The sequence below is a fragment of the Equus asinus genome, chromosome 21 (assembly GCF_041296235.1).
Source record: "Equus asinus isolate D_3611 breed Donkey chromosome 21, EquAss-T2T_v2, whole genome shotgun sequence".
NCBI classification, from domain to species: domain Eukaryota; kingdom Metazoa; phylum Chordata; class Mammalia; order Perissodactyla; family Equidae; genus Equus; species Equus asinus.
In genome coordinates this window covers 13944854-14014622 of record NC_091810.1, presented here as the reverse complement: position 1 = coordinate 14014622, position 69769 = coordinate 13944854, and the positions used below count along the sequence as shown (strand labels likewise).

The window sequence follows — 69769 nt, the reverse complement described above, 5'->3', positions numbered from 1 at the left end:
GGACTTTAGGAGAATGATGACGTGACGGCCACAAGAAAGCATCACTCACGTCTCCTGCTTTGAGCGGCACAGGTGACCGTCCCCTCCTCTAGATCCACCATCACAGCTGTGCTGAGGCCACCTTGAGCTGCCCCCCGCTAGACCACAGCGGCTACGAATGCAGGATCGCTCCAGCAAGAGCCAGGACTCCCCCAGCAGAAAAGTGGCCGAGGGCTCCCTTCGTCCTGGCTGAAGCTTTCTGGAACTGTGCCACATTCCAAGCTTCCTCTTTCCCCTTCCCGCTTCCCTTCCCCTGTAGTGGCAGGAGTCTGAGCACGGGTGTGCGTTTCCCCTGCCTTCTCCCGCCCACCCCCCAACACTGTCCTTGCACATCTGGTCCTACCCTGGCAAAATTCATTTGGCCTTCTTGACAGACCCAAACGAATGCCATGATACAGACAGTAACTGACGTAGTCACTGTGCTCTCCAGTTCACGCAGCTCTGATACAGCCGTCTCTCTTGCATCTCTCTCCATCACACTGAGGTGAAATGCTGTGTTCCCACTTTGCAGACGAGAAAACTGAGGTTCAGAGAGATCTGAGCTTAGGTCCAAATCCAGGCTCCGTCCTCCCCGCCAGGAAGCTTAGGGGAGCCCCACAGCCCCCTGGAGTGCCAAGCTCTTCAGTCCAGGCCTCCTGGTCTACAGCATTTCCCCCAGGGTCAAGTCCCAGCCGGCTCTGTGTTTCCTCATCCAACTGAGGGCCTTGGGCCCCGCTGGGCCGTAGGAATGTCGGGGGCCAGGCCCAGAACCCCCTTCCCTAGGTGCAAGTAGCCTGAGCCCTCCCACAGTTGAGCCCAGAGGAAGGAGCCAGAAACTCAGCGACAGGATGGGAGGGCAGCTCTTCTGTTCTTAGGTGACCCTAGGTGCTGAGAGAAAAGTCCTTTACCCACAGAGAGTGACTCTCTTCTCGGATTCCAGCTCCTCCAGGACCTTGCGGCCAACTTGGCCTGTCCCTCTCCCAGGGCTGGGCCTGGGGCTGAGCACAGGGGTGGTCTGCACAACCCGAAGAGAAGTTTCACCTTCTGCATTTCAACTTTTAGGCTTCAGATAATGTGACCCAAGCTGGAGGCAGTTATTTGGGGTGACTTATTAAAGGGCTAAACACACACTGACCCCAGGGTCCCCGGCTTCCAGGGAACGGGCAGAGCTCCTTGGCTATGAGCTAACCCAGCTGGCCTGGGGAGCCGTGGGCAGGCCAGCCCCTCTGTGCTGGACGTCCACACTGAGGTGCCCTCTGGTCTCTCTCCAGCCCACCCAGCTCTCCCTGGAGCCCACCAGGCTTCTTCTCCCTCCGGCCTCCTCACCAAGGCCCTGCCAAGGCAGCTGGCGAGGGACCCAGACCCTCTGCAGCGCATGCTCCGGCTGGCTCCAGCCCCGGGAAGCTGTGAAGGTCCCCAGTGAGTGTGTCCTCGCCCCACATCTTCATCTGTCTAGCCCTGGCCTCCGGACATGCTCGGGACGTGGGCCCAGTCATGGTCTACAACCCTGATCTCCACTCACCCTGACCCGTCAGAACACAGCCTGGGCGTCTGTCCGACTGTCCGCCCGCCCACGTGAGGACGGCGTGGTTATAGGCACAGACCCAGGCTGCCTGGGTCTGGATCCCAGCTCTGCCACTTGCCAGCTGTGTGACCTGGGGACGTTCCCTCTTTGTGTCTCAGCCTCCCCAACTGTAAAATGACCGCCAACCCCAGCGTGCTGTCGTGAGGACTGCGAGAGCTCACGGGCGGAAGTGCTTAGAAAGGGATTTGCACACGCTCGGTGCCCAGCAAGTACCAGCTGATGTTACTGAGCCGGCACCGCTCTGTGCCAGGCACTGCGAGGCCCTGCAGGTCCAGCAGGAGGGCAGACGCCCCTGCCCGCCAGAGCCACCCGCCTGCGGGAGGCAGAGGGACCTGGCAGCCTGCAGACAGACAGCAAGGTGCACCCCGAAGAGGCGGGCAGGGGGGTGGGAGCCAGAGCGCGGGCCTGGCTGCGGGTCGACTGGGGAGGCTCCTCCCGCCCTGGGCTTCGGTGCCCACCAGGGCCCAGCCCTCCGGGTTCCGGGGTCAGTGAGTTAACCGGCAGGAAGGGCTCCCACAGGGCCAGGTGCACAGAGCGCTCAGGAGGGTGAGTCAGGCTCCCAGGGGGTGTGAGGTGGCAGCTGAGGGGCCCTTTGAAGGAAGGCTTGTGGGAGACGACTTGGCGGCCGGTGGGCTGGGGGAGAATTCGGTGTTTATTCTCAGAGCAGGGGAGCCCGTGGAGGACTCTAATGGGAGCCACTGAGGCAGCTGGGGCTCGAGTCCAGAGGGGATAAGGTTGGGGTTCAGACGAGGATGGCGGTGTGGAGAGGTGATAGGACGGGAGAGAGATTGAGCAGAGAGACTACGCAGACTGGTGTGATGTTGGGGCCACGAGAGGCAAGGGCAGAGACGATGCCTCAGTTTCTGGCTGAGGAGGTGTCACTGATGAGTTGAGAAGGGGTGCCAGACTGGACTTTCTGCTGCAAGTCACAGTACTCTTGACTCAAACAGGCTTAAGCCAAAAAGGGGAGATATTGAATTCCATAATGAAAGAGTAGAAGGATGGACTTCAAGCACAGCTGGATCCAGGCACCCAAATGTCCCCTGGAACAAGTTTCGCCTGTTTGTCCCTCAGCTTTGCTCCCCTCTCCTCCATTTTCCACCAAAACCACCTCTTCTGGTGACCCAAATTCCCAGCAGCTCCAGCCCACAACCTTTTAAGTGCGGACAAAATGAAGCACTTGTCCACTGGTCTTACGGTTCTCTCCGACTGGAGGGGCTTACGTCAGGTGCTCAGACCTGAACTGCTCACTGCAGCCAGGGGAACGGGCTGTGCTGGGCGGCTCAGTCCAGGTTATATGCTCTCCCCACTGCCTGAGCAGGTGGGATGAATCTCCAAATGGAAACTGGGGGCTGTTCCCAGATGCTGAAGAGGAATCCATGAATGACCCTGACAGGGCAGGTGAATTTGCAGCCCTGGGTTTGAAGTCGATTTTTTTTTACGTTAGATTCAGACACTGTCAGATAACAGCACACATTTTTAAAATGTTCTCTGTGAAATCCTCAGTAGGCACAAGGAGATTTCATCAAGCTCGTCAGTGATTGGCTCTCAGCCAAGGAAGCCCCAGCCAGCCCAGCCAATGAGAGCCCAGAGGTTCCAATCTCACAGGGTCATTGCCTCACATTAGGCTGGGTAACCGCGCCGTGGAAGCAACGTGGGTCTGATAGGAAAGCCGTCGCCTGCGGTCGGTGACTAATAATAAAACAAGCAGGTTACACCCATTGCAAAAATGTTAAGCCAGCAGGAGAGAATGTGACAGGAGCCCAGGGGCTGATTCTGGTAATGTGAAAATACCAGAAAGGGGGACAGTGAAAGACAGCCGCTGCGAGATCCAGAAATCCTCTCTGGGCCCCTCCCCAGTTGCAAGGCCTCCCCACGTTTCCTTAAAAGTGTTACAGCCTCTGGGGCTGGTCTGCTGGTGCAACGGTTAAGTGCGCACGTTCAGCTTTGGCGGCCCGGGGTTCGCCGGTTCGGATCCCGGGTGCGGACATGGCACCGTTCATCAAGCCATGCTGTGGTAGGCGTCCCACACAGAAAGTAGAGGAAGACGGGCATGGATGTTAGCTCAGGGCCAATCTTCCTCAGCAAAAAGACGAGGGTTGGCAGCAGATGTTAGCTCAGGGTTAATCTTCCTCAAAAAAAAAAAAGTGTTAGGCCTCTGTCTGCATCCTTGAACTGTTATTTAGTCTGGGCTGTTTTTGATCTTGATATGAACAGACATACTGCAGATGCTCCTATTTGCTCTGATGACAGTGCCCATGTAAGTCCCTGTAGCTGTCCTTCATTTCTTTCCCGTGCTGTGTAATATTCCACAGGCTGCCCCTACCAAGCTGAGTGAGTCTCCTGTCTGTGGATGGGTAGGTTGTTTTCTGTTTGGGCTTTTTCCTGTTACAAATAATGCTGCTCTGATTATCCCTGGACAGTCTTCCCAGGACATTTGTGTCAGTCGCCTGAGGTGAGCATGCGGAACAGGGAGGGCCGGGTCGTGGGGTGTGCACATGTCCAAGCTCACCGGCTCAGGCCAAACTGTTGTTTCAGACAGCTTGTACCAAAGTGCGCTCCCGCCAGCTGCTGCCGGGCGCCGTGCCTCCTCGCCAACACTAGACAATATTTGCCCCCGTGGCAGGTGTGAAACGGCACCTCGGCAAGGTTTTGATTTACGTGTCCCTTGTCACTAGGAGAACGAGCATCTTGACACGTTTGTCAGCGTTTCCATCTGCACTTCCTCTCCTGTGAAATTTCTGTTCCTGTTCTTTTGCCCCTTAAAACATTGTTTTCTTCTTGGCAATCACTTGGTTTGTAAAGCACAGCCTGGCCACGTGACTCTCCAGGGGCCTCGGAGTGGAGCCCACGCCCGGCGGCCTGGCCGGCAAGGCCCTACAGTGGTTTGGCTCTGGTCTGTATCTCCATTCTCGATACAAGCTGTTTCCCAACTCTCCTCTCGTGTTCTCCCTCTGCTCCTACAGTGCTTCCGCCACTTGCTGGCCCACGCCCTGCCTCTACAACCTTTCCACTCCAGCTTGTGCTGTGGCATCTGCCAGAAACACCCTCTCTCTCCCCACTGGCCCATGTCCATGCCTGGCTGCTTCTTTCTCAGCCTTCAGGGCTCAGCTGAAACATCACCTCCTCCAGGAGCCCTCCTGACTTTACCTCACCAGCACCCAGACTGCAGGGCCACAGCGCCTGTGTGCTCTGTCCCCAGGCACCGCTCCTGTGCCATAATTGTCAGTGGGCTCATCAGCATTTGCCATTGGACAGCAAACTCCTTGAAGGCCAAGACCATGACTGTTTTGCTCAGGCTTATATTCCTGGCACCTGGGAGTGTGGCTATAGGAGGCCAGCTCCCCAGAACTCCCTGTGGAAGGCAGGGAAGGAGGGAGGGCGGGACAGGGGCTGCACGGAGTTGCTAAAGCAAAGTGGCTGCACCAACATAGGCCCAGACCCGGGAGGGACCCCAGGACCACCTGAAGGTAGAGGCAGGAGGAGCACTGTGCTGGGAGTCAGGGAGCTGTGTTCTAGTGGTGCCTTCACAGCTGACAGACTGAGCTCTCTCACCAGTCTCTTGTCCTCTCTGCTTTGGTTTCCCCATCTAACAGAGGGGAGCTCTGGCCTTCTTCCCATCACAGACAGTGCCCTGGATGGCTGGCCTGAGGTCTGACCCACAATTTCAGGCCAAGGGAGCTGGCGGACCCCAGACCAGACAAAGGGGCCTTGTTCCCAGGTTCTTTCACGGAGCACCCCCCCATAACAGCCTGGCTCCTGCTGAACAAAACCATATGCCAACATGCGACGGGGGGGGTCGCAGCATCCCAGACCCCTCTCCCATCCAGGCCCCGCCCCGAAGGCCAGATGCCACGGACTCTGAGCAGCTCAGCTCCTCACCCCTGACCGGCCCAGATGCCCGGGCCTCGTCTGTCTCCCGTGGCCGAGGGAGCTGGTGGAGTCCAGCTCCTTCCTCGTGTCATGCAAGGTTCAGCCTGCCCTCCGGGCAGCACTGCCCCAGGCCTGTTTGCCAGACAGGACCTTGGGGGGCTTCAAAGCTCACAGTCACGAGCCCTCGAGGTCTTCCAGGAGGAGCAGAGGCTGGACCAGACATGGGCAGCCAGACTCCACCACTCTGTTGCCCTGAGGCCCCCTGCACCGGACCATGTCACGGAGCCTCCGGGCGCTCAGGAATGGTGGGGGAGGGGGCAGGGGCAGGGGCTTCCTCCATCAAACCCCTTGGCCTTCCCATGAGACAACCAAGGCACAGGGCAGCTTCCCCTCAGAACTCAAGGAATGGACAGGGACAGGGTGGCATCGCCAGCCTGCTGGACAGCTTCAAGGGGAGAAGCAGGCCTCAACCATGCAGCTCATCAAGCCCAGAAATCTGATGAGTACCAGCTCAGCTCCCCCACCTTCCTGCCTGCCGGCCAGCAGTAAAACTCCTACAGAGAATTCCGCCCCCAGGCCCGTCCTGCCACCCACAGGCTTGTGCTTGGGGCCGGGGACTGCCCTCACCGAGCCTCTGCTGTCTCACCCATGAAATGTGGACGAGGGCTGTGGGGAAGATGGGACAACAGGGTATGTGAGAGCCAGAGAAAGTTGAGGCGACGCCCCCAGGTCTGCAGAAGGAGGAGGATGGACATGCCAAGTGTGGGCCAGGAAGGGAAGCACCCGGAACTGGAGTCCCCTGCGGGCAGGACTCTCAACACAGTGTGACAGTTTCAGGAAGCTCTGTGGTGGCATTGACCAAAGCTGAGCACACGCACGCACCACGACCCAGAAATTCCACTCCCGGGTCTCCGCCCCGGAGGAGGCCAGCATGTGCCCTCCCGACGGCAGGACGGGCCAAGCTCCGGCGGCAGTTAACTCCCCCAACTAGAGGCCACTCAGATGCCCGTCCGCCAAGCGGATGGATGCGCACGTCCCCCTGTGTCCACACAGAGGACAGCAGTGAAAACAACCACTCTCGGCCACAGGACCGACGCACGGCAGCGCTCGCTGGCTCAGCTCTGAGCCTGAGAAGTTAGGCGCAAAAGATTACACACGGATGGCTGTTTACAAAGTTCTAGGACAGGCGGACGTGCTCTGTGCTGTTGGCAGTCAGGAGCCGGCCCCTTCAGGGTGGTCATGACTGGAAGGGACGCTGAGGGGACTGCTGGGGGCTGGTGGGTTCAGTCTCTTGACCTGGGTGCCAGCTTTGGGGGTACATTTGATTTGTGACAGTTCGGCAAGCACACACTTATGACAGAGGCACGAGAAGTAAATACAGCCAGGGCTGTGGGGAGCCGGGATGCTCTGATTAGGTCCCGAAAGGGATGGCAGAGAGTGGGCCAGTGCAGACAAACTCCCTCTGCACCGCCATTGCCCAAGCCCTGCCGAGGTTGCTGTGCCTCCATGGTCAGCCAGCACACACGGGCGGCTTCTGGCTGCAAGAGTCGCCTGGCCTCGGGCAGAGCAGCCCCGAAAGCCACAGAGGTAGCGCCCCGGGAGCAGCCTCACCAATAAGCGGCGGGATCGGCGGGCAAACACCCAGCTTCTGCAGGCTTTGCCGGGCAGCTCTGAGCTGTGCTCCGCACCATCCCCCGGGGACCCCAGCTGCTCGGGCCCCAGTTGCCCCAGTGGGCACTGGTCATGATCCTGCCCTTTGTGGCTGCTTCCCCTCCCCCGCCCACACCCGCACTGCTTTCTGGGGTCACCTCCTGAGTAAACCACTTGCACCCACATTCTTGCTGCAGGTCATCTTTTGTGATCCTAAATGTCAGGACAAGAGGGAGGGTCGAGGGTCTGTCCTCCCTGGGAATCAAGAGGAGGGAAGCCGGCCCTGGATCTGATCAGGACCCCGTGTGTCCCTGGGCGAGTCCCCGCCGTGTCCAAGCATGTGGGTGGCACAGGGTGCTGAGTGAGCATTTTGCTCCTGCACGAACTGGTGGCCAGGACCCGGAGCTGAGGACCGAGAAGCCCCTGAAGCCCACATTCCAGAGAGAGCCGGAACGGTAGGCCAGCCACAGCCTGCAGTGCCCGCCGCCCCAGGAGCCCTCGCGCCCCAGCCCACCGGCCGGAATATGTAGACGCTCAGGAGGAGAGAGTGGGGCTCAGCGGTCACTGGGGCTCAGAACTGCCGCCTGCGGGGCAGGAGCCACTCTTCTTCCCCTGTTCCAAAAGCCAAAGTAAAGCCCCCCAAAGCCAAATCTCCAAGAAATTAGGTGGCTCTGCAAGGAGGGGAGGCGGTCACCTTGTTCAGTTTGGTGTCGTCTCCTGCAGGGGCCAGCAGCCCACGTGCACAGGGGAGAGGAGAGCAGGAGAGAGTGGGCAGGGTGGGGAGCAACCCCAGCGACCCCACCACAGGGGCCGATCTTGCAGGTTCCCCACCCTAGAAGGACACCTGGAGATAGGGGGCACAGCAGCAGGGACCTGCCCGGGGCAGGAACTGAGCGGGAGGGCGGGGGTCCAGCTGGGGCCAGGCGCCCAGGTCAGGGCTCTCTGCAGAGGGGGCCTCCCCCTGCAGTGCTTCCAGAAGAATCACAGGTGCCCACAAATGCACTCAGGGGGACGGAGGCCACACCGAGGACGCTGCTGGCATTGATGGCAGTCAGTGCAGCCCGGGAGGCTACAGAGAAGAGCAGTCAGACAACGAAAGCAGGTGGACGCAGAGGAGGGTGTGGAGTGCAGGGAAAGACAGCCCGCACTCTCCCCGCCCAGTCCCCAGGCCACAGGCCTCGTCCCCCACCAGGAGGGGAGAGGGGGAGAGGCACAGGCCGCAGGGGCTGGAACACCATCCTCCTCTCTGTGCACCCTGGGATCTGCCAGAGATGGCGATGTTCAATGTTCAGTCAGGAACAGCGGGGTCAGCACAGCCTGGGGGGCAGCGGACGGAAGGAAAAGCAAGCCCTTCCCACTATGCTCCTCCAGCGAGCGCAGGCTGCTCTGGAGGGAAAGGGTGGCACCAAGCTGGGAGGAACAGCAGGGGCCACTTGGGGCTTCGAGGGAAGAGGCACTCGGGGTGGCCCAGCCGCAGGAGCCCCCCACCCACCACAGCAGGCCCCTGCCCACCGCACAGGGCGTCTCCACCTCCTCAGTGACCTTGCCAGAGGCCACCAACTGAGCGCGTCCTGAACCCCCTCCAGAGCCCCCCAGGCTGCACAGATGGACTCATGCCACCCAGGGCTCGAGGGGCTGCCCCAGCCCCAGCCTGGCCCTCAGGCTCGGGGCCCCACCAGTTCAGACACCTGAGCTGGTGAGCACGGCCGGTGGGGTGGGGGGTCAAGGGGGTGGCGAGCTGAGAAGTAGAAGGTTTCCTCTAAGTACGAGAAATGAAAAGTGCAGTCCAGTTTCATCTAGAGCCACAGAAGCAAAAATTCTAAACAAATGTGAACAAACCAAATGCAGCGTCTCCTGCAAGGATAATCTACCCAGGAACGCAAGTTTGGCTCAACCCCAGCGGAGCAGCTCGCTGGGCTCACACAGCAGCAGATTAGAGGAGAAAAGGCACACAGTCATCTCAGTAGGCACAGACAAAATGTGTTCGATAAGGTTCCGCAGCTCCTCACCACCCAGCAGAGGAGAGGAAGCGCCTTCCTCTGATAAAGTGCATATACACATATCAAATTCACTGTCTACAGGGAACCGGAGGCAGAACCAGACAAGCCCGAGCTGCATGTGCCCGTCTCATTTCAATGCCAGTTTGTTCCTCCAGAGTGTCCCTCAGCACTCCCGTGCCAGGCCCGTCTCGGTGCGCTGAGGACGCAGGCTGGCACAGCTCCCCGCCCTGGGAGGACCACGTCCCGGGCCTGCAGGCCCCCATCTTGTGGCAGAGCTGGGTGCCCCAGGGGTTTGGGAACAGGCAGGATCGCCCGGTACCCCCACACCAGCCTCCTCAGCCTGCCTTTCCATTGCCCACATGAACATCTTGACACTCTGTTTTTTGGTTTTTGTGTTTTTTTAAAAACTTTATTTTTCCTTTTTCTCCCAAAGCCCCCTGGTACATAGTTGTGTCTTTTTTTTTTTTAGTTGTGGGTCCTTCTAGCTGTGGCATGCGGGACACAGCCCCAGCACGGCCGGATGAGCGGTGGCACACCCATGCCCAGGGTTTGAACCGGCAAAACCCCAGGCCTCTGAAGCAGAGCGTGCGAACCCAACCACTCAGCCACAGGGCCAGCCCCTGACGCTCTGGTTTTTTTTGAGGAAGATCAGCCCTGAGCTAACATCTGCCGCCAATCCTCCTCTTTTTGCTGAGGAAGACTGGCCCTGAGCTAACATTCATGCCCATCTTCCTCTACTTTATATGTGGGAAGCCTACCATAGCACGGCTTGCCAAACAGTGCCATGTCTGCACGTGGGATCTGAACCGATGAACCCCGGGCTGCCAAAGCGGAACGTGCGCACTTAACCGCTGCGCCACCAGGCCGGCCCCAGACACTCTGTTTTTTAATTGTAGTAATTCATACACAACGCATAATTGTAGTAAAATACACAGAACGTAAAAAATACCTTCTTAACCATTTTTAAGTGTCCAGTCCAATGGCATTGAGTACACTCACATCAAAAAATGGGCAGAGGACATGAACAGACATTTCTCAAAAGAAGATATGAATATGGCCAATAGACACATGAAAAGATGTTCATCATCGCTAATCATCAGGGAAATGCAAATCAAAACTACACTAAGATATCACCTTACCCCCGTTAGATTGGCAAAAACATCCAAAACCAAGAACGACAAATGTTGGAGAGGTTGTGGAGAAAGAGGAACCCTCATACACTGTTGGTGGGAATGCAAACTGGTACAGCCACTATGGAAAACAGTATGGAGATTTCTCAAAAAGTTAAAAATAGAAATACCCTATGACCCAGCCATCCCATTACTGGGTATCTATCCTAAGAACCTGATATCAGATATCTCAAGAGTCCGTTGCACCCCTATGTTCATCGCAGCATTATTTACAATAGCCAAGACGTGGAACCAGCCTACATGCCCAGAAACTGATGATTGGATAAAGAAGATGTGGTATATATACACAATGGAATACTACTCAGCCATAAAAAAAAGACGAAATTGGCCCATTCACAACAACGTGGATGGACCTCGAGGGCATTATGTTAAGCGAAATAAGTCAGTCAGAGAAAGACGAACTCTATATGACTCCACTCATAGGTGGAAATTAGTATATTGAGAAGGAGATCTGATCGGTGGTTACCAGGGAAAAGGGGGGGTGGGGGGAGGGTACGGAGGGGGAAGTGGTGTACCCACAACATGACTAACAAAAATGTACAACTGAAATCTCAAAAGGTTGTAATCTATCATAACATTAATAAAAAAATAAATAAATTAAAAAAAAAAAAAAAAATACCTTCTTAACCATTTTTAAGTGTCCAGTCCAATGGCATTGAGTACACTCACATTGTGCGCAGCCATCGCCACCATCCGTCTCCAGAACTGTTTCATCTTCCCAATCTGCAGCTCTTTCCCCATGAAACACCAACTCCCCACCCCCTCCCCCAGCCCCTGGCACCCCCATTCCACCTTCTGTCTCTAGGAAGCTGACTGCTCTAGGGGCCTCATATGAGTGGAATCAGACAGCATTTGTCTTTTTGTGACTGGTTTATGTCACTTAGCATAATGTTCATCAAGGTTCATCCATGTTGTAGCAGGCGTCAGAATTCCCTTCCTTTGAAGGCTGAATGACATTCCGTTGTGAGGACAGACCACGTGTTGTTTATCCGTTCCTGTGTCAATGGACGCTTGAGTTGCCTCCACCTTCTGGCCACTGTGACTCCTGCTGCTGTAAACACGGGTGTGCAAATATCTGTTCGAGACCCTGCTTTCAATTATTTTGGGTACATTCTTCATTGCTACTTTCTGTACAAAGGAATACTGCCTCAAACTTTAGGATTCTTGGCCCCTCACTGCCCAGCTCAGGTGCTGGAACTGGGGGAGAAGACTCGTGCAGAGGGGAGGCATGCGCTCATGAAGAGAAGGGACGGAGCAGGTGCATTTGTCGGTACTGCCCCCACACGCCGTCGCAGCTAACCGCATGACCACCCAGATCCGGGCCACAAATGCTTTGTTCCTGCCCGGAACAGTACTTTAAAAACCAGGATATTGCGAGATCTATGTTTCTGGCTTCTCTTGAAAAGTCAGAGGGTCTAGTTTGGTCTGCGGGCCCAGAGCTGGAGCCAAGCCGCGGCCCCTTAGACCGGGCATGGACCCCGCAGGCCTCCACAGCTCTCTACAGCCCCTCCCTCCCCGGTCCCTGAAAGCACTTGAGTTTGTGAGCCCTTGGCAGGGATGCATCCTGCCGTTTTAGAGCTGAGGAAAGTAAGGCAGAGACCAGCACTCAAACCCAGGACTCTCGGGTTACTTAACAGACCTGAGTAAAAACTTGACTGTGTGAGTGGTGGCTGGATGTGCGGACAGGCGTGTGACGCATCCACATAGCCGCCCCATCCCACTGTGCTCTCAGGACCCCACCACTGTCCGCCCAGCCCCACAGCCAGTCCATCGCCCCCAGGACGATCGCCACCTTCTTCCTGTCTCCCCTTCTCCCGCCCTGCCACCTCGCACTGGCTCGCCTGGACCCCTGCACCTGCCCTCGCCTTGTGTTGCCCCTCCAGCCGCCCCTCCAGTCTGCCCAGACGCTGACACAGGCAGGCTCTTCTGGAAACACGCATCTGCCCCTGGTGCTCCCCTGCCCACAAGCCCTCCTCAGCCCGGCGCCTTCAGGACAGAGCCGGAATGCATCAGCCTGGCCTTCAAGGCCCCTGTGAGCTGGCTCAGTCGTGCCCCACCCCTGCTTCGTCTCCCACATATCTGCCCCTCCAGTCAGACTGAGCTGATGGGGCACCACACCATTCACACCTCTGCGCCTTTGCAGATACTGTTTCCTCTGTCTCGATGCACTTCCCACACTTTTTCTCCTGGTAAACTCCTACTCACCCTCCAGAACCCAGCTCAGGCATTGGCCCCTGCCCCTGGGCTTCCTCCGTTATAGCTCTGATCACCATGTGTTCCTACTGCCGCTCTCCTATGGACTGAGGCCACACCTGAGCAGTGTCTGAGCCCCTGCGCACGGCCTGGGGCCTGGCACAAAATGGGGCAAATGAACAAATACATGGATGGAGGGAGTGAGGGAAGGACAGAAGGGAGGATGGAGAGGGAAACGGGTGGGAGGATGGAAGACTGGAAGCAGGGGGGATGGAGCAACTGGGCGGTGGACAGAGGGACAGAGGGAGGGAGGGGTGAGATGGGATGGATTTCCTTACCCCACTGTGTGGTGAGCCCCTGGAGGGGAGGGGGCTTTCTCCGCCCTGTGGCTCCTCGCAGCACCCAGCACAGGGCCAGCTGTGCGGCAGGAGCTCAATAGAAGGACAGAGGTGGGCTGCACCGCAAGTGGTGTTCAGGGTGAGGAACGGGGCCGGTGGAGCAGGTGGGGTGGTCCTGAGTGATAAACGGCCCAAGGCAGGGGTGGGGGCTGGGAGGCCGGGAGAAGCGAGATGCTGTACAGCTGTGATGGAGGCAGAAGTGGCTGGGCTTGGCGACCAGGCGCATCGAGGAGGAGAGCAGGACCATGTCTCTGCAGCGGGGAGCACAGGACGTGGAGCTGGCCCAGGGAGCAATGGTGAGCCCAGGGTTGGGCGTGCTGAGAATGTCCGGGAGCAGGGTCAAGGCCCAGGAGAGTGCTCTGGACCAGAGCCGGGTGTGGGGTTTCTAACAGAGAGCGTAAAGGAATATGCAGGACTGAGAGAAATGTCCAGAAGATCTTGGTGGAAAAAGCAAAAAGATGGAGGCAGAGCCTTGGGGACAGGAGGGTGAAGCCAACGAGGGAGAAACCAGAAGGAGAGGCTTGAGCAGGGTGGGGAGCCCTGGAGGAGCCCAGCCTGCAGGGGCAGCAGAAAGAGTGCACGGTGGACACTCAATCAGGGCTTGCTCCCTGCCCATAGGCCCCCTCTGCCATGCTGTCCTGCCAGTGGGGTCAGACAAATGTTTGCAGAGAGACGATGAAGGAAATGGGGCTGAGGCAGAGCAGTCATCAACTGCAGCACCAGAGTGGCAGGGCTGTCCACCAAGCAGAAGCAGCCCAGGGTCATATTAACAGAGATACAATGAGTAGAAAGTGGAAGTATTGGGTAGTTTCTGGCAAACTGCTACTCCTGCCCTTGCCCTATCTGGACACCACCTGGAGCCTGCCATCCACAGCCTCAGTTTTGGCCCTCTGACCCACCCCAGCTCCAGCTATGCCTTCAACACACCCCTCCCCAGCCCAGCCTTGCCTCCCAGCTCCGACCTGGGATTTAGAGCCACCTCCTGTGTGGCTAGTTCTCAGATACAATTCCTCTCTCTCTGTGGATGCCCTGACGCAGCAGCAGACCTAGCGTATTGGACACGCCAAAGGGATCACCTTTCAAGAGCTCTGTTCTCTATGTTATTTGTGTTATATGTTATATTATAATAACAAAATTGTTTCCAGTAATAATCACGAAATGGAAATATTTTCTGTATGAACAAAAATGTGCACTTACCAAGAGAAACCATCTCACTCAGAGTTTGCATTTTTTCCACTGTTTTAAATTTTAAGCCCAAATAAAAATTCCATGTGATCACGAAGAAGTAACTCAAGTTCTGCTTACTCCGTCTTTGCGATCGCTGTGCAGTCACTGATTATTTCAAATCCGCTGCCTAAACACAGGAGTGGGCAGCCCCGTGGGCGCTGGGGACACGGACTGCACCTCCAACGGCCGGGCCGCTTCGACAGTCACAGGTCACCCTCCGTACATGCTCCCAGCTGGACACGCGTGTGCTGGGCGACCCCCAGTGAAATTCCATTTGTGAGACAATGTTTATTAAAAGACGCATCATCAAAATACATTAATTTGAAGCCCACATGCGTCTGTGTTATTGAAACTTAACAGTGTCTACTGCAATTGCATTGGTCATTGAACTTCTTAGACTAGCCGGACCCAGGGATAATAAAAAGCAGACTGCCTTTTGTGGCATTTATTGTTGATTTGAAGTATACACAGCCGAGGCACCCTTATTGGCTGTCCCAGGAGAGTGTTCTCCCGCCCTTGATCTGCCACGGCCCTGGCATGTCCTCAACGGTGAGGACGGCTCCCTCCTGTGACCCCGGGCCCAGACCTCTGACCACTGTGCAGCCCTGTGGCTGGAGCCTGTGTCTCGTTTGCCTGGCCCACCCGGGGGACATCAGACCAGCAGGGTTCTCACCCTGACTGTGTCCCACCAGGGCAAGCGCCAGGCTGCTGATCTGAGTAGTGGCAGGGCCAGCCCTGGGGGAAGTCTCTGAGGATGAGGACGTTTCTGGCCTGCCCTACCATCCCAGGAAGACTCTTGTCGGGGGCTCCCTCTCACTTTCCCAGCCCGGATGGCCGGGAGCCCACAGCCGCAGAAACACAGAGAAGTGACCAGCAGCCAAGCCCCACTCTGCCAGGGATGCTGAGCCCGGCAGGGAGCCTGGATCGACCCGTGCCTGCTCTGCCAGACTGATGACCCTAATCTCACGTGCAGACAGGGTCAGCCGCAAAGCCCCCTCTCACAAAAGGCCTTTGTTCGGCTGCCTCTCAGACAGGCCTCCGGCACGGCGTTCCCCCAGACAGGGACGAAGGAGCTTTCCTGTCCAGCATCTCCCACCACCAGCGCCTGTGCCAGCCTGCCTTTGTCCTGCAGCTGGGGAAGATGCTAGAAAGGCCAAGCGTGGACGTTGGTGTCACGTCCAAGGGGGTTTGCTCCTGACAGCCACACACCAGCTGCACAGATCTGGGCTTGTTCTGAACCTCTCTGAGCCCCGCTTCTTGGATAAACCAGGTTCTACCTCCCAGAACAGATCCCAGGGCAATGGGAGACCATGCGTCCCTCCCTCCTGGCTGTGTCTCCAACACCCCACCCTCTCTGGACCCCAGGCCCAGTTCCCACGGAGCCCTCTCCCCACATGGCTCGTCCCCGTGTCACCGTGTTCCTGGTCACACTGAACAGGCAGTGACCTCCCTAACTCCCCGGGTTCTTCCTCAGCGTATTTCTCCTCGTAACACTGAGCGGTGCGTTATGCCAGCGGCCCTCGAATATTTTGCTCTCATGCTGCTTTACGAGGGTTGCCAGCTATAGGACATAAATAAAAACGCAGAATGCTCAGTTCAATCTGAATTTCAGTGAGTGACAAATAATTTTGCAGTATATTTGTGTCCCAAATATTGCATAAGACATACTTACATTTTATCTGGCAATCTTATCCTTTGTACTCTTAAAAATTACTGAGAACCTCAAAGAGCTCTAGTTTATGTGGATTATAAACACTGATATTGATTGTATTAAAAACTAAAGCAGAAAAATTGTCGAAATATTTGTATATTTTAAAAATAAATAATGTTTTTATGAAAAAGAGCTACATTTTCAAAACAAAAAAAATTAATGAAGAGTGGCATTGTTTTGCATTTTTGCAGATCTCTTTAACATCTGGCTTAATTGAAGACAGCCGGAGTCTCTTACTTGCCGTGCAGGCGATTTTTTTATGACAGGTAATTTGGGTCGAATGACGTGAAGAAAACCTGGCCTCACACAGATGAGGAGTTGGGAAGGGAGGCGTACTTTAGTAGCTTTTCAGATCGTTGTGAACAGTTTTCTTTGTTACAACACCAAAACTCAACAAGTGGTGATCTCTTACACTTCAGCTGCTCTGTGGAATCTGAAACCACACGAAGGAATTTTCATACTTGGTTACGTGAACATTCGCTGGTGCATCCTGCTGTGTGAGTGGGCAGATTTTGTAAGAGCACATGATGGTCGTTCAGGAATGTTGGGCACTGGTCTTCTGAATGCTGACGGATCTCATTATTCAGTTACTGAATGTCGCATTTGTTGTTGTCACTGCCAATTTCATCAGAAAAGTGTGTACGTATCGGCTCCTGGTGCTGATACAAGTTTTCCAGCATTCTGATTTTCTGGTTCAAATTCTGAAAACAATTTAAACAGCAATTTGTTTAAAGAACAATTTCTATCAGTAGTTTTCCTTGAAGTAATAACTCACTTTGTTCATTTGCAAGAAAGTATCTGCCGAATACTCGAGACTAAATGACCACAGCTTGCCGGTTGTTCTTTCAAGTAAAACACGGTGCTCCACAGCGAGACGGCCGGCTGAGCTGACAAACAATCACACACATTCCGCTCCTGCAACAACCCAGCTATGTTTTATGTGCACTTCCCATGTCGCCACATAGAACCTTAAAAAGATGTGCACTCAAGCATCAAGATCAATACAATTCATGACTTTGACGCTTCAGCATGGACGCACCACAAGTGCGCATGGGGTAGAATCTAAAGGCACCGTGACAGATGCACTGTGGCCCTGACCCGCGCTGTCCCCACCATCGTTTGCGTCAGAGTGTAAACGTCAGCGAGAGAGAGGGGTAAACGACACCTCAGGACAGTTATGAAGAGAGCTCTGACCTGTAATCTTCTGAGACAGTCCCAGGATGCCAGCACAGACCACGCTGAGAAACTCTGTGTTATGTGTGTTCATTTGTGTCTCTGCCGCTGGACCACTCGTTCCACGGGGCCGGGGTCTGCATCCCGTTTCCCACTGGGTCTCAGTGCCTGGCACACGGGCGGTGCTCACCACCATACTGGAGGGTAGCTGACTGTCTCCTTAGAACACAGGAGGGACAAGCCAGGCCTCCCTCACTGCCAGACGGACCCAGGGCCTCGAGTCTGGAGTGTGTGCCTCCAGGCATTTTTCTCTGGGTTTCCATGCATGTATGTGTACGCACCGCCAGGGAATCAGTAATAGAAATTCAACACACACTCACTGAGCACCGGCTGTGGGCCAGCCAGTGCTCCAGGCGCTAGGGACCCAGCAGTCAACAAGACAGACAGATTCTCTGCTCTCATGGGGCCAAGAGCTTAGTGGGAAAGACCACTGTGGACAAGGAGGGACACAGGATGTCAGAGGGTGACACGTGCCATGGGACAGAAAAGTAGGAAGAATCACACTCGGTGGACAGTAAATATTCAGTGGCTGTCCGGCTAATCTGAGAAGGTGACATTTAAGCAAAGAAGTGAATAAAATGAGGGAATAAGCCATGTGGATATTTAGGGAAAGAACAGCAAGTGCAAAGGCCCAGTGGCAGGACGATGCCGGGTCCTGTACTGCTCAACAGTACCTGGGATCATCCAGCACCACATATGCACTGAGCACTGGCTGTGCCAGGCACTGTTCCAGACCTGCACGGGGCCAGATGCGAAGAGAGAGGAGACGGACAATGAAAAAGAATCACTAAACAAATGATAGGGGATGTGTGCACAAGTGGTGAGTGAAAAACCTGACAGGGAGCGATAGTTGCTCTTTTTCAAACAGAGGTCGGGGAAGGCTTCTCTGAGGAGGTGATGCCAGGAAGCCCGGTGGGAGCCTCGCCAGCTTCATTCCCATCCCACCGACGGGGAAACTGAGTTTCCAGAGGCACCAACCTGCCCACGGCCCGAGGCTGCACAGGAGGGAGGCAGGAGGGGACCCGAGGGTCACAGGTGCCGAGCCTCCTCTGTCTGCCTCATGCCAGCAGGGCCCAGAATCAGGGTGACAAGCCCATCTGCCCAACTGCCCCGAGCCTGCACATGCGGAGCCCACAGGCACCGCGGAGGGAGCTACGTTACCCCCAATCAAGAGGGGAGGAGACTGAGGCTCAGAGAGGACCCCTCCCTCGGGGCGACGGGCAGGCGTGTGCACTGTGGACCATGGGTTTTTTCCACAGTTTTCAATACGAACAACTTTTCGTCACCCCAAAACTGAAATTCATGCCCATTCGCAGTCACTCCCATGCCCCCTCCCTCCAGCCCATGGCAGGCACTCATGGACTTGCTGTGTGTGTAGACGTGTCCATTCTGGCCACTTCGCATAAACGGAATCACGCGATATGTGGCCTTTTGCGTCTGGCTCCTTCCACGGAACACAGTGTCGTCAGGGCTCCCTCGGTGCAGCAGGTGTCATCGCTTTGCTCCTCGGTGCGGCCAGACCGCAGTCCATCACATGGAGGCACCCCGTTCATCTACTGGCGCTCTTCCATTAATGGATATTTGAACTACTTCCACTTTTTGGCACACATTTATTTGCACAAATCCGCAAACCCTATGGCTGCGTGTGCGGCTCGTGGAGGCAGATGGCTCCTTGCTGCAGCCACACACCCACCCGGGTCCTGAGCTGGGGTCTGAAGGGAGAGGTCTCGAGCCACAGCAGACAAAGCGTTCTGTTGTTCTTTAGGATTTGCTTTACAACTTTTTATCGTGGGAAATTTCTAGCAGAGTAGAGAACACAGTATAACAACCACCCCAGGTGCCCGCTGCGAGGCTCCCAGCCTTCCAGACCCTGGGGCCAGTCTGCCCACCACCAGCTCACACGCGGACCCCCAGGAGCAGGGCTCCACCTGGAAGCCCACAGCCCAGTGTCCTGTGGGGCTCTGAGGAAGGGCTGTGGCATGGGGCCTTGCCGGGGGATCCGTCCAGCGGGGCGGCCGCCCAGATGTTCCTGGCCACGCTGCCAGCTTCCCCCCGTTAAAGATTTTGGCCCAGGCTCAGGCAGCGTTATCTCCGAATTGGTACCTTTCCTGTGGTACCTGTAGTACCTTCCTGGGCTGGGAGGGGTGCTGGGGGGCAGGTGGCCTCCCGCAAGTGGGTCACAGCACTGTCCCCACCTGGGCGGCTGGCCACCCTTCCTCACCCCTAGCCTTCCGTGCCCCAGGCCTTGGAATCCCTGCCATCCGAGAAGTTCCAAGAACAGCCTGGAAAGAGCTAGGGTTGGGGAGACAGACGCCCAGAAGAGTCAGGCTCAGGCTGCAGAGGGGAGACGGATGCTCCTCAGAGACCTCCAGTCTGAGGGGGCCAAGGTAGGACGTGCTGCTTGGGGGGTGCGGGGAGGGGGAGCAAGTGGGGCGGGACCCCAAAGTGCCCTAGGGAGTGGGGGAGCACCGGGTGAAGAGCCCGCCGGCCGGATCCAGCCTGAGCCCCTGGGTCCCCAGGGGCAGCAGTGGCCTCCAATACCACAGGGAGCACCATGGCCTCACCCCGCCGACTCTCCACGTTCACTTCCCTCTTGTCCGTAAGTCTTTACAAGATTTTCTCAACAATCCAACCCTAGTGCTGCAGGACCCCAGGGCAGGACCCCCAGTATGCAGGGGCCCAGGTGTCAGAGAGAGAAAGGTCATCCGCACCCCCACCCCAAGGCTGGAAGTCGCTGGTGAGAGAGGAAGGGACTTGGGGTCAAGGTCAGCGGAGGCCTCCACTGACCTTGACCCCAGCTTCCTCCCACCCAGGAGGCTGCCCCTCCAGGACCAGCGTCGGGGAAGGGAAGGACCAGCTCCAAAGACCCTGGCATGCCAGCGGTGTGAGCAGAGGGGGCATCCTCCTCTGATGTGCTCAAAGGCACACCGAGGCCCAGCGCTGGTCTGTGCGGGCCCACAGGCTGGGGCCTGCTGGGTCCTGCCGGGTACTGCCAGCCCCCCAGGGATGGAGCCTTGGCCCCAGGCCCGGACGCCTGGACCCAGCTCGCTGGATCTGCACTCTGACTGCCAACCCGGCCAGCCGCCCTCTCTTCCCTCGCAGCAGGTGCCGCCTCCCTCCCCCAGTGGAATGTGTGTCCCGCTCCAGCTATCACAAGGAGCTCCCCAGGTTAGCTTTGTCCCAAGCATCCTTTGGGAAAATATTTGCTCACCACCCGCAGGCTTGCCCAGGCCCCCGTTTCCAGCCCTCAGCGGGGAGCACCGCTGTTTGAGCTGGACCCTGGCTTCCAGCCCCTGGTGTTGCCGCTGCCGCAGGCCCTCTCTCCATCTCGGGCCCAGGAGACCTGGCAGAGCCCTGGCCGAGCCTCCACCATGCCTGCTCTCCTCCCCACGTCTGGCCCACTTTCCTGGGCTGGACTCAAGTTCCCATGGGCAGAGGATCTGTCCCTGGGCTGGCACCGTTTGGGGAGGCAGCCGAGGCCCGGTCTGGAGGTTTCCAGGGGCTTGGGAAGGAGAGCCAGAGCAAACACCGTCCTGGCCTGCCTCCTTGGGCCTCCGGACCAGAAGGAAAGGCAGAGGAAGACAGCATAGAGCAGCGACTGCGCACAAGGACTTGGGTGTGCACAAAGGCAAGGTCCACGTGTTGGTGGCATTAATTTCCTGCTGTGTAGAAAAGGAAATGTGGACTCAGAGAGGAGAGGGGCCGTGCCCAAGGTCACACAGCCAGGAAGCAGCACAGGCAGGATTTGAACCCAGGACTTGTCCCCAGTGCTCTTCAGTCAGCTTCTCCCTGTCGGGGGCCTGGGCCTGTCCTGACCCGGGATGGGGGGCAGCAGCCTCCTCCCCTCAGCACGTAGGGCTAGAGGTCAGTGGCCTTGGGTCTCAGATTGGCCATCACCCTGGGGCCTGAGCACCCACACAGTAGCTGCCCTAGGTCATGTCTATCAGGCCCTAGAACTGGACTGCTTCTCCTGGTTCCAGCAGACAGTAACAGGCCCCCGGCCCAGGACAAGCTCCCTGGCCGATGTTATCAATCTCCCTCCTCCGCCCGAGGGCCCGGCCCCAGTTGTGCGGACGTGGTCCATCCACACCCAGGAGCTGCTCCTCCCAGCACAGACCCAGCCTGGGTCAGGGCAGCAGGGCAGGGATGGAGGAGGCGGGAGGGCAGGGACATGGGGGAGCCGCCCCCACCTGCATGCACACGACCGCCCAGGCTTCTTCTTCTCTACGACACCAATGACCATTTCTGCCCCTCGAATGCCATCGGAAGTATAGGGTCCTCAGTGGCTCCCGGTGTCTACTGGGTGCTCAGCACTTGTCAGACCGAGGCCCGCACAGACGTGCTTCCTGTCCCCTTTCTCTCAGACCTTGGGCCAAAAGGGCACTTGGAGACTGACAGCTCCATCCCCTGGTTTCCAGGTGGAGGCGAAGCACAGAGGGCCATAGAGCTGTGTCAGGGCCTGCCCCTGGTCACCCAGTGCACAACCTCCGTCAGCCGAGGGCTGTCCCAGGCCAAGGAGACGGGGAGCCAAGGGCCGGGTGGGGCTGCCAGGGGCCGGGCGGGTGACAGCTCTCTCCTCCAAACAACAGCCCCAAGACAGCAGCCAGACGGTCGGGACAGTCTGTTCCCACAGCTGGGCCCAAGGGAACCTGGCTGACCACACCTCAGCTATGATGACCCAACATCTGCTCAGCAGCCGGCCCCATCCCCACTCAGGCTTCAACTTTTAATTCTGTGCAAAAGGGGATGAACATGGCAGTGTCTGGGGGTCCACAGGTCCACCGTTTCTGTGGCTGATGAGCTGGCAGGTCTTCCCAGAGGCCAGATGATCCGTCTTCTGCCTCAGCAGTCAGCTCCCAGGATGGAAGAAGAAAAGGGGAGGGGGAGAAGCCGGAGGGGGAGGCAGACAACTGTCCCCCACTCCAGGTCTGCCTGGGGCTGCCACACACAGGAGACTTCACATGGGCGGCACAGGGCTCGGACACTGGAGGTGACAGACCTGCTTCACGGCAGCTGTATCAGAGTCAAGACTAAAAGCTGGGCCGGAATGACTTATAATAACTGTGGCAACTCGTTTCTGGAGCCTTCACCATGTGCCAGGCATTGTTCTAAGTGCTTTGCGTGGGCCAACCCATTCATTCCTCACAGCAAGGCCGATACCATCCCATTTCACATACGAAGACATTGAGACCAGGGAGGTTAAGTCACTGCCCCAAGGCCAAAGGGAAGTGGACCCCGGCCAGCGCCGTCCAGTTTACCCCAGTGCTCGTCCCCCATGGCTGGAGAGGTGAGGCTTGGCTCCTCTCACGCCCACTGGTGTCCCCCCTGAGTCCCCAGCCTGGCTGCCAGCAGCTTCTTGGAAGCTCAGGTGGAAAAACAATTGTGGTGTTGGCCCAGGGCCGCCAGAGGGGCCCGGAGCCCCTCCTCCACGTCCCACCAGTGCCAAGCAGCCCCGACTGAGGAGAGACCTGGGAAGGGCCTGGAGGGGGTGGAGAACCCGGGGCACTTGCTCAGGAGTGAGATGGGGCCCCAGGACTCAGAGAGGACACAGGGGCCCACCCCTCCCAGAAGTGGTCTTTGCCCTGGCTGGGCGCAGACTGTGCCTGGCCTGTTCTACCACAGCCCAGAGGGAGGGACAGGCCAACAGGCACCAGCCAGCTTCCCTCGCAACCGGAACAAGGCCCAGGTGTTTATGGGCGCCAACGAAGTCCCCACTGGCCCTGTCCTGAGGCGAGTGCCAGGTGCAGACGTGACCCTTGCCCCCTGTCCTGCATGGGGCACACACGGCGAGGGGAGCGTTCCTGTCTCCCGACACCCTGGAGCTGAGGATCCCAGCAGTCACTCTGCCACAGGTGCTCGGCAAGGCCGTGACAAGGCCAAGGTCACACCCAGGGCACTGGACCATGACGGAGCCCTGAACCCGGCCAGCCACCACCCTGCCAGTCTCTGTGCATCAGCACCAGCTCCGTGTTGGGTTGTCCCCACGCCCACAAGACCCTCCCAACCACCACAGGCGGCGTCAGCATCCTCATTTCCTAGAAGCGGCCACCAAGGCTCTGGATAGGGGGGGCGCTTGGCCAGAGTCAGCTCGCCGGAAAAGGGAGTGCCCAGACCTCACCTCAGATGGCTGCCGCCAGAGCCCACGGCTCCCCGACCTCTCCTGGAACTCCTGGCACGAGAGTCTCGGGAGGGCGCCATCTTGGGCAGGGCGGAGTGGGGTCAGGGCCCGGGAAAGATGGAGGCCGGACCTCGGGCCGCAGCATCCTTCCTCTCACAGTGACACGCATTTATCTGGCGCAAGCTGCACACATGTGAACCCTCCAGAGAATTTTGGTCTGTCCTTTTAAGTACCAGCACAGTTATAATCTAACCATTTAGGAGGAAATGAGGTTCACACAATGTCTTCTCTGTGTTCCCAAAGAAAAATTCCCCTTGCCAACCACGGCCCGGCCACAGCAGAGCAGAGTAAGAACGGAGGTGCTTACTGAGCTGGGAAGGCCGCTTGCACGGCCCCAAGCGGATACTTGGTTGTTGTGTCTGCTCTAGACAGTTGCCTGTCTCCTCTCTTCCTATCGGGCTATTATTTCTGAGAGCACCCGGGTTTGCTCTGGAAAGTGGCAAACGAGCTCAATGCATCTCACTGGTGCCCGACTGGCAACGATTCTGCAGCGAGCAGAGCTTAACGACAAAGGTTGCTTATTACGAGAATGAAGTCTACCAAGGCCCCAGGAAGACTGGGGACTCAAGATCAGGGACTCGACACGCATGGCTGCTGGTCTGCACAGCAATTTTGTGCCAAGTAGAGAAAGGCTCCACTTCCTCAACACACTTTACTGCCATCTGCTGGAAAACTGTCCTGACAAATATGCACATCTTCTGTGATTACTGTGTGAACAGCACTCTTCAGAATTGTATAGTGCACAACTTGTGCAGCTGTTCACAGCAGTCCTGTCTTGACGTCACTAGGCTTCTCTTTCTCCACCGTGTTTTATCTTTTTCTCCCTCCATTTTACTCTTTTGTGCCTTAGATGGGCTTTATCTTTGTGATCAAAACATGGCTGCCCTGTAACTCTCAAGACACCGTTCCTTCCCCTCTCACCCAAAAATAAAAAAGTCTGGCTGAGGGCTCTGGTCCAGCTTGAGTCACGCTGTATCACTAAACCGCCTCTTAACCAAGGAGAAAGGGTGTGTATCAGTCAGGGTGGGCAAGGCCATGCTGCATAACAAGTCACTCAAAACCTCAGCAGCTTCAACAACAAGGTTTTATTGTTTAAACAAGGGATGTTTATTGCTGAACATCCACCCCAGGGTGACAGGGGCTCTACCCACCCTGGGCTTTCAGGGCCCCAGGCTAACAGATGCTATGACTCAAAATATGCTCTGGCCATCACGGTGGCACAGGGGAGGGCACCCAGGGAGTCACCCACTGGCTCGGAAAGCTTCCACCCGGGAGATGCACCAGCCACTGAGCTCACAGTTCATCAAGTGAGTCCACAGCCACATCTGACTTCAGGGGGGGTGTGGTGCAGCCTGCCCCGGCCCCGAGGGAGGGCGCTGGACTAGGACGATCTGACCTTGAGTCACATTCCACTCTTGGGGCAGCAGGGGTCGGGCTGCGGGTAGGCAGGGGACCATGATTGTTGCAGCCTGGGCTTGAGGGGCGGGAGTTCCTCAAGGAAGGGAGGGACGTGCCAGCTGCCCCAAACAACTGTCCAGGGCGGCAGCTGAGAGTCGGCCAGCCCCGGGCGGGAGGGCCATGTGTGAGCGAAACTGCACGGGCAGCCATGCCTGGCCTCTGGACACTGCAGCCGGCAGAAGCCCCAGGGGCCCATGGGGACCAGCACTCCAGGGAAGAAACACAGCCACACTCCGGCCAGGGAAAGCACAGGAGTGGCCCCTCCCGGACTCCACAGGATGTTTTGGATGCCGAGTCCCGTATCTGGTTCACCTTCTGGCTCTTGGGTGGCTGTGGGTGGGCAGAGGGGGCAGTTGAGGAAGCAACGATTTCCGACATCCCCTAGAGTTGCAGACCCCGTTTACAGAGCAGGCTGCTGGGGCCGGGATGGTCAAGGAACTTTCTCAAATTCACACAGGTCATCGGGAAACCCACGCATCCTAAGCACCCACCATGCCGGGCTTGTGCTCACGTCTCGGGTGTTCCTGTCTCCCTGACACAGGCCAGAGCACAGAGGTCGGGCACACGGCAAAGCCAGGCTGGCCCTCCTACAAGCTTCAGGCCTGCCCACGGCCCCCTCAGGATTCCTGGGGGTCATCGGGGGTGGGGGGGGCGCTGAAGGGATGGAGCAGCAGGCCTTTAAAAGGATGATGGGCCCCCCAAGTGGTTAAAGAACAGGGAGAACAAAGTGGGCGTCTGCCGGCCTGCGTTTAAGGCACATTCCTGAGCCCCGAAAGGAGAAATAAAAATGCTCCCTTGTCTGCGAGCTGAAGAGACAGCAATATTGTGGTGTAACGAGGACCAGATGGGCTCCAGGAATTTCCAGAGGCCTTTAGCATGTTAGACAAAATAGCCTCCCAGCCACACACCATAACTTCGTCTGGGCGCCTGGGTATCAGTTACCGACACGACCGTGGGCTGTGCGCACCGGCTCGAGGGTCCCAGAAGGGAGTGGGCCTCTGCCCGCTCCCCCTGCTCCAGCAGGAACCCCCGCCCCCGGCCTGGGACACCCTCCCCAGAGTTCCAAGGCCAGGCACACGCTGGGAATCTCCAGAGCCAGAAGTCGGTGGCGGTGGGGGGAGTCCCAGAAGCTGCCTAGGCAGATGCCCCTGATGCGCAAACCCTCTGCTACCACACCGTCTGGGGTCACGCCCCACAGGGCACCCAGAGGTGGGGGTGCCTGCAGCCTGCAGAGTGCCAGGGTTGGGATGAGCGGGGAGGGTATCCTGGCTGGGAGGCCATGGTGAGCCCCTGACGCCGCTGCGCTCGCTTTCCTTCCTGCAAACACCGTTAGGAGGACTGAGCCACGTGATCCAAGCCCCGCGCTCAGACTGCGGCACCGCCATCACCATGCTCTTCGCACAGCTCTGGCTGTGAGACCATCCTGCCTCGTTCCTACTGGAATAATATTATTAGCTCCCACGAATCAAGCACTCGACTATGCCAGGGCACTGTATGGGGTAAAAGAGAGAAGCTCAGGGAGGTGATTTGTCCACTCAAGGCTGCACCAGCGAGTGGCCGAGCTGGGAGACAAACCCAAGCTCTAACCGCTGTGGTACACTGCAGCCCAACAGGTCCCAGCTCCCTGTCTGTGCAATGATAGATTGCACAGTGAGCCCTGAGGGTCCTTCCCACACTCAGCCTCTGGACCCTAATTCTGTCCTCGAATGACCCAGAGACACAGCAGGCCTGGGTCCTGCCCTCGAGAAACTTGGGGTCCAGGGGGAGAGGAGCCTTGGTCTGCGTCCCAGCACAGGGCCCGGCCCCAGCGTGTGTGCGGAAAAGAGTGGTGGAGCTGCTGGACGCTGCTCTGCAGGCGAAGTGCAGTCGGGGCTGGAGGTCCAGCGAGGCCCACAGCCCATGCCCCTTGTAACATAAGAGCTGCGGTTGGCTGGGCACGGCTCCGGCGCCGAACCGGCTTCATCCATCCCCATGGCCACTCTGCAAGCCAGCACTAGTGCCGTCACCATTTCAGACGGGCAAACTGAGGCACGGATTGCCGTCGCTTGCCCCAGGTCACACGGAGAGTAGGGGCAGGAGTGGGACTCGAATCCAAGGTCCTGGCTCCCGGGCCCCTGCGTGCACCCACCACGCTAACCTGCTTCTGAAAGGGGGTCCCAAGTCAGGACTGCAGGAGGGCCCTGTAGGTTCTGGGTGGGATTTCCGACCGGGAGTGAATGCAAGGGGTCCCAGGCTGCTTTAGCTGCCTGACGTCCTGTAACCTCAAGCCAGCCCTAGGAGAGAAGGGATTTTCCTCCCAACTTAAGATGGGGAAACTGAGGCACAAAGTGATTGAGTCACCGAGAGCCTAGGCTGAACACATCTGAACACAGGCCTGAGTTGTCCCTATATCAGGCTGTCCTCCAGCGATCTGGGGGACAGTGACTCTCCCGGTTCCCTCCCTGCCGCGGGAGGATCCCAGGCACCCAGGGCCAGGCCTGGCTCTGATGCCCACATCCTCATGGCTGAACAGACCCTGTGACCCCTCCAGGATGGTAACCAGCCCCCGAGAGCCAAGTGGCTGCTGGGGCAGGGCACAGGCCTGAGGGCAATGAGTGTAAAGGGCGGGGGCTCGAAGGCCCTGCGCTCAGGCACCTCTGACAGGGCCTGCCCCAGTGGCCAGGCAGGTGCCCCGCACCAGAGACTGAAAAATGCCTTCACCCTCGTTTCCAGGTGGAAGGGGTGAGGAGGACGCAAGAAGGTGGAGGGGAACACGGCCAGTCCCGCACGTGTTATGCGCCCTCTGTATGCCAGCCCCACTTGTGTTGTATCACACAATCCTCTGTAGAGGAAGAAGTGAGCCTCAAAGAGGGGTAGCCACCTGCCCAGGGTCACTGTGCAGGCCAGTGGCAGAGGCTGGATTTGAACCCAGGCCGGCTGACTCCAAAGCCTGCATCCTCTCCCGAGACACCCCAGCAGAGCTCCTGGCTCCTGTGTGCCCTGCCGAGCGGGCCTTAACCCCAGTAGCGACAAGGGGCCACAGAGGACCACGTCCCAGGCTGTGGGGAAGATGCCCGCTCTCCTCGGGCGAGTGCCTGTGGGCGCCTGGGCTTCCCAGTCTGTGAAATGGCTCCGGGTCCCTGCCTGGGGCGGCTGTCGTAGGACGAACAGAGAGTGGGAGCATCGAGGGCGGTGAGGCTCAGCGCAGAGAGGCTCCCCGAGGTCCTCCCTCTGACGCCACGTCAGCACGCGCTCACTCCAGCCCCCCTCCCAGGACCCCCTCCCCAGGAAGAGGAAGAGGACGGTGGCTAGGTCCCAGCTTGCTTGCCAGGGCAGTCGGCTCCTTCATAGCCCTCCCTGGGCCTCACTTCCCTGTCAACAAGCTGCCGGCAGGGACCGCCAGCAGCGAGCCGGGTCTGCGCAGGCCTCGTGGAGGGCAGCGGTCCCCCGCCACCCCGGCAGGCCCCATCCAGCTGCAGTGACTTGAGGCTGGGCCTTGGGGGGCACGTACACAAGCAGGTGGAACAGGTGGTCCCAGGAGCCCTCAGCTCCCACAGCCCACACGCCAACCCCTAAAGCACTTCTCAGCTGCCTGCTCTGTTTTTTAAAAAAATTTTTACTTTGTACTTGGAAAATTCAAGTGGCAAGCCGGACGGCTCTTCCCAAAGACCAATGTGAATCTTCCAGCTGAAGACTGTTTCAAGGTCAGGGCGTGGACGCCGCCATCTCTGCAGGCCCCGGCACAAGGAGACAGCCGCTTACCTGCTTACGGCTGCCACACGTCTGTCCGCCTGGCCCTTCCACTGCCTGACTGTGTGATCTCGGGCAAGTCACTTCACCTCGCTGAGTCTCTGTCCGCTCCTCTGTAACATGGTAAAGATGAGGATGGGGAACTTGAAGGGAGCGCTTACTCCATGCTGGACGCTGCTTGAAGCACTTTAGGACTTTAATTCTCACGACAACACTATGAGCTGGCACTCTCATCCCAATTTTACAGATATGTAAACTAAGGCACAGAGAGGTAAAGTCACCCCGCTGGGGGGTGAGAGTGTGAGGGGGAACTCAAAGCCAGGCTGGCGGGGGACTGGAGCCCACACGTTAACCACAGCACCCTGCAGCCTCGCCATCACAGTGTTGCTCCCAGGGTGGCACCAAGCCCCCCACGTTGGTCCCAGGGTGTCCCCAGACAATGGTGGCCGAACTAAATGAAAACAACTCAAGGGCAAGCTGCCCTGGAGGAACTCTGGCCCATACGCCAAGCACGTGGCTGAAGGGCCAGGGCGGTGTCTCAGGGGTCTGCTTTGGATCCCCCGGGGCTGCTAGGCGGGGGGCTGGGCCGAGCCCGCCTTTGTTGATGCACAAGGCTGCGCCTGGGCACCTTCCTTCCTGCCTCTGCCACAACCAGGCCGTTAGCCCAGCCTCAGGTGGGCCAGTCACAGCTGGGCACCACTGTTCCCAGTGCTGGCCTGAGAGTCCCCCAACCGCCCTGAGGAGCAGAGACCCCATTCCCCAGACCTCAGCCGGGCTCAGCAGACAGACAAGGGGCCAGCCGCAGCCACACAGCAGCCACTCGGTGCCAGGCCCACCGGGAAGGCAGAGGAAGGAGGCTCTGAGAAACGGTCACTTGCCTGCCGCCCCACAGCCAGGCCCTGGCAGAGCAGGGCTCCCCTCGCAGGAGGTGATCCGCCTCCAAGTCAGACTCCCGCACCCAGCCCGCTCTCCACGAGGCCCTCCCTGGCCCCGCCCCACATCTCCACGAGGCCCTCCCTGCCTCCACCCCCCACCACCAGGCCCTCGCTGCCCCGGCCCCCCTCTCCAGGAGGCCCTCCCCAGCACGGAAGCCGGCCCACGGTGGGCTCCACCGGGGTGGTGCTCCCCAGGCTCACCTGCCTCCCAATCCTCCAGGAGCTTGTGTTACCCCAGACCTCCCCTAGCCTGTCCCCACTCTGACCTGGGGCTGCAGCACCCATCAGGTCCAGCCAGCCCCTCAGCCACTTCCTGGAGCTGGCATGTTCCCTGTGTATTTTTGTAACTTGGGCTGTAATTTGCAAATAAAACGTATGCATCTTAAGGACAGATCTGAACACTTCACCTCGCCTGGCCTTGATTCTCCCCCCTGACCTACAGGAGAGTCAGCACCAGCATCACTAACCTGACCGGCACTCACCAGGTGCTTAAGTGCATGCTAAGCGCATCCCGCATAGGAAGGTGTCTAGTCCTAGAACCACCCTGTAGTGGCTTATCCTTAACGGCCCCACCGCACAGACGAGGACACGGCCGTGGATCCTGGAGCTGGGGCCCGGGTTCAAATCCTCGCTCCTCCACTTACTGGCTGTGGGCTTTGAGTTAACAACTAGCCCCTTTACGCGTCAGTTTCTGCCTCTGTAAAACAGAGACTCCAACAGTTGTCAGCTCAGAATGCTGTAGGGTTCCAGAGGTAATTCCCGCTGAGCGACTGGAACAGGCCTGCCACTTGTCAGCCTTCATCCTCCTCCTCACACCTAGCACAGGGCTGAGCTGGACCCTAGCCTGCCACCCCGTGATGTCTTCGTCTGATGTCCTCATCCCTGGCATTGACCCTCGAAGGGGCTTCCCTGCTCCCCATCCAGGCTGTGCGACTAACTCTGAGGATGCCCTGGTCACTGCCAGGCTGAGGACAAGGTTCTCCCTCCCCACCTGCCCCAGCTCAGGGCAGCCCATCCCCGTGGGCTCCAAACACAGCCCAGAGCTAGGAAACCCCCTCCAGCCACGGCCCTGCCAGGACCCCCTAGCTGCCTCCCACATCGCATAGAACCACCATCACAGCCCAGCCCTGCCTGCTCTCACATCCCCACACTCTCCTGACCCTGGACCCTGGAGAGCAACACCCCTCCCCCCGCCCCTTGCCAAATCTGAGGCAGCTGAGAGCACATGCTGTGGAATCTGGCTCTGTCACTCACTAGCCGTGTGGCCCAGGGCCACCTCCTCCCTGAGTCTCAGGTGCCTCACCTGTAAAGTGGGAATAATGACCTACTTCACAGGACTCTGAAGACAGAACAGAACACCAGCATTTATTGGGCAGCTACCCCGTGTCAGGCCTCCTGCTATGTGAATTTTAATCTTTATTTCCTTTAATCGTTAGGGGTAGGGCTTCTTGACCTCAAGAACACACAGTAGCCAGTTTTCATCCAGAGCCTTCACGGTTCTCTATGAACAGCTCACCGTGATGAGCCCCATCCGCCGCCCGCCCCAATGTCACGGCTGGCGTGGAAGAGGAAGGGATGTTAGGACCGCGAGTCACACACGGAGACCAACGGCAAGAGCGGGTAAGGGGTCCAGGTGTGTGTTAGTCCTCGGGGTTGGTCCAGGGAGTCAGCATCTTTGAGCAGGTGAGGGGTCCAGGTGTGCGTCAGTCCTCAGGGCTGGTCCCAGGGGGTCAGCATCTTAGACTTTGTGGTCTTGGCACCCTTCTCCACCCCTCGGCAGACAGAGCGGTGAGGGAGAGGGGGGAGGGCGTGGGAGGAAGCAGGAGCACCCCCAGACAGTAAAGAACACGAGCCCCATCAGTGGGGTTGATCAGGGATGGGGACACCTCAGCTGGCCCAATTTCCCCCCCCACCCCCACCTCAGACCACTGTCTAGGAACACGCCCAGGCAATGGAGGGCGGACACTCCCCACCCAGCTCCCCTGGGGGCCCTGAGCGTCCCCTCCAGAGCACAGCTAAGGACACAGGGCCCCCCTGGGATCCTGGACATGGAGCACAGCCAGGGCCTGGGCACTCTGGGGAGAGCTAGTGGAGGCTGGCCCAGCCCCTCCTCTCACAACCTGCCGGCCAGGAGGGAGACCCTCTGCCATCCTCCAGCAACTCCAGCCTGGCCTCCCCAGAACCTTGGTCCCCACCTGGGGCCGCAGTTCCCACAGGGCCTGGCTTGGCCACCTGGCCCATGCCCAATGTCCCCGTCAGGGCCTCGCCTTCCTTGGCCCCCTCCCCACCGGGGTCAGCCTTCCCCTCGAGTCTGCTGAGGCCCATCCCCGAGCCAAGCCTTCTTCCCGCAAACCTGCCGCTCTCCCTGAACAGAACTGTTGAAGCAGGGCCCAGGCTCCGCGGCCTCCCCTATCAGCACCGAGGGCTCCGGGAAGGCAGCCCCAGCCCTCGCTTTGCTGAAGGGGAGCACCAGGCAGGAAAACGCACCTGCACCCCCTCCTTGCTACCCCTCACATCCAGGATCAGGGCCCCTGGAAGCCTGGCTCCAGCACCCGGCTTTCAGGCCCACCCACACTGGCGCCCATAGCTCTTCCCGCCCACCTGAGGTGAGGGGGACAGGGTGGAACAAATCACACCACTGACGAGGAGGGATGGAGGCCCAACCACAGTAGAGATGGAAACTTCCTCAGTCTGAAATGAGTCCGACCTTTTTGAAAACCATCACACCCCAAACCCTAGGGCCCACCCTGAGGCCCCCAGGAGTCTCACCTGCCCCCACTCAGCGAGCTGCCTGCCTCCTCAGGGCCTGGGCAGACCCACAACCCCGAGGGGTCTTCCTGGGTCTCAGGCTCTGCCTTCCGACCCTCCGATCCCAGGGAGGACAGTGGAGGAGCGCCCTTGAGGCCCCTGGGGCTGCCCCACTGCCCCCTGCAGTTAGAAGGAGAAGCGGGGCGGGGGGGGCGGGAGGCGGGCAGGGCGTCACTGGGAAGGGCAGTGCCGTCAGGGCACCTCGGGGGGCAGCAGAGGCGAGTCTGAGTTCTGTGCCAAGACGCTGGGTGTCTCGGGCCCGATGAGGCCCAGGCCACACAGATTAAGGATAGAGTCCGCGATGATGCGGGCCGTGCGCTTCTGGTACCCGCCCGAGGTCACCATGAGGATGGGCACCTGGAGGCCTCGGACAATCCTGAACACCAGTTCGTCCCGCTTCACGATGCCCTGTGAGGGGAGGGAGAAGGTTGGCTCAGACAGGCAGGCATCCTCATGGCATTGGAAGTCCTCCTGCAGGTCTAGCCCTGCTCCAGACTGCTGCTCCTTTCACCCAGCCCCTCTCTGACATCAGGAGAGGCACCAGTGTTGCCCACCTTCCCTGGTGCTGAGTCCCCAGAGCAGACCCTGCCCCACCCCCCAGGGTCGAGACATACCTGTGGGCTGATGGACAGCCCCCCAAGGCGGTCACCCTCCAGGACGTCGGTGCCCGCATTGTATACCACCACGTCGGGTGGATGCTCCTGGAGGGCTTTCTTGAGGTTCCTCTCCACTTTACCCAGGTACTCGTCATCCTCCGTGCCCCACTCCAGCTCCACCTTCCGCCTGATGGCCTCTGACAGGGAGAAGGGAACCGAGGCTCAGGAGGGCAGAGATTGCCCGGGTCACCGTCAGTGCCTGAGGCAGGACTGGAAACTGGTCTGACTCCAGCACTACTCACTTCTCATTTCACCCAAAACTAAGCTGAAAAGAGCACAAGAGCTGCAAAGCAGGAACCCAAAGGAGAGAAGGGACTGCAGACCAAACACCTTCCCCAGGGGATTTAGGACCCATGTTGGCGAGTCTGATCTCACTGCCTCGCTGAGCCCATGCCCAGACACGCAGACGCCGCACCAGGCCTTCATGCCCAAAGCGGGCACATTTGAGATTCGGTTCAGAAACTGCTCCCCTGGGCCACCCCAGCGACTGAGCTACCCACAGCTGACTCGCTAGCACTTCCTGCATGAATGTCCCCTATCTGCAAAGCGGGCGGGCTCCTGTGTCTTCAAAGCTCGTCTAAGCGTCTCTGCCTCTTGATTGGTGAGTTTAACCCTCTTGCATTTATTTTAACAACTATTCCATTTGAACTGAATTCTACTATCTTCTATTTTCTATTTATCATATTTTCCCCTTGTTTCTTTTTCGTCATTTCATGTTCTCTACCAAACAGGCGCCTACCTAGAAGAAGATTCTATTTTCATTTTTCTGGTGGTTACCCCTAATATAAGGACCCATACAGGAGTTTATTGGGCAGGTTTATGTGATCTTGGGTGGGTCAAGAGACTTCTTCAGGTCTCAGTTTCCCCATCTGTAAAATGGGTTGACGCCCACTGCACAGGGATGCTGAGGATAAACGAAGTGACTTCTGCAGGCCCAGTATGTAGGAAAGACTCAGGAGAAAGAGCCTCATCCACACAAGAATGCAGTGCAGACCTCGGGGCAGAGGGCAGCTTACGTTTGGCAAAGCGGTCCCCGGGGTAGATGTGGCGGTTGTAGACGTCCATGATGTACACGCGCTTGTCATTCATGAAGTCCCGTTCATGCCCATTGCCCTGTGGGAAGGACACGAAAGCCGCTCACCGGCAGGTGCCCTTGGCAAGGCCAGCATGCTCCAACCACACCCCAGGAAACGCCCCAGTTCCTGAGCAGGATGGCTTGTCCCTGGGGGACTGAAGTTCTCACAACTGTTAAGTGGCAGAGTTGGGATTAAACCTCAAAACCTGGCCCCATGACGTTCTAGTGTGACCATGAGCAAGCCCTGGTCCTCTCAGTTCCTTCCCCTCTGAAAACAAGGCCGGAATCCCGGCTGCACCACCCTCTCAAGTCTGTGATGGGATCAGGGATGTGAAAGGTAAGCTGCAAAGGACTGTGCACGTGGGACCTGGTTCAGGAGCTCAGTGTCACATGAACTGGGAAGAGGCCCCGACCAGCACAAAGCCACAAGAGCAGGGGTGCAGGAAGAGCCCTGGAGAGCCCATCAGAAGCCCTGCCCTGTCTCTGACCAGAGGAGCGAGCCCTGGGTTTGCCGTTGGGAGAAGAGGCCCTGCACCTCACCCCAGGCAGTGAGGTCCTCAGCAGTGGCCTCGGGACTGAGCAACCCTGAAATCCTGTGAGTGAGTGCTCGCCTGAGGGCCAAGTGCACAGTGCTCATCAGCTCTGTGCAAACCGACTAGGAAGCACTGGGGAGCCACAGCAAGGTTTAGAGCACGAAAGAGGCATTGTAAGATTGAGTTTTAGAAGAGCCATCAGCCTGCTGTGTGGGGGCGGTCAGGAGGAGGGAGGGCAACAAGGAGGACGTGCCACCCTGGCTGGACTGAGAGGTAGAGGGGCAAAGACGGACCCTCAGGCTCCAGCCCGTGATGCAGGACGGGCAGCAGGGAGAAGCAGGAGGTTAGGGTGGGGCGGCAGAAGGCTGGCTTGGGGCGCAGCGATGCTCCCAGCGGGAGGGAAGCCCCACAGTGTGGAGCTGCGTGACAGGCTGTTGGGGCCACGGGCAGGGAGCTTGGGGCGGCGGTCCCACGAGAGCCCCATCCCCACAGGGCACTCACCTGATGGGCATCCAGATCAACGATGGTGGCTCTGGAGATGCCCTCCACTCGCTCAAACAGAAACTGCCCAGGGAAGGAGAGGGGAGAGCTGAGAACGCAAGCACACCAGAGGACGCAGCCCTCAGGGACCCCTAGCTGGCGAGGGGGTGGGGCAGGAAGCCACGCATGCCTGTGGGTCATCAGGCCACCAGACAAAGACGGCACGTGCCCAGGAGAGCTGTGTGGCTCAAGAGAAGCATGTGTGCGTGGTCAGGGAAGGCTCCCTGGAAGAGGGGCATGTGCTGTGCCCTGAAGGGCTGGAGGTCAGGAGGTAAGGGGGACAGTCGGGCTGGCCCTCAGCCACAGTACAGGATTCCCAGGGAAACATGTGAGGGCTGAGGGGGGGACCCTGGGGACCCTCCCCTCAAATCTCTGCCTCATCCTACAAAGCCAGGCCCTGGGAAGCCCTCCTTCCCCTGCCCCGGCCTCCAGGAGATCTCTGGTGCAGCCCCTCTCCAACGGCCAGGGTCTGCTGACCTGCCCCCCCTCCACCAGGAGCCTCTCTGCCCCGTGAGGATTGGGACCCCACCGGTCAGCTCCTGGCGCCCAGCGCAAGGTCAGGCACAGAGTGGTCAGGGGGAGCTCTGGAGGCCGACAGACCACCTCTCTGGGCCTCGGCTTCCTCATCTGGAATATACGAGGCTCAAACGAGGGGAGCCATGGAGAACAGGCCGGCACAGGCTGAGGCCTGCAGCGACTGCCAGCTGCTGTCATCACACCATCACCACTGTGGTCATTCCTGGTCTCTCCAGCTCCTCCTCACCCGCCTGCAGCGACGCCCTTCTCACACTGTCGCTGTCTGCTGCTCCCCTCCAGCCCCCTGCCACTGGTGAGGCGACAACGCCCCCCTTCCCTCACAAGGAGCGCAGGACAGAGTGTGAGATGTGGGTGTGAGTCCCAGCCCGGCTCGGTGACCCCGGCGAGCTTCCCGCTTCTGAGCTCCAGTGCCCTTCTCCAGAATGCGGGGTGAGAACACCAAATTGGGGGGGAGTGGGGGATTCCAGGGAGGGCTCTCGGAGGCGAGCCCCCACACGCTCTGGGGCGCACCTTGATGGCGAGTGTGATGTCGGCATAGGCGCAGAAGCCCCCGCCCCGGTCGCTGGAGCAGTGATGGAAGCCGCCACCTGTGGGGGGCACACATGGGTGTGGTCAGGGCCAGGCTCAAGGACTCGGCCCAGGCACTCCCGACCCCTCTGTCTCCCTAGCGTCCCCTCCCCGCTCAGCTCCCAGGAGGGCTCCTGCGGCTCCAGGCTGGAAAGTGAACTGAGTACCTGGGCATGTCACCATCCCTGGGGCAGAAGGCTGCTCTGCCCCCATGGCCACCCCTGCCCAGAGCAAGAGACCTCTCAGGACATCCTGACAAGTCAGCCCCAGTACCCGCCACACCCCCCAAGGACGGGAGCTCACCCTTCCCAAGGCAGAAAGCTGCTCCTTGCCCCAGAGCTGGGCCTGCCTCCATGCGATGCCCCATGCCAGGAAGGGGCGGTCAGGAAGGACCCCCTATGCTGGTCATGGCAGCCATAGGTCCAGCCCCCACCATCCCCCAGCCCTGAAGGCACAGCCTCAGAGCCCCAGTGCCCGCAGAGACCCATCCCCCTGCAACCCGAGCAAGAACCTGAGTTGCAGCGGCCTGAAATGGAGCCTAACAACGGTCCCATCTGTCAGGGTGAAGCTAGGGCCCACGGACACAAGGGACTTGCCTCCTCCACCACCCAGGAGGCCATCATTGGATCATAACGATGAGATAACAGCCAATAACAAACTCCTAACCTGGCACTGAGCTCGCTGAAGCCTCCCCACAGCCCAGGGAGGAGCACTATTATCATCATCTCCATTTTACAGATGAAGAAACTGAGACACAGAAAGGGTCAGCAATTTGCCCGGGGTCACACAGCAAGCTAATGGCAGAATCAAGATTCAAACCCAGGCTGGATCAGGACGTGGACTCTTAACTTCCACCAGGCCATAACACCTCCCATGGGAGAAGGGGCAGCCCGGGTCCTTGCGGGAGCCCTGCTGTAGACACGCAGGGCATGCATTATTCATCTATTAGCTCAGCAGAGTGTCATAACATCATGGTTATGCCAGACCTAACGCTGGGCACCTGGTGACACCAAGGTGGAAGAGACCCAGCCCTTGGCTTTGCAGAGCTCACAGGCAAAAGTGGGGGGTCCCTCCTATGGGGCTCTGAGCAAACTACTGAGCAGGCCTCTCTCAACATCCATTTCCAAATTGATATGATGGCACTGACAATTATGCCCAACTCAAATGAAAGGCCAGAGGGGACAGGGCTTGGCAAACTGTGAAGTGCTGAGCTTCCGTGAAGGACAACGACAGGGACAAGGAAGACTAATGTAAGCAGCACTCCCGTGAGCCAATCTCGTGGGCGAGCCCATGGGACTGGGAAATGCTGGCCCCAGGACCCCTGAGGGGGAGGTGGTACTGACCCTGGGTCTGTCCACCCACCATGACATGACCAAGCCCCCAGAGGCTGTCCAGGGCCCAGGGGACTGACAGAGCCTTCCAGGGGAGCCTCTGAAACTCTATAGGTTTCAGCCCCATGCAGAGATGCCCAGCACATGGCACAGGCTTTCTGGGAGTGAGCTCTCCATCACTGGAAGTATGCAAAGGCAGGTGTGGGGAGCCACCTGGGGAACTCTTTTAGATAAGGATCCCACACCAGATGGAGGTAAGGGTTGGTCCCTCCCAGGCACCAGGTAGCTGCACACCCGCCTCCAGACACTCACTAAGGAGGCTCAGGGTAGCTGGGGAGGAAGCACAGCCTCTGACTCACAGCTGCCACCTCCGGGGTCCGCCTGCCCCTCCCTGCCCCCAGGACGGCCAGGCCAGGCTGGCCAGCACTCACCCACGTTGATGGCCCAGCCTCGCTCCACGGCCAGCTTCCCCGCCTTTGGAGACAAGCACAGGGTGAGGGGCGCAGACAACCGATTCCTCCACGCACTCATTCACTGATTTACTCATTCACTCCACAAATGCCGTTCCAGCCGGCTCTGAGGGGAGTGAGCTCTGAGGTTTGGGTCCAGGAGGCACCTGCCCCCGGCACACTCAGACTCAGTCCCAGAAGCCAGCACCAGACTGGCGGGCACATGAGATGGACGGGGCATGAGTTCCTCGGCAGTTTGCGAGGAAACTGGGAGAAGTGCAAGTTAAGTACTTATGATCACACGGGAGCTGACAATGATTTTAATGCGGGTCTCAAAGGGAAAACAGACAATTTCTTAATCACGGAGATACAGTCAACCGGATACAGAGATCCTGCAGGAAAGCGTAGTTTTGGGCTGACCAGTAATATTCTGATAAGCTAAAAACAATGTACAAATTTGCAAAGCTAGAAAGACACCGACAGGGATCACTAGGTATGGATCCAGGTCGGGTGAGATCATCGTCCATTCAAATCTGAAACATCCCTCCACCTCCAACCAACGCGGCAGCCTGCAGCTAATGTTAAAGAAAGCCACACACAGGGTGCGAAACACAATTCTGCCATGCGCATTTTCACTGCCGCACCCACGACGGGGCGAGGGGACCATCACCCACCACTGATGTCATGGGGGTTTGGTTTTCCATCTTAAAGTGGAGCCCATAAGAGCCATAGTTGTAGGATACGCCCTTAGGGGAATGGGGGTATATCTTACATACCAGCCAACACAGTAACTCTAACAGGAAGTCGGGGGAGAAACAATGAACTCTAATGTCCCAGATGGGGTGGGAAAGGCTTTGGGAGAAAGGGTCATTGTTGCTGGATTTGAGAAATGTTTAGGGTTCTGTCCCACTGCTCAGTGGGAGGAGGCCATTCCAGATCAAGAGCCCAGGGCGGGCCAATGCCAGCGGGGGCAGCAGCCCGGGTGTGGGGGTCCCCAGCCCAGCCGTTCCTCCAGCCTGCCTGCCCACCTACCATTATGGTTCCTCCTGTCTGGGTCCGAAGGGGCTTCAGCACCTTCCTCTGCACAAGGAAGTTGGGGAGGAAGATGACAGGGGGGATTTCTGTGATGGTCGCGACAGCAAAGGACCACTGTGGAGACAGACGCAGGCCATTGGCCTCCCACTGCTGTGCCCAGAGCTCAGAGGCAGCCGCTGGGAAGGCCGATTCCCTCGAATGGCAGTTTCAAGGTGCCCTGCTGAACCCCGGTCAAACGCAGGTCCTGTGGGAGGAAACAAGAGCCCCACCCGTGCAGCCCCCAAGAGCTCCGGGCTCCGCAGAGAGCGGTGACACTGAGCGCTTTCCTACAGCTGTGTCCGCCCAGATCCCTCAGCACTCCACAGCCCTCGGCTGCCCTCGTGCGCCTGCAGTGAGAGCTGCAGAGGCCTCCGAGGCAGCCTGCAGACCTGGACCCAGCAGCCACACCGGACTGGGAAGGGCCGGCACGGAGGCTCTCCCCGCAACGTCACACAGCGAGCCCCCGACAGAGCCAGGGCTGGGGGCCAGGCTCCTGCTCCCCGGCACAGCGCGGCCTCTTCACCCCCCGGGAACTAGACTGCTCTTCAGAAAGGGCGCCATGCCTTCGTCTGCGCTGCAGGGCGGGAGGGCCTGGGGCGCCCGCAAGGCATCTGCCCCAAGCCTTCCCTGTGACCCCCCAGCCCTGGGCAAACGTCCATGCACCCAGATCCAGAACCGTCTCCTGCCTGGCTGAGGATGCACCCTGGGCCACGCCCTGCTCCCCATGGACCCTGGGCAGGACCTCGGAGAGGCCAGGGCACTTTAGAAATGTTTACTAAGTGCCTGCTAGGTGTCAGGCCCCCAGGGGGGCTAGTGCTGTCCTCACTCAGGATGGCTCACAGCCCAGTAGGGAGGCGTTTACATGCAATGTGAGGAGAAGAACAGGGCTGGCGGCGGCCAGAGAGGCTTCCTGGAGGTGGTGACATCAAAGCTGAGACGCAGGGCGAAGAGGAGTTACCTAGGTGTAGGGTCAAGGCAGAAAGACGACTGTGGGCAGCAGGGAGAGACCAGGGTGCTGGCACGGGTGGTGCTCATCATGCAGGCCGCCTGCCAGCGAAGGCTCTGACAGCTTCGGCAGGGCAGCCGGGAGCCATCACACAGTGCTTCCTGAGCCGTTCTAGGGGCAGCAGGGGCCCAAATAGGGAAGAAGAGCAGGAGCAGCCCCAGGGAGGATGATGAGGGACTGGGGCAGTGGAGATGGGGGCGGTTAACAGGCAGCATGTGGGGCACGGGCGGACAGAGAGGTCCAGGATGGAAGGCTGGAACTCAGGACTCCAACACGGGGATGGCTGAGGGCTGTCCTGGGACGGCGGTGGCCGGACGCAGAGGTGCCCAGGGGGCCGAGCAGAGGAGGTTACAGGGAAGGTGAGCACGGAGCGGAGCTGAGGCTGCGAGGGTCCCATGAGACAGAGCTGGGATGCATGGCCACTGCCACTGGGCTGGGGGCTGGGGACAGACCCAGAGAGGAGGCAGGGGCCAGCTCTGCCTATCGTCACACAATCCCACCGCCCCACAAGCCTGGAGTGTGGGAGGCAGGGAGCCACCGTTTTCTATGAATAAAGGAGTCAACAAACAGATGTGCCCCTGCAGGACACAGGAAGTCACACCTCCCTCCCGGGGCAAGCCAGCAGGGGACAGAGACTGAAAGGCAGTGAAGCCTCTCCCAACCTGCTCAGGGTCCAACACACACACCCCCATGAGAACCGCAGTTCTCTGTGTGTGCTCCACAGCATCTGGCTATCCCTGCACTCCATCAAGGAAGGGTTCCACGGTCGAATAAGTTTGGGAAACATTGCTTATGCTGTCCATCTCTTGGAAATTCATAGCCCACTCCAGCACGTTAAAGGCTCTGACAAATAAAAATGGCAAGCAATAGGATATATTGGAGTATATGAGGAAACCATTTGGTATAAACCTAATTCGGCCTGACTTTGTTTTTTCCACAAGGGCCTGACTGTGGCTGTTGAGCACGCATTGTATATCTGCTTAGACATTTCCTATGGCCAGAACAAAGGCCCTTGAGATAAAGGTGCAACTTCCCCCCACATTGGCATTTCCTTAGGGATAAGCATCTTTCCTTAGGCTAGGAACTGATTGCTGCACTCATCTTTGACCACCCAGCTCACCTGTGACCACTCAGCTGGAGACAACAGACTGCCACCCTGCTGTGGTCACTGAGACAGAAGACCTACCTGCTGTTTCCATCAATCGCTGTGCCGACAGAGCAGTCTCGCAACTATTGTAAAAGGGACATTTCAATCCTATGTGAAACATCCTCTCTGGGGGTATATAACCACTCTGTGCACCCCACTTCTTTCGTGCCCTTTCTTCCTTCGGGAAGAAAGGCCCCGGGTTATAATCCTCAGATTTAAGCTCAGAATAAACTCACTCAAATTTTCATTTATAGATCAGTTATGGATTATTTTCGTCGACAGCTCTGAGAAGGTCTGCGTCCTTAACTCGGCCTCGCGCAGTGTTTCCCAAACTTCCTGACCACAAACCTCTACCTGCCCCTCGGCTTTTCACGTAACACGTGCCCACCTTTCGCAAGCTGCGGACTCGTGGGACACACTTGGGAACTTCTGAGCTGGAGACTGAATTTTACACGGCCGGGCATAAAGTCACCGGAAGCACGTATAGGACTCAGCCAAGGGGACCCGCTCCCACAGAAGAAGGCACACGTCCGCCAGGGGTCCAGACCTCCGACAGTGAGATGGGGCTGCGCATGCCAGCCTCCCACTCGGCCCAGCTGCAGCTTTCGGGCAAGGCAGGGACGAGGCCTACTGAGGCTCTAGACGCGTGCCTTCCAGCCCAGTAGCTGCCAGCCACACGCGGTTACTTGTGTATAATTTCAAATTATTAAAATTTTTAAAAATTACTATTGTATTCCTCAGTCACACTAGCCATATTTCAAGTACTCAAAAGCCACATGCGGCTAGTGGCCACTGGACTGAACATAGCCCTTCTGGAACATTTCCCTCATTGCAAAAAGTTCTGTCGGACAGGGCTGGTCTAGAAAAAACCATCAGTGCCATGTGAAAAATAAACAGAGACGTGGGCCTGATGGGCCAGACCGTGGCTCAGGCTCGGCCCCAGGGCAAGGGGAGAAGATAAGGGAGGTGAGGCTGTGGGGCCTGGGTAGGGCAGGCTGTGTGGTCTGAGGCCTGTGACAGCTCTGAGTGGTAGATATGGTGGGGGAGGGAGGGCAGGGCGGTGCCACAGCATAGGCCACTGACCCTCTATCTGGGGCGCGCAGCAGGCTGAGGTGGGGCTGCCCCGATCTGCCAGCGGGTCAGGTCCTCTGAGAGCCTGGCCCCAGGCAGGGGCATCGACAGACGGGCTGGATTGGGGGTGGGGTGGGGACAGGGCTCAGAAGTCCTCCTCAGAGTCGAACTGGTCCAACTCCAGGCTCCACCACTGCTGTGTGAATCTGGGCACGGCCCTCCACTTCCCCGTGCCTCGGTCTCCCCATCTCCTCACCATGCAGCAGGGGCTCCTCCCCACCAGGCCTGGAGTGAGGACTTAGACCCATCCGAGAGGCCCATCCCCACCCCCCAACCCTAAGTACCCACCTGGGCCCCTCCACCCAGCCCTGGCCTCCTCTTTCTGCACAGCACCTGTCTCGCCCTGAGGTGACAGTGTGTCGCTATTGTTACCTGCCTCTCCCGGCAGGACACCAGCTCCAAGAGGGCAGGCAGGTGCTCATTCTCTGCCGTAAGATGATGCTGAGAATGACACCTGGCACACAGCAGGTGCTCCTGGCACAGGCTGTCGGTCTTCTCCCAGATCCCTACGTGCACCCCCTCCCAAGGAGGCCACCCCAGCTGCCCCAGCCCAGAAGAACTTGTCACAGTGCCAGCTGTTAAGGTGCGCCAGCAGCCTGGCCTCCTGCTCCTGAAACAGCACACTGCAGAGCTCCCTGCGGGATCAGGCAGAGGCCACGCCTCTGGCGAACCCACATCCGCACCCAGCTTCTCCCCCCGCACTCTCTGCTCCTCCCCTCCCTTCTGCGGGGCAGCTCGCCCCTCGGGGATCCCCACTGCAGGCTGTGCTCCTCCACGTGTGGTTCCTGGACTAGCAGTGGTGCTGTCACTTAAGAACTTGTTAGAAATGCAGTTGCTGGGGCCTGCCTCAGACCTCCTGCATCTGACACTCCCGGGCAGGGCCCAGGATCTGCGCTGTGACAAGCCTCCAGGGCATTCTGATGCTTGCACAAGTTTGAGATCCACTGCCCTAGGGAACTTGACCTCAGACAGTGCTGAACGAATGAAGGAGCTACGTGGACACAGGGGTTTACCCCGGCCTGATGCCCACCGTCCACCAAAGGGCGTAGGGGGCAAGCTTCTCCATCCCAGGGCCTGGCCAGGTGGCAGAGCTTCCAGGCCCAGGCAGCCTTTTGGGGACCCCACAGACAGCAGGACACACCTGGGGCTGGTGACACCCTGGACCTATTCTCCACGCACTCAGTGCTGCAGGACTCTCCTCTCCAGCCACCTGCTTTCCTCAGATGGACCCCCTACCCTCGGAGGCCCAAACCAAGAACTCCTCTCACCGAAGAGACTGGCCGCAACCCACATGGAGCCCCAACTGCTTGCTTTCCACAGAACTTTCCAGAACTTTCCACAGTGGAAGTGGGAACAAAAGGAGAGAAGGGGGAAAAAACACACAATCATCTCAGTTGCAGAAAAAGCCTCTGACAAAATCCAGCGCCTTTCCTGATAAAACCAATCAAAACTGGGACTAGAAGAGAGCCCCTCACATGACATGGCATTTATCACACACATACACAGACATACACACAGACACACACACAGACACACACACACACAAAGACACAGACAGACAGACATAGACACACACAGACACACACACACACAGAGCTAACACCACACTCAACAGTAAAAACTGAAAGCCTTCTGTCTAAGATCAAGGACAAGGCAAGGACGCCTGCTTTTGCCACTTCTATTCAACACGGTACTGGAAGTTCCAGCCAGAGCAACTGGGCAAGAAAAAGAAAGAAAAGCCCTCCGAGTTGGAAAGGAAAAAGTAAAACTATCTGTCTTCACAGCTGGCATGATGTTCCATGTAGAAGATGCTAAAGAACACACATATACACGCACCCACCGCGTTAAACCCAAGAAATGAATTCAGCAAAGTTGCAAGATACAAGAGCAACACATAAAAATCAGGGGTATTTCTATACACCAGCAATGAGCAATCCAAAAAGGAAATTAAGAAAGCAATTCAATTTACAACATCAAAAAGAATAAAATACTTGAGAATAAACTTAACCAAGGAGAGGCAAGACTTGTACACTGAAAACTACAAAACATTGCCGAAAGAACTTACAGAAGTTCTAAATCAATCAAACACATCCCGTGCTCATGGGTTGGAAGATCTAATGTTGTAAAGATGGAAATACTCTCCACATTCACCCATAACCTTAATCTAATCTCAACACAATCCCTTTCAAAATCCCAATGGCCTCTTTTGCAGAAATGGAGAATCCGATCCTATAATTCAAATGGAATTTCAAGGGACCCCAAACAGCCAAAACAATCTTGAAAAAGAACCAAGTTGGAGGACTCACAATTCCCACTTTCAAAACTTACTACAAAGTTTCAGTAATCAAAACAGTGTGGTACTGGCATAGGATGGACATACAGATCAAGTGACCAGAATGGAGAGTCCAGAAATAAACCCATACTCTCCGGCCAATTGATTGTCTCCAGGGCACCAAGGCCATTCAACGGGGCAAGAACCGTCTCTGTAACAAACGGTGGTGGAGAACTGGCTGTCCACATGCCAAGGGACAAAGCTGGATGCTCACCTCAAGCCAGATACAAAAACGAACTCAAAATGGAGCAAAGACCTAAATGTAAACTAAGACTATAAAATTCTTAGAAGAAAACAAAGGGGTAAATCTTCATGACCTTAAATTTGGCAAAGGAGTCTTAAATATGACACCAAAAGCACAAGCATCAAACGGAAAAAAAGAGATAAATTGAACTTTGGTAAAATTTTAAAACTTCATGAGGAAAAAGACATGAGTCTTTTTCAAGAGTGAAAAGACAACCCACAGAATGGGAGAAAGGATTATTTGCAAATCATGTACTATCCAGAATATATAAGGAACTCCTACAACTCAATAATAAAAAGAAAAACGACCCAATTTTTAAAATAGACCAACAGCTGGAATAGATATTTCTTCAAAGAAGATATGTGAATGGCCAAGAAGCACATGAAAAGGTGCTCACTTTCATAACAACCAGGAAAGTGCAAATCACAACCACAATGAGACACCACTTCACACCCACTAAATTGGCCACAATCAAAAAAACAGAAAATAACAAGTGTTGGTGAGGATGCAGAGAGACTGGAGCCCTTGTGCACAGTTGTTAGGAGCAGAGCCCGTGCAGCTGCTGTGGGAACCCCTGTGGTGGGGCCTCAAAGAGTTAAACAGAATCACCACATGACTGAGCAATTCCACTCTTAGGCAAAAGAGTTGAAAACAGGAACTCAAACGCATCCTGTACACAAACGTCCACAGCAACACTACGCACAAAGGCCCAGCGCTGGAAACAACTCAAATGTCCACCAGGTGACGAACAGATAACCAGATGTGGGCTATCCGGACAGTGGAATATTAGTCAGCCGTCATAAGGGATGAAGCGCAGATACACGCTACAAAGTGGACGATTCTGGAAAACGCTGTGCTTGGTGAAAGCAGCCAAACCCCAATGGCCACATTATCGCAGGATTCCATGTATGTGAAATGTCCAGAAAAGGCGAACCCACAGAGACACAGGTTGGTGGTCACAGGGGCAGACAGGGAGGGAGGAACGGGGTTTGCTTTGGGGGCGACGAAAATGTTTCAGACCTACATGGAGGTGGTGGGTGCACCACACCATAAATGTACTAAATGCCACTGAACTTTACACTTTAAAATGGTTAATTATTAATTTTATGTTATGTGAATTTTATCACAACAAAAAAAAGGGAGGGGGCCCCTCAGGGAAGACAAGTAAGAAGGAGAGAAGCAGGCCCTGGGGTCCGGGTCCCCCAGAGACTCTCCGACTTCCGCCCTCCCTCTGGGCCCTCTGCTGCCCTCCCTGTCTCCCACAGGGCTCCCAGGGCCGCGGGGAGCCGTGCCCAGGCTTCCCAGGGCACAGGCCAAAATTTCCGAGGTGTCCTTGGCTTCTTTCTCTCGCATACCCAGTCTGAACAACAGAAAATCTTTTGTTTCAACTTCATAACAAACCCCAAAGCCTACCACTTCCCCCCAGCCCACAGCGGCTGCTGCCAGCCTAGTCCGGGAGCCCAAGGTCTCACCAGGATTCCTGCAACGACCTCCTGCCTACCGCTCTGCCCGCTTTTGTCTTGACAGCCTGTTCTCATCCGTTCTCGTCTCATCTGCCTGTTAAATCCTGTTAAAACCTAGCTCAGCTCATGTTCCTCTGCTTCAACGCGCCCTGGCTCCCACCTCCCTCAGATCATGGCCATGGCCGCACGCAAGGCCCTGTGTGGTCTGGCCCCTGACCATGTTCTCACCCCACGTCTTCCCCGTCTCCCTCCCCTTCCCTCTGAGCCAGCCACATCTGGCTTCCTCACTGTTACTGGCACACATTGAAGCCATTTCTGCCTCGGGGCCTTTGCACCTGCCAGTCCTTCTGCTTGGAATGCCCTCCTCCAGAGGCCCACACAGCCCATTCCCTCAGTAAGCCCCTCCCTGACCTCCCTACTTCAAAGTGCAGGCCTCCCCACCCCCTCCCACTGTACTTGCCCCACGGCACGGAGCACCTTCTAACACACCACAATGTTGACTTTATTGTGTCTACTGGCTGATTCCCACCCAAACGGCAGCTCCATCTCTTGTTGCATCCTGTCTCCCCCACACCTGGAACAGAGCATGGTGCTCACAAATACTTGCTGGATACACCCGTCGGAGTACCGCCCAGCCCCGGGCACAAGGACAAGAGGTCAGATCTTTATCGCACTACCCTGCACCCCATGGCAAACTGTCACTAGGGTCAGCAGAAGGCGAGATCCCCGTGCCGGCCCAACCCAACTCCACTTCAATGGAGCCAGCTGTGGGCCGTGCACACAGCAGGTGCTCAATAAACATCTGTTTGCCTGAATTGACATGATCTGGCAAACATCAGGCTACTGCATCTCCTTCGGTGCCCTGTTTATTAAGCACCGAAGGCCACAGCCGCGCAGGGCCAGGCGTGAGCCCCAGAACAGGGGTGGGGGCAGGGGAGAGGTGGACATTCAACAGCACGCACAGAAAAGCAAGGAAAAGCACCCTTGAAATCCGCGGCACCTCTCTGGGGAGCCCACAGCAGAGGAAAGAGCAACACGCAGACACCAGACCTTCCCGAGCTGCTCCCCAGATGCCAGGCAGTGCCGGAAACGCACACGGGTCTCCTCTGAGCGTCAAGGGCACGTCGCACCACATGCCCTCCCGTGGTACCTGGAACAAGACCCAGCCTCTTCCTACGGCCACAAGACCCTGTGTGGCCTGGCGCTGTGGGCCTCCCTGACCACATCACAGGCCGCTGCGTTTCAGGCCCTTCCATCTGGCCACTCAAGTCCCTTCCTCCTCCAGGCCTGTGACTCTGGAACATTCTTCCTCCAAAGCTCCACAGGAGTGTCACCTGTTCTTCATTCTTCAGTCCCAGTGCAAACCTCACCCCCTCTGTGAGGCCCTCCTGGACCACCCAGTCCACATGAACCAACCTTCACCCTGTTACTCTCTATTTTTTCTTTTCCTTCATAGCTCTTGGCACTCTCTGACATCTTCTTGTGTGGCTACTTCTTTATGTTGTCTTTCACAACGAAAACACAACTCTACAGGAGCAGAAAGTTCGCTTATTCTTTCTGTACCCAGTATAGAGTCAGTATTCGACTCAGATATGTTGACTGACCGAATACTTCTTCACCTTAGTAGGTGCTATGGAGATCATCGTGTTTCTCCTTTTGCTCTGGCTGCCATGAAGCTCCAAGCCAAATATGCAGCTCGATCACAATCCTGGTTAATCCTTCCAGTTGGCATATCTGAATTCTGCTCCTGCCCTGGACCTTAATTTTCTGCTTGGGACTCTACCTATTAATACATTTTTTATTATTACCTATCACATAGTAAGCTGCCTTTAGGCTTTTGAGGGCCCAAGGCCAGGCATGCCGTCAGCCTAGCACAGTTCCCGTGAAGGCTCCAATGGGTAGGGCTCCAGAGCCCACGCCCAGCCTCATCGTGGCATGCCCACTCCACCCTGCCCCCTACCCTCAGCCTCTGAACTCTGGAAGGCGCGATCTACCGGCCCAGCCCCCAGACTCTGGAAGGCGCGATCTACCGGCCCAGCCCCCGGGCTGTGGACTGTGACCACGCATGTCTGGGCCCCAGGAAACCAGGGCAGCCAAGTGCCGGGCTCCCTGCCAGGGCCTCAAACACCTCTCTCTGCCAGGAGCCAGGTTTCAACATAGTAATCTTTCCTGAGCTGACACTCATGCTCCATCTGGAATTCCCACAGCTCAGGCAGAGTCAGGGCGGAGGGCGACGGCAGCTGTGAGCCAGAACCTGGGACACCAGATGGGACACCCCACGTGGGGTCCCCTCAACACCTGCAGGATATCTCGGTTAACCTTAGCAGGTGGGGCCTCCTGCTGGGCCCAGGCTTTTCCACCTGGCAACCTCTGGCAGCCACTATGGCTCTGAGTCTAAAGTGAGCCCAGTTGGGAAGCCTGGAGGTCAGGGGTTAGGTTCCCCAGACTGCTGGGGGCAGAGACCCTGTGACTCCCCGAGCCCACCTGGGCAGGCTGGCAGCACCAGGTTCAGACACGGCCCCCAGCCCAGCCTCCCCTCTGCCTCACCTCGGGACTCAGTGAGTGCCTCCGCTCTCAGAGCCTCAGCCAGGACATGGTGATGTGGGCTCCTCTCGAAAGAGGTCACAAGTGGCCACAATAAGAAATCGGGAGTGTCACTTCATCATCTGGATTTCTGGCTTCTTTGTTTTTTTTTTTTCCTGCTTTATTTCCCAACCCCCCCAGTACATAGTTGTATATCTTAGTTGCAGGTCCTTCTAGTTGTGGGATGTGGGACGCCGCCTCAACGTGGCCTGACGAGCGGTGCCATGTCCGCACCCAGGATCCGAACCCTGGGCCGCCGCAGCGGAGCATGCGAACTTAACCACTCGGCCACAGAGCTGGCCCCTCTGGCTTCTCTTTGAAAGCCAGGCGCTCTGGCCCCGCAGGGCCCATGGTGGAACTGAGGAGCAGCCACTCGCGGGAGAGGGCCAGGAGCTGCCCGGTCCCCCAGACACCGCCCCTGCCTGCCTGGCCCCTGCTGACGTCCCCTGCTGGGCCTTGGGAGCTCCAAACTAGGTTTTAGCTCCACAGTTTTGACAATTCTTTAGCAGTACAACCTTAAACCTCAGCCCAATATAAAAATAGACCAAAGTGGAACAGCTTTGGTGGGACGGGGACAAGTGGCTGGGGTCCCCGCACCCATGCTCCCAGCAGGGGTCTCTGAGGCCTGTCCACAGAGAGCAGATTGAAGGTCACTTATGTAAAAGCCCAAAACCTTTATGAAGATTCAATCTCCACCAAGAGAACATCCCGCTTTCACATTCCCCGGGACAGGGAGCTCACTACCCCTGGAGCAGCCTAGCCATCCCTGGTACCTGCCCTTTTTATGACACCTCTCCTTCTCTTGGGGATCACGACTCACATGGTCCCTCTGGGCTAGGGACAGGAATGGAGCCCCTTGAGGCTGTGCTTGCCCAGGCTCAGCTGCCCCTCCTTTGGCCATTCCTCCCAGCCAGCAGCCCCCCAGGCCCGAGGCCCTGTACCTTCAGCTCGTTCAGATAGCGCCTCGTGTGCACCACCAGCAGGTCCTCGTCCGAGGCCTCCCGTGCCTCCACCAGCATGCTGTCTGACAGAAGATTCTCTTCTGAAACCACAAAGTGGGGACTCTGGTTCCTGTCGACCTCAGGGCAGGCCCGCCCCAGACCCCCACGCGCTGCAGACTCGGCCTGTGTCGGGACTGCCCCAGGAGAAGGTGGGCACTGCCGACCCGTGGGCATTGAGAACAGGCCGCCTCCCAGGCCAGTGTGGACAACGGCCAGATGCTCAGGCCAGGGACATAGGACACTGTGCACGCAGCCATCCTGGTGTTTCCCAAGCCACGAGGTAGCTCGGCTGTGACTGGACAACTTGCAGAGGCAGGTGACACGCAGGTCAACAATGTGCCCCTCAAGGTGAGAAAGGCTCTTCTTGATTCTCCCACCACCTTCTGATGATACATGACCGCTCGGGGCACTGTGGCCTCCCTTTCCCACCTGCCTGACCCTTGCTGGGCTCCCATTTTAACCCAGAAAAAGCAGCAGTCAGTCTCATGTCTGCAGGCAACAGTGAGCAGCCGCCACCGAATTGCACTGTTTGCACTGCATTTATTTTTTCCATGACCTTCTATTTATGGCAAGTGAAACTGGCTTTTCCCATTTAGATGACATAATGTTTCATTTTGAAACAAGTTTATTTAAGTCTTTTAAAACAAAGGCTAAGTCAATAAAAAATATGAAGTAAATAATGGAACAGGTGGCACAAGGAGCTGGCAAGGTCCCAAGAGTGGTTTGCAAATGACTGACGTCTGGGAAACACGGCATTGTTTCGTCACCCCTCACGTACACCAGACAGGAGTTGCTCCATTTTGCAAAAGAACAAACTGAGGCCTAGAGCAGGTAGAGCTCTAGGGCAGAGTGAGAACAGGGCCAGGTGCTCCGGGTTCTGGGGAAATCCGAGCGGTGATGTCAGAACCTAAGGGGCCTGTTTTAACACCTCAGCCTCAGAAACAAACCTCAGTAGACACCAGGCAGCTCCACACATTTCCTACACATAGCTCCACATACAGCGAAGACTCTCCTTCCCCCACCCCAGAACATTCCATGGCTCCCCACTGCCTTCAGGCAAAGGGCCAGCTCCTTTCTTGGTGGCACCTTCACCATGTGGCCCCTGCCTCCTTTCCACCCACACCTCAGAGGAGGGAGGGGACCCAGGAGGGCTGTCAGCTGAGAGATGAGGGAGACAAGGAGCCCTTGTTCCTGGAGCGCTACAGGAGCCTCAGGAGGGGCAATGGGGGGAGTGGCTCAGGCTGGGTCTGCTGGAAACAGAGCAGGAAGGAACACAGTCAGGAAGGGAGAGAACCGTGAGGGAGGAGCGGGCGGCTCGGCTCCCTCGCCAGGGTCTCGCCCTTGGGGCTCTTTCCTATGGCCTATCTTCCTTCAACACGCACGCTGGTCACGACTGCACACAGAGACCAGTACCATCTGCCATAAACAGAAGGTAGCCAAAAATCAAAACCAAATACAACAGAAACGGTGTCATTAATCTCTAATTTGACTCGATTTTCTGCAAGATGCCGAGCCTGAGGCTTGTTGTTAAAAAGGGAGGTGGGCTTCGGTGACAAAGACGGCCAGCCCCAAAGTGAAACTTACTCCACGGTATAATCAGAAGGCCGTGTGATCTGAAGATATTCATCGCTTCATCTTATGCCGGGTAACACTTCAGGTAACATTTCCTACCTCCCTCAGTTAAACAGTCCCTGATACAGGGAATGAGAAGAATCTTCTCGCACTAGCCTACTGTGACACCTGAATCTCCCACCTAAGCCCGACCGCAGGATTACAAACCACAGCGGAAACAGTGCGCTCCCCAGAGCATCATCGTGCTCAGTGGAATGAGCCATGAAGGGTAGGACCCTGGAGCTCTCAGTTTCAGATCCGATTCTGCCACTTAGCAGCTGTGTGACTTCGGGCAGGTTTCCTAGCCTTTCTGGGCCCCAATTTCCTCCACTTGTAACCAATGGACTTGGAGCAAAGGTTCTCTACCTCCTGGACTCTCTGGGCTTGTGGGGCACGAACACTGGATTCCTGCAAACTTCAGCTTCCCTGTGTCCATCATCAATCAGCTCCCTTTCTACTGGGCCTCCAGGGCAGAGACAGCACTTAGGCTCACAGCAACAGGAGTCAGTGAAGCTTTGAGACAGGGACACATCATGATTAGAAGTCTACTGGAAAGATTCTTTTGACAGCAGGGGTGGAAGGCAGTCTGAGGGCTGAGACTGGAGGTGGGAGAGGCTGAAGCTCGTCTTAGGGAAAGACAGCAGGGAGGGCGTGGGAGGGGCAGATGGGTTGGAGGAAGGAGATGGAGCATCCCAGGTGGGGCCTTCCATACCTTTTAGGAAGCTGATCACTTTGCCCCATTTTCCCGCATCAAAGGGGTGCAGTTTCTCCAGGCCCATGAAGGTTATGTTGTAGCGCGGTGAGTACACAATGGGCCAGCGTGTCTCCGGCACATGCTGGTACAGTTGGGTTGAGTGTGGCCTTCCACATGCATAGGGACAGACACACAGATGGGGCAGGCTCAGTGTGGAAAGCAGCTTCCCCTCCCCGCCAGCCAACTTTGATTCACCAAACAGCCCTGACCCAGTACCACTAGCTCCCTCAGCTGCAGAAAGAGGGCCACTCAGCAACAGCATGAACGACAAAAGCAGCTCCTTACTGAGCACTGGCTCTTGCCCCGCACCCTCCACCCCAGCCCTCACAGCAGCCCCGGGAGGCAGGCACCAGCACATCCCACCGGAGGCCTGGAGAGGGGCCCAGGTGTGCCCAAGGTCACACAGCTGCTCTGTGGAGCAGCCAACGTGCACCCAGGTGTGTCTGGCTGCAAGGCCTCCGCGCCTCACCTCCACATTATGACAACTACACCCAACAGCTGTGTGGCCCTAGGCCTCACTTTCCTCAACTGTAAGACGTGTGGCGGTTGCCAGGATTGAGATCACGCATCTAAACAGCAGAGCACAGAAAGTGCCCTACCCGTGAGAGCTGGGGGTGACAGTCCCAGAAAAAGCAGGTCGGGGCTCACGCAGGCTGTGGCCCAACCCCGAGCCAGGGATGGGGGTCACTTCGGGCCCCGCTGCGCAGCTGACACCCCCCCCCCCCATCAAACCTCCGCAGCCGCCTCACAGGGACCAGAAACGGCTCCAGCTGCTGCCTATGCGGGGGCCTCAGCACAGCTGGTGGGGCCCGAGGTAGGGCAGACGGCAGCCCCGCGCATGTCGCCGGCCCCCGCCCGGGTCGGGTCTCCGCGGCTGGCGCCGGTCCCCCCGGCCGCAGAGAGGTGGCGCGGAGCTGGCCGGGCGCGCGGGGCCGGACTGGGTGCACCCGGCCCGAGCGCCCCCTCTCCCGCCATACCTGGACATGCACCTGGCTGGCCCGCCCGGCCGCCCGCGCACTCGCGCTCCCGCCCACGGGGACCCCTGGGAACCCCGGGGGCTTGGCTCGGCGCCCCCACCCCGCCGCACTCACATCCCGGGGCCTGGCCCTCCCTGCGCTGGCCACCGCTCCGCGACCAAGCGGGGCGGGGCGCGGCCCCGCCCAGGACACGCCCCCGGCCGCGGCCGCCTCCGCTCGGGGCGGAGCTCCAGCGGGCTCGCTCCACCCCGCCCGCCCACGCGCCTGCGTCACAGAGGGATGGAGTCTTGCGCCGAGCTCGCCCGTCAGCAGGAAGCCACGCCCCCAACGCCCATCAAGCGCCAAGTCCCGCCTTCCGCAGACAAATACCCAGTGGCATCCTGCCTGGCTCGGGAGGCCACGCCCCTCGGGGAGGGCCGCGGGAGGGCCCGCCGCGGCGCGTCAGAGAGGCTCCGAACGTGCGGCGTCGCTGCGCCGCTGCGCTGCTGCGCTCGCCCGGCGGGAGCCGGGACTCCTGGCTTCCCGGCACGCCCCGCGCGGGTCTCTGCGCGACCTTGGGCGGGCGGGCGTCCGCGCCCTGCGCCTCTGTTTCCGCGAGTGAAGTGGGGATGGGGGCGGTGGCTCTGGCCCTGCAGTCTCCGACCTAACGGCGCCCACGGCCACCCGCGCGCCCTCGAGCCTTTGGCGGCTCTGACGCGAGACAGGCACACGAGTCATTTGGGCTCTCCGAGCCTCGGTCCCCTGCTCCGTGGAGCCGGGCTGGCGGCCAGTCCCCGGGGTACAGCCGGACAGCTGTGCGCGCGCTGCCCCGGCCCCAGCCCGTCCGCCCGCCCCGCGGGGACCAGGACAAGCCCCGGCTGGCCCGGGAGGAGGCCCCAACAATGGAGCCCAGAGGACGGGACAATGGGCCTCTCTGCGGCCCAGCTGTGCCCCCAACCAGACAGAAGCAGCTGGCCCGGGGGCTGCCAGGAGCCGCGCGCTGGGTTCCCTGGTGGCTCCCGGCCCTGGTGACAGGGTGTGCACCGTGAAGGGCAGGGCGCGGGCTTTGCACGGCCCTGTGTGCCCTCTCTTGATTGCGTGAGGGCACGCTAACCCTCTGAGGGGACGCTGTCATCACCCCAGTTTTACCACGAGGTCACTGCGGTTCGGGTCAGCCACGTGGCTTTGGGCAAGCTGCTTCAGCCCTCTGGTCCTTCCTTTCTGCATCTGCCACCTACCTCCAAGTCGAGAGAACCAAAAGAGATGGTAATGCTGGTGATTATTTAAGGAGCACCCAGCGTGTGCGATTCCATTCTAAAAGCTTTATGCTCATTTGATGCTTATAACAGCCCCAGATGGTGAACTATGCTTGTCCCCATTTTACAGATGAAGAAACGGAGGCACCAAATGGTCAAATAACCTGCCCAAAGGTCAGAGATGTGGACAGATGTAGACTATAGCCAGAGAAGGTAGAAAGGAACAGTTAATGACAACAAGCGAGGAGGAGTGTGCGGCGGCCCTGTGTGGTTGTGAGATCCCGACTTCCCTGCAGGGAGCTCACACTGTGGTTTGGGAACCCACGTGGATGAGCCTCTTGTTGGGAGAATGAGGGTCTCAGGCAGACTGGATCAGCGAGCTGAGGCCACAGAGAGTGGGACTGCTCTTGTGAGAAGGTTTCAAGTCACGTCCTGTGTGGCTAAGGAGGGAGGTGGTCTGCTGCCCGCTGGGTCACCTGTGGGAGAAATGGACTCTGCTATTCTGGCTGTGTTGGGGGCCTCTCCGTTACAGCATCCTAGGTGTCCCCTCGCTAAGGTGCTGCGCGGGACACAGCAGGGAACCAGCAGGCAAGGTCTGAAAGCCCTGGTCATGCTCATAGTGTAGTGGGAGAGACAACCTTAAACTGGGAGACAGTCACAGCTACAGAATATGACTACTGCTGTGAAAGGCGCGAGCTGTGATGGTGGGAGAGAATGGTGGGGCCCCTGATTTAGGCGGTGGCCAGAAAGGCCCCTTTGAAGAGACAGCTGTCTTTCCCTTTTTAACCATGTATACGTTATTTTAAAATATCGTAATAAGGGGCTGGCCCCATGGCCGAGTGGTTAAGTTCGCGCGCTCCGCTGCAGGCGGCCCAGTGTTTCGTTGGTTCGAATCCTGGGCGCGGACGTGGCACTGCTCATCAAAGCACGCTGAGGTGGCGTCCCACATGCCACAACTAGAAGGACCCACAACGAAGAATATACAACTATGTACCAAGGGGGCGTTGGGGAGAAAAAGGAAAAAAATAAAATCTTTAAAAAAAAAAAAATATATCGTAATAAAACATTTCCCCCCTTTCATGCAATCTTGGAATATATTTTAGGTTAAAATGTATAAGAAACCCCCATGACATGTCATTTGTTTTGAAAACTACAGACATACAAACGACAACATTAACTGCAGAAATGCAGCAAAGAGGAATACAAATTGGCACAGATCCAACATTTCAGTATTGGTAAATAGTAATTGAAATCAACACATCTGGGGCCGGCCCAGTGGCGCAGTGGTTCAGTGCGTACGTTCCACTTCGCCGGCCTGGGGTTTACCCGTTCGGAACCCAGATGTGGACATGGTACCGCTAGTCAGGCCATGCTGTGGCAGGCGTCCCACATATAAAGTAGAGGAAGGTGGGCATGGATGTTAGCTCAGGGCCAGTCTTCCTCAGCAAAAGGAGAAGGATTGACAGTAGTTAGCTCAGGGCTAATCTTCCTAAAAAAAAAAAAAAAAAATGACACATCGTATTACAGTATCAACACCATGCCCTGAAGTTCAAGTAAGCACCTCTACTTCCATCCCAGAACCCTGCCAACTTAGACGTAACACAACAGTAACATGAGCTAGCATTCATTAAACCGTTAATGAGTGCCAAGCACTGCTCAATATGTAAAATGTGTTTTTTTGTTTGTTTTATTGATGAAGAGACGATTTTTAAACAAGCAGAGGAAACAGCAAGTGCCAAGGCCCAGAGATCAGAGGAGCAGGAAAAGGTGGTGGACACCGTGTGCCCATCAGGGCCTGGCAGGACAGTGGGTACACACTCAACTGTGCTTATTGAAAAGAGTTTAATGGAGGGCTATTACCCCAGGTATGGGGGTTGGGGTGCAGCTCCTGGGCTGGCAACAGTGGAAACCCTTCACCCCTAACCCTGAAGGGAGGAGGGGCGGGGTGGTTTCCTGGAACCAGCGGGAGCCGCAGCTGTGGGCCACCGGTCCTGAGAAGAGATGTGGCTGGAGAGAGACAGGCCACTGCCAACTGGGAGTGGGTGGGGAAAACACCCCAACTTTCTCTCTTCCCACCCTCCGAGGGAGGAGGGTGCCTCCCATTGGTGCCTCCCGTTGGCTGAACCCAACAACAGCCAAAGGTGAGGAAGCCCAGGTGCTGGTGTCCATGGAGGTCAGCTTCGGTGGGGTGACACAGAGTGGGTGAAAACTGTGGCGAGTGGATCTGGGGGGTGGGGGTGAGCAGAGAATAACCACTGTTGTTCCAGGTGACCCTGCGGTCTGTCCAGCCCTCTCTGAGCCAACTGTGTAACAGGAATGACTTGGGCTTGAGAACTGACCCTGTCCCAATCCTGCCTGCAGACGTCTCGTTGACCTGGAGCATTCACATGTCTGTTGCCGTGGAAACCTGACACTCGGGCTTGGCCACCTGCACCTGCCATCCATCCATCCCCCAAATCAAGGAGCTGGTCCAACCCGTGACCTGGTGATGCCCAAAGGACGAGAAATCACTGCATCTGTTAGAGCCCCTGGGACCACTTTTAGAGCCTCCGGCCTCAGCCTCAGCCAGACAAGGTTGGCAGGGCTTCTCAAGACCGGCAGGGCTGTTGGGACACCCGAGGCAGCATGAAATCGTCACTCCCATCTCCGGCCCCAGCAGCGATTCACTCTGCCACTGGGACTGGCCCTGAGGGAATTCTGTGGCCATGGGAACTCATCAGCCCACAGCCGCCTGGCCTCCCTCACACGGGTTCTGCGTCAGCCCCACACACAGAGGGAGACAAACACCCCACAGCCACAGGCACACACCCACTGCCTCACACCCAGATACACACACAAATGCACAGGCAGGCACAGACACACACCCACAGTGCGTGCCACCATGCCTAGGCCACTTCTGGCCACCCCTGCAATTCTTCCAGTCTCGGTTTGCCTGACTGTCCCAGGACGAAGCGGGGACGGCCCACAAGACACTCCCGTGCATCCTGGAACCTCTCTGAACAGAGTGTCTTCATCACCGTTCCTCTTCCCCAGAAGGGAAAGTTCCTGGAAAACAAGGATTGAAGGAAGAGAGGGAGGAGGAGGAGTGGGAGGAGGGAGAGAAGCAGACAGGAAGGGAGAGAGGCAGACACAGCCACGATAAACAGGCGACGCCATAGCATATAAATATGCTGGGGCAGACTCGATTTTGTTGGTTCTGATGTTTCTTCATTGGGGGAGGGGGCTGTTTTTCAAAAAAAGAAGATGAAAACTATGAATACAAATGAGAGACAGAGCCTTGGAGGGGCCCTTGGAAGCGAGGGCCCTGGAGTGTAGCAGCACAGCTGCTCCTGTCACATGCGTGAAACACGGACGTGTAAGCTCACAAACTGTGGGAGCACAGGCACAGGCGCCCCCGACTCCCAGACACACTCGCTCGTGCACACACGCACCTGTGGCTCCAGGCCTCAGTTGCTGTCAGCGGCCTGTCTGGGCAGCAGCCTTCAGAGGCCACTGCGGCCCTCACATTCACATGGAAGTCAGGCCCCAGCCCGGCCGCTTCCCCAACAACAGAGCATCCTCTGGGACCCAGCCGCATAGGTGCTCTTTGCTGTTTCAGAGGAGCAGAGCCCACTGCTGCCTCCTCGCCTGGGCCCCCAACCCCACGCCTACCCACCTGATGTGAGCAGGCTTCGCACAGACGCACAGGCAGGGGCGGGGGCGGGGGCAGGGGGTGGGGAGGAGGAGGCGGGAGCTGCTTCTGGGGAGAGGCTTGGCCCCCACTCAGTGAGCGCCAGCCTCTGGCCCTTAGAGCTGGCCCCGCCCCCTCAAGCCTCCCCCAGCCCTCCTACTGCCTTTTCCTGAGGATGGGAGACCCAGGGCCAGAGTGGCTGCTAAGTGGGTCCTCTTGGGGAACAGCAGTATGTCACGCGCACGCACACACACTGAGAACCAGCACAGCTTTTTCTGGAATGCAGGAGATTTTCAAAGGTTTTCAATACAGTAAAGCATAAAGAAAATGAAAATGGCTTATAACGCTGCCGCACAGATAATCCCAGTGGCATTTTAAAAATAAAGTTAATGCACGCACACACTTAGGAAACTCAAACAGCTCCAAAAGATCAGAAAATGAAAAGGAAAACCTTCTTTCGTATCGCAGTCCCTTTCCTCGGAGATGATCGCTCTTGGCACTTCCTTCATGCATGCTTTGGTTCACTGGCGTTTTACTGATAAAAAGAGAATCACGCTCTGCCTGCTGTTTTGTACCTTACCAGCTTTTCACCTAAGACTCCTCTCTGCAGATCCTTCCACATTGGCGCGGCCTAGTCTCACTCCTCCTTCGTAATGGCTGTGCTTTATTCCATCGTGTGCATTTGTTTCCGGTTTCCTTGCTCCTGCGCCGCCCCAACTGCTCCTTGGCGTACCTGGATGTACTGTCAGTAACTCCATAGGGTCAGTTAGAAACGGAAGCGCTGGGTCAAAGGGTTTGTGTCTTCTTTTTTTTTGAGGAAGATTAGCTCTGAGCTAACTGCTGCCAATCCTCCTCTTTTTGCTGAGGAAGAATGGCCCTGAGCTAACATCCGTGCTTATCTTCCTCTACTTTATACGTGGGATGCCTGCCACAGCGTGGCGTGCCAAGCAGTGCATAGGTCCACACCAGGGATCCAAACTGCTGAACCCTGGGCCACCAAAGCAGGATGTGCGAACTTAACTGCTGTGCCACCAGGCCCCTGGTTTGTGCATTCTTAATTCTACTAGATTGCCAAAATGCTCTTCAAAAAGATTAAATTAATTTACACTTTTATCAACAATAAATGAGTCTATCTCCCTACACATTAATTTTGCCAATCTGAAGGGTGAAAAATCATATCTCAGTGGGTTTTTTTTAAGTTTTATTGAGATATAATTCACATGCTATACAATTCACCCACTTAAAATGTACAATTCATAGTTTTTAGTATATTTAGAGTCACGCAACCATCAGCATAATCAATTTTGGAACATTTTCATCACCCCGAAAAGAAACCCTATACTCATTAACAGTCACTGCCCCATATCCTCTCTCCCCTCAGCCTCTAGCAACCATTAATCCACTTTCTGCATCTATAGATTTGCCTATTCCGGACATTTCGTAAAAACGAAATCACATAATATGTGATCTTTTGTGTCTGACTGCTTTCACTCATGTTTTCAGTATTCACATGTTGAGCGTATGTCAGCGCTTCATCCCTCTTTATGCGTGAATGACAGTCCATTGTGTGGATAGACCACATTTTGTGTGTCCATTCTTCAGGTGATGGACATGGGGTTGTTCACTTTTTGGCTCTGGTGAATAACGCTGCTGTGAACATGCGTGTGCACGTTTCTCTGTGTGCGTGTGACTTCATTTCTCTTGGCTGTACACCTAGGACTCAGTGTTGTTTTAATAGGCATTTCTTTTCATCTTGAGTGAGGTTGAGCATCTTCATGAATTGCTGCTTCAAATCTGCTGCCTGATTTCCTGTTGGGTTCTTTGAATTGAGTTGAATTGTAGGACACCCAGCTGGTGTCGCAGAATTGCCTGGTGATGTGGGAAAAAAACCCCACACATTATAATTGGTGTCAGGATCATACTACTGATTTGAGCTCTTTGTTAATCAAGAAAACATAGCCCATTGTCTGGCACATGTGTTGTAAATATATTTTTCCAGTTTGTCATTTGTCTTTTTTTTATTTGTCTTTTGACTTCTTTTATTTTGTGACATTCAGAAATCAATTATTTTGTTTTCAAAGTTGGGTTTTTTTTGAGGAAGATTAGCCCTGAGCTAACATCTGCTGCCAATCCTCCTCTTTTTTCTGAGGAAGACTGGCCCTGAGCTAACATCCATGCCCATCTTCCTCTACTTTATGTGTGGGACGCCTACCACAGCATGGCTTTCCAAGCGGTGCCATGTCCACACCCGGGATCTGAACCGGCGAACCCCTGGCTGCTGAGAAGCGGAATGTACACAAATAACCACTGCGCCACTGGGCCAGCCCCTTGTTTTCAAAGTTATTAACTTTTTCTCTTTAGGCTTATAACCAGCTTAGTAACGTCTTGCCCACTATAGTATAAGTTTATCCACGACTACTTCAAGAATCTTCATGCATTTTCCTCCTCCATCTTCTTTTTGTAACATTTAAAACTGACCCATATGGGGTTTATTCTGGTGAGACGAGTGAAGATCCAGGGTTCCTTCCAAACGGTCAAGGAATCATCTCAGCATCTCTAATGGAAGAACCCTTCCTGTGGGCACCGATTTGAAATGCCCCTTCACCGTAAATCACGTGTTCCTCTGCCCTCGGACCTGCTCCAGGACTCGCCGCCTGTTGGTTCTCCATCCTGGCTGCACATCAGAGTCATCTGGGACATTTAAGGAAACGCCAAACCCAGGTCCCACCCCGGTGGAGCAGAATCTCTGGGGTGGAGGCCAAAGATCGCTTTGTTTTGTTCGTCTGTTTTCTAGAAGCACTTTAGGCAGCTCTAGTGTGAAGCCAGGGCCAAGAACACGCGCTCCACAGCACTCCGTTGACTGGTCTAGCTACTTCTTTTCTACCAAACTGTGTTTTAATAGAATTGGCCCTTGTCATTCCTCTTCTTTTTCAGAATTATCTTCACATATTTCCAGATGAACTTTATTATCGTTTCATCAGTTCGGAAAAAAAGCCTGTTATTCCAGCTTAGGCCGCATTGATCTTATTTTCAGCCAACAAATCCTGATCGGGCGTCTACTCCGGGCCAGGCCCTGTTCTAGGCGGTGGGGATACAGGAGCGAACAGATTCATAAGAGTCCCTGCCTCCTGTTGGAAGGACAGACAATAAGATGTGAGTGGAGTCAAGGAAAGCTTCTCGGGGGAGGTGGCATGAGAGCTGAGCCTACACCATAACTCTGGTCCTACGAAGCAGACCTGGCAGTGGCCTACCCATGCCCCTGTCCCCCCTCCTTTGCTGACAACACCCCAGCTTTGTTCAGGGTGGCAGTGTGGCTTGCCTAGGTGACACGGTTCTTTTCCCAGCCTCTACTGCCCTGCACACACTTCTAACCAAGGAGGCCGAAGCCGAAGCCTGCAGGACGCTAAGGAAAACGGCGCTCGAAGAGGGAGTTGCTGACCCAGCGCCAGCAGCTGCCCGCTCTAGTTGCATGGAAAAAATACACCCTGTGTTTAAGCACCAAGAAACCAGCTTTTTGTTCCTTCCGCCTGAAAAGCATGCCTAACTGATACAACCTACACCAGACACCTTGTGAAATAACCCATCCGTGTTCCTGACGTTTGCAAATTCAATAAACAAGGACTTCGGCGACGTGGGAGGGTACGGGGTGCGTTCCAAAATTTAACACGATTTGGCCATCAGTGTCTCCATGTTTCTTTAAATTGTGGGTAAAAGATAACATAAAATTTACCATCTTAACCATTTTGAAGTCTGCAGTTTAGTGATAAGAATATTCACAGTGTTGTGAAATACATCTCTGGAAGTTTTCATCTTGCAAATCTGCAGCTCTGTCCCCATCGAACACCTCCCCATCCTCCTCCCCATCCCCCGCCCTGGCAACCCCCATTCTACTTTCTGTTTCTGTGAGTTTGACTGCTCTCGTGACCTCGTGTAAACTGAATCACACAGTATTTGTCCTTTTGTGACTGGCTTATTTCACTCAGCATAACGTCCTCAAGGTTCATCCATGTTGCAGCACAGGACAGGATTTCCTTCTTTTTTAGGCCGAATATTCCATTGTATGTATAGACCACATTTTCTTTATTCATTCCTCCACTGATGGACATTTGGCTTGCTTCTGCCTCTTGGCTATTGTGAATTCTGCTGCTGTGAACGTGGGTGTGCAATATCTCTTTGAGACCTTCTTTCAATGCTTTTGGATCTATACCCAGACGTGAGATTGCTGGATCATACGGTAATTCTAGGTTTAATTTTTGGAGGACTTTCTATAGTGGCTGTGCGCATTTTACATTCCCCGCAATTGTGCGCAGTGGTTCCAGTTTCTCCACATCCTCACCATCACTTGTTATTTGCTGGGTTGTTTTGGTGGGGTTTTTTTTTATAGTGGCCATCCCAATGGGTGTGAGGTGATATTTCATTTGGTTTTTTTTTTTTTAAAGATTGGCACCTGAGCTAACATCTGTTGCCAATCTTCTTTTCTTCCCGCTCCCTTTTTCTCCCCAAAGCCCCCCAGTACACAGTTGTATGGTTTTTTTTAGTTGTGAGTCCTTCTAGTTGTGGCATGCAGGACGCCACCTCAGCATGGACTGATGAGTGGTGCCACGTCCGCACCCAGGATCCGAACTGGTGACACCCTGGGCCGCTGAAGCAGAGGGTGCGAACTTAACCTCTCGGCCACGGGGCCGGCCCCTGTCATTTGGTTTTGATTTGCATTTCTCTAATGATTAATGATGCTGATGTTTTCATGTGCTTGTTGGCCATTTGCGTACCTTCTTTGGAGAGATGTCAGTCAAGCCCTTTGCCCATTTTTTCATTGGGTTATTTTCCTTGCTGTTGTGGAGTTGTAGGAGTTCTTTATATATCCTGGATATTAGCTCCTTTTGAGATACATGATTTGAAACTATTTCTCCCATTCCATAGGTTTTCTTTTTACTCTGTTGATTGTGTCCTTTGATGCACAGAAAATTTTAAGTTTGATGTGGTCCAATTTATCTATTTTTGCATTTGTTACCTATGTGTCATTTCCAAAAAAGCATTTCCAAATCCAATGTCATGAAGCTTTTCCCCTGTTTTGTTGTAGGCATTTTATAGTTTTGGGGCTCACATTTAGAGCTCACGTCCATGTGACTCTGCGTTTCTGTTATTAAAATATGCTCTGCGAGGCCGAGAAGCGTGTGGCTGCAGGGGACGTGTTGAGTTCTCACACTTGGCCGTGTTCGGGCCTAGACACAGTTCTCTTCAGATTATTGGATCCTGGGGCTGGGAAGCTTTGTGGGGAACTGTCCCTGTGCCAGAACCAGTGGTGATGCCCACCGGTCCTCATTTTAGGGACATCCATTCAACAATTGCGAAATCTTCCCCACCCCCGTCATCCCATCAGTGTCACCAGCGTCCCATCCACACAGGTGTGCACAGCCCAGGCAGCAGCCGCTACCTTGACCTTCCCAAAGGCTGTTAGCAGGCTGTCCAGGAGTCATGCTCATTTTGCAGATGAAAAAAATGATGCTAAGAGTTATTCACACCTAGCAAGTATGATTCTAAATGCAGAACTCTTTCCACTACACTGAAATTTCCTCTCTATGAATATTTTTTAAATGCTGATATACAATGAGCCATCCAGGGAGAAGTGAACTGAAAGAAATAATTTAAAAGAAATTTAAAATTATTATATATAATGGGGCTGCTTTCAGTTTTGTTTGTAATTGGGCACAAGCTGGAATGTGCCCAAATACCAAACAATAGCGAAATAGGTAAGCCAATGAGTAGAGTACTTTGCAGTTAAAAGAAATAAGTTCCATGACGCCTCTGGGGAGATTAGAAACGTGTGTCTTAACCAAGCAAAACTAAATGGAACCCAAGTTTATCAGTGAACACTGACCACTGTCACAGAAAAACCATTCACCCCGTTGTTGGTCAACTGCTGGTGCGCACTCCCATCCGTCTTCTGCCTTCACACCCGGCCAATGGTCAGCCGTGGTGGAACACTGAAGGATGGGGAGGGAGGAGACCCAAGGGATTTCTCCCTCTCTCTGCTCCCTGTGACATCGTTGGCCATGGGAGGGGCTTCTCCTCTTCTCCCCTGGATCTTCTTCGGTCCCAGCTCCTACCAGAAAGGCTCCCCTTCTGGGTCTAGCTCCCGCCAGGCAACCCCAGCTCCTGGGTAGCACTGAACACTGATGGTGCTCTCTGTCCAGAGGAGTGACGGTGGCTTCCTGCCGGGCTAATCAGCACTTCCCTCCCTGTCACCCATTTGGCTTCCTAACGCCTCCGTCACCGAGTCACTAATTCCCTGCATTAAATTCTACCTGAGTGGTTTGTGTTTTCTCCCCCTTACCCAGGCTGATACCTTCACTAATAGATTAAAGTAAGTTTTTTTTTCTCAGATCACAAAAATGATATGCAGTCATTGTGCAAAATATAGAAAATCTGGAAACATACATAAATGGAATAAAAATCAGTCATGTGGCTGGCCCTGTGGCCGAGTGGTTAAGTTCACGTGCTCCACTTCAGCGGCCCAGGGTTTTGCCAGTTCAGATCCTGGGTGTGGGCATGGCACCACTCATCAGGCCACGCTGAGGTGGCATCCCACATAGCACAACTAGGACATGCAACCAGAATGTACAACTATGTACTGGGGGGCTCTGGGGAGAAGGAAAAAAAAAGAAGAAGATTGGCAACAGATGTTAGTTCAGGTGCACGTCTTAAAAAAAAAATGAAAAACTAGTCATAATCCTAGCACCTAAATTCAACCACTGTTTTTGAACAGTGGTTGAGTTATCCACTTTTTTGAACAGGTCAGATTATATCCTATATAATTTTATAATCTACTTTTTCAGCTAACAGCAAAGCACAAGACTTCCCATGGTGGTTTCTGAATTCCTTGTAAACGCTGTTTTGAATCGCTATCCATAATATATCGTCAACTGGATGGACTATATTGTTGGACATTTAGGTGTTTTATGATTTTTTTGCTAGTATAGATGACACTGTAATTAAAATCTTTTTGTACTTAGGTTTTTCCCCCCTGAATTTCAGATTAGTTCTCTAGCTAAATTGAACCAAAATTGTGAACAACTTAAAGGTCCTTGGTATACACATTCAAATTCCATCCCATAAACACTGGCCCTATTTACACTCCCCAGAACCACGGGAGAGGACCTCTCTCACCACTACTTGATAGGATTCCTATGTTTTGGTTTATAAAGCTCTTTAGCTGACAGGAGAGCCACTCCTATGCATGATATAAAATGTCAACAATGCTGGTGGATCCAGGAAGAAGGGCTCATTTCCTGGGTGCAAGCACAGGAGTGTAGGAGAAAGCCATGTATCAGTTAGCCATTGCTGCATAACAAGTCACCCCAAAACCTAAAGGCTTAAAACAACAAACATTCACTATTTCTTGTGAGTCCATTGGTCAGTTGGGTGCTTCTGCTAATCTGGGTCAAGCTTTGCTGATCTTGGCCAAAGTCAACTAGGATACCTTGACCGGGTTGACTCAACCTTCTGAGTTAGTCCACCACGAACTTGCTAAGTATATCTCTTACGTCATTCCAACCAGCTAGCCCAGGTATGTCCTCACGGCAGGGGTGGGATTCCAAGAGACAAGGCTACGAGGATCAAGCGCTGCTGCAAGCTTCTGCTTGCCAAAGCAAGTCACAGGGTAAAGCCGGTAGCCAGTGTCAGATGGTACTACCAAAGGATGTGAATGTTAGGAAGCAAGAAAAATTGGGGCCCCTACTACAATCGATCTACCACAAGCGGCATCCTCAGCAGATGGAAATATGATTGCCATAGCAACCAGCAAGGACCACTCCTGAGGCCCAGACGGTACCAAGATGATGTCTCAGTGGAGGCTGCTGACCTGCCCCAACACAGGACTTGGCACTACGTTTACTCCACCTGGAACGTAAGTGTACGCTGGGGATAGGAAGAGGGGAGTCCTTGAATTGCCCCCATGGAGAAATAGGATTGGGGAAGAAAAAGTAAGTTGGGGTATGAAAAATAAAGGAAGGTCAATTCTTGCACACCTGTGTTTATAGACTAGCATTTGAATCCACTACAAAGGAGAGAATAACTGGCCTTAGGAGGACTGGAGAAAGGTCAATAAAACACTAGAATACTGTGAAAAATGTCCAGTGTCAGAGGGAAGGAATCCTCCCACTCCTAGGAATTGCCCGTTTTGGGGCCAGTGGGGTCCTTAAATATTAAAGCCAGCATAATGCCCTCATTTCGTAGCCAGGAAACAGAAACCCAGGGAGGTTCAATGATTGTCTGGGGTCCCGCGGTGAGCTCATGCAGGAGGTGAGCACCTGCACCTGGGTTCTCTCTGCCATGCTGGGCTGCTGCTGGGGTTTGCTGCAAACACTCAAATTGCTTCTTAATTGGAATCTTCTGCTTAATTAGCTGCTTCCCGAGCAGCCTGTGCTCCCCGTTTGGAAATCTCAATCAACACCGTCTTCTCTAAATTGGCGTGACCTCGCTCTTCTCATCTCCTCGGCGCTGGGATTTGCTTCCTGGCTTGGCCCAGTAGGACAGCCAGGGAGGGGATGGGGAGAGTGCGCTGTCCTCGCCAGCACCCCTCCTCCAGGGGCTCCCGAGCACTTCACACCCTCCCCACGAGGGTCAGGACTGGGGGACAGCAGACCGGGTTCAACCCCAGGTTTGCCTCCAGCTCCCCGTGTGATCTGGGGCAAATCTCTGCCCCTCTCCAGACCTCAGTGACCACTGACAGCCTCCCACAAATTTGGGTTACCAGGTTTAGCAAATAAAAACACAGGATACTCACTTACAGTAAGCAACAAATAATTTTTAGTATAAGTGTGTCCACCCAATATGGGACATACTTATACTAAATTTTTGTTGTTGTTGTTTATCCGAAATTCAAATTTAACTGGGTATCTTGTATTTTGTCTGACAGCTCTATCTCAGCTGGAAAATTCTGTTCCATTCTGCTCATGGTGGGTAAGGCAAGCCTGAGTGTGTATCCCAGATCTGCCCCCTACTCCTGTGTGATCCTGGGCAAGCCTCTTCACCTCTCTGAGCCTCAGTTTCCTGAATTATAAAATGGACGTGTTAATCTCTGATTGGTTCTCTCTTGGGACGGCTGTGAGCACAAATTAAAGGACATAATTAAAATCCCTCGATAGACTGAGAAGTGTGCTACAAACGTGAACATTTATTAATGTTCTACTGCACTTACTGCATGTGACACACTCTACCAAATACTTTGAGAAACAGTGATAACGGTGCAATTGGGGAGACATTTGTGTAAGAAAAGCCCGAGACTCTATTTTTTACAGAATCTTGCCATAAAGTGAAATTCTGTCAGGAATCTGAATTTGGACTGCAATGAACTGATAAGGAGTTAGCTGCTTTAGGGAAAAAATCTGTGAAGTCCTAGGGCAGAGTCACGCGCGGGCTTGCTTCCAGGGAGCCAGCGTGATTGGACACGCTGCGCTTTCAAATTCCCATCAGGGAGGGGACCTGACTGATCCAGAGCCGTCGATTCATCAGTTTGGGTGAAATCTTTCCCGCCTTGCCTTTGGGACTTGGACCCGTCTCTGCTGTTAGAGAGGAGCAGGTTTCCTCCAATTCCTGGGGCCCAGAAGCCAGGACTGATGGAGCTGAGGTGTGCCCAGCACACCTTCTTGTTAAGAGGACCTATCTTGGCCACCTGGAGTGTGGGAGAAAATATTTGCCAATCATATATTGATAGGGATTCAGATCCAGAATATATAAAGAACTCCCACGACTCAACAACAAGAAACAAATGACCCTAATCAAAAATGGGGAAAGGGGGCCAGCCCCAGGGATTAGTGGTTAAGTTTGGCGTGCTCCACTTTGGCGGCCCATGTTCACAGGTTCAGATCCCGGGCACCAACCTACACCACTTGTCAGCCTTGCTGTGGTGGCGACCCACATATAAAATAGAGGAAGATTGGCACAGATGTTAGCTCAGGGCTAATCTTCCTCAAGCAAAAAAAGAGGAGGATTGACAACAGTTGTTAGCTCAGGGCGACTCTTCCTCAGCGAAAAAAACAAAAAGGAAAGGGACTTGGATAGATGTTTCTTTGTGGAGGATGTACAGACGGCCAACAAGCACAGGCAAAGATGTTCACCATCACTAATCATCAGGGAAATGCAAAACAAACCACCATGAGCTATGGCTTCACCCCCACTAGGATGGCTGTCATCAAACAAAACAAACAGAAAATGACAAGCGTTGGGGAGGGCGTGGAGACCTGGGAACCTTGTGCGCTGCAGGTGGGATGTGAACTGGGTGCAGGTGCTGTGGAAAACAGTAGGGCGGTTCCTCAAAACCTGAACAGAACTACCGTTGACCCCGCAATTCCACTTCTGGGTATGCACGCACAACAGCTGAAAGCAAGTCTTGGGGAGACATTTCCACACCCGTGTTTGTAGCAACTTTCTTCACAGTGGCCAAGAGGTGGAGACAACTCAAATGTCTGGTGATAGATGAATGGATAAACAAAATGTGGTACATATATGTATATACGTATATACACACACAATAGAATATTATTCAGCCCTGAAAAGGAAGGAAATTCTGACATATGCTACAACATGCGTGAACCTTGATGACATTACACTAAGTGAAATCAACCAGTCACAAACAGACAAACACTACATGATTCCACTTAAATGAGGTCCCGAGAGTCATCAAATTCACAGAGACGGAAAGTAGAATGGGGGTTGCCAGGGGCTGGGGGGAGGGGGGTGAGGAGTTGGTGTTTAATGGGGACACAGTTTCAGCTGGGAAAGATGCAAAAGATCTGGAGGTGGATGGTGGTGATGGTTGCACAACAATGTGAACGTGCTTAATGCCACTCGGAAGTGTACACTTAAAATTGGTTAAAATGGTAAATTTTATGTTGTGCGTGTTTTACCACAAAAAAATAAAATGAAGGGTGAAGAAATGACCCAAACAGGTTAAAAAAAAAAACTACCTCTTTTCTTTGGGGACCAGCCCTCCCCGGCTCTCAGTCCATGAGGGTCTCCAGGGGTGGGCACTTAATTCACACACAGCCCCGTGATTGGTCAGGGACAGGTGTGTGACTCGAGCTGGACCAATGAAAACCCTTCCTGAGCCTCTTGCTGAGCTCGTGGTAAAGGCTGCTTTTCCACTGAGGCTGTAAGTTGACAGATGAGGAGGCTACCTCAGGAGCCGCGAGTGACCACTTTGCCTTCAATCGGAAGAGCCTAGCTGAGAGCGAGGCCAACTCGTCAGGGAGCAAAGAGGGAAGACTGCGAGAGATCAGACCCCAGATTGTTGGAGCCAGGCCTGAAGCCTGGTCAGTGCTCACACGGCCAGTTCCCAGAGTCTGCAAACTCCCTCTGCGCTGGATTTTTTGTCTCCTGCAACTGACGGATGCACGGCTCCAGCCTGCTGAGATACGCAGAGAGAGGCTTCAGGTGGAGATAGAAGCCTCCAGCGGCTGGGCCCAGTGTTTCTGATCCTATAGGAATCAACGCATGACTCCTATACATGGAACACCTGCTCCCCTGAGGCCTCAAACAGGCAAAGTCAAGACAGGCGACTTCCACCTGCCTTGGGATCCAATAGCCACACTTTCTGGGCAACCTGAGCAGGGCTTTAGGGGGCCGGGCTGTCTTCCACGCCCTCCCTTCCCCCCCAACAAGCTCACC

General features: G+C 55.8%; 1 protein-coding gene and 2 long non-coding RNA genes across 8 annotated transcripts; all 3 read right to left on the bottom strand.

Annotated features, from left to right (window-relative positions):
• Nucleotides 1–24329: 24329 nt before the first annotated feature.
• Nucleotides 24330–29996, bottom strand: LOC139041345 (uncharacterized). The gene is made up of 3 exons (XR_011496321.1): nt 29861–29996; nt 28456–28556; nt 24330–25044 (listed from the first exon to the last, which is right to left on the bottom strand). It is a non-coding gene; the product is annotated as an uncharacterized lncRNA (long non-coding RNA).
• Nucleotides 29997–30716: 720 nt separating this feature from the next.
• On the bottom strand, nt 30717–53445 carry HDAC11 (histone deacetylase 11). Of its 5 annotated transcripts, XM_070492584.1 has the most exons (11): nt 53312–53378; nt 52179–52327; nt 51833–51979; nt 49796–49896; nt 38907–39023; nt 37857–37899; nt 36038–36114; nt 34952–35014; nt 33859–33955; nt 32801–32979; nt 30717–32594 (listed from the first exon to the last, which is right to left on the bottom strand). In XM_070492584.1, the coding sequence occupies exons 3-11, from the start codon at nt 51903–51905 to the stop codon at nt 32379–32381; spliced, it is 966 nt and encodes a 321-aa protein (XP_070348685.1). In that variant the 5' UTR covers nt 51906–51979; nt 52179–52327; nt 53312–53378; the 3' UTR covers nt 30717–32378. The 5 variants fall into 5 exon arrangements, with proteins under 5 accessions (XP_070348685.1, XP_014693948.1, XP_014693947.1 ...); XM_014838462.3 differs by lacking the exon at nt 51833–51979 and having other exon boundaries at nt 53312–53445; XM_014838461.3 differs by lacking the exon at nt 51833–51979 and having other exon boundaries at nt 53198–53335.
• Nucleotides 53446–55523: 2078 nt separating this feature from the next.
• Nucleotides 55524–58688, bottom strand: LOC139041344 (uncharacterized). Of its 2 annotated transcripts, none has more exons than XR_011496319.1 (4): nt 58554–58688; nt 57297–57477; nt 56772–56914; nt 55524–55921 (listed from the first exon to the last, which is right to left on the bottom strand). It is a non-coding gene; the product is annotated as an uncharacterized lncRNA (long non-coding RNA). The 2 variants fall into 2 exon arrangements; XR_011496320.1 differs by lacking the exon at nt 58554–58688 and adding an exon at nt 57864–58091.
• Nucleotides 58689–69769: the final 11081 nt, after the last annotated feature.

Excerpts from the sequence above, each read along its gene's own strand:
- HDAC11 (XM_014838458.3), bottom strand. The coding sequence starts at position 52,578 with ATGTGCTGGTGCCTGCCTCCCGGGGCTGCTGTGAGGGCTGGGGTGGAG. Across the intron at positions 36,115-37,856 it reads AGGCTGGGCCATCAACGTGG|GTGGCGGCTTCCATCACTGC; the intron begins GTGAGTGCTGGC and ends TGCCCCCCACAG. Across the intron at positions 32,980-33,858 it reads CGGGGACCGCTTTGCCAAAC|AGGCCATCAGGCGGAAGGTG; the intron begins GTAAGCTGCCCT and ends TCTCCCTGTCAG.